The following is a 58,374-nucleotide window of genomic DNA, read 5'->3' as shown; positions in this document are numbered from 1 at the left end:
GTATCAACGAGTTTCGTAAAGCATGCAAAAGTAATAATGTAATACCTCGATTTTCAAATAATATTGATCAATCATTTCAACTTTATTCGATCACCATTGGACTTGGATTCAACTTCCAATAATATATTGGATACATTACAAAATGAATTACGTCAAAAACGATATTTAAACGTAAAAATTGAATCAAATCGAAAGATAAAACGTTGAAAACAACTTATCTGGTTTGAATTTGGTGAAATGGACCCCAAAAAGGGCTCAATGCATCAAAAAAACAATATATGACTTTTCGATAGAAAAAATCAACTTTTGGTCAACGTCAGTCAATAACTCAGTCAACTATAGCTTGACTCGGTCTGTGGCTCAATCAATAATGGCTCAACTTGGTCAGTTGCTTGGCTTGATGGCTCGACTCGATTCAAGCAATATTAACTGGTTCGAGCAGTCTGGTATAACTTAGCTCGCTTCAAACGGTCTAGATCAGTTCAGGCAGTCTAGATTGGTCTAGAAGTCCCCCTAAGGCTGCAAAGAAGCCCCACGCGCAGGGGCAGCGCGTGGGGGCATATGAGACATCCTCAATGGCCGAAAATTCATCAAATTTTCTAGAATCAAATATTAATTGATTTTAAGCCCCGTATCATGGTTAGTTTACGACAGAATGTGATGAAGAAAACCTTTTTAAATTGACCGAAGCTTCTTCCTCTTCGAGCTCCTACACGTTGGCGACAAAGTTGGAAATGGAAACATTGGTCGACGCGGAGTGATGAGAGGATTCCATTAACGTCAACGGTGTTCTTCCCGGACAACCAAGCAGCGGTGAAACGATGAAAAAAATGGTGATTGGTTATGGTTTTAAACCAACTTTGAAATGTTTTCCACGGCTACCGGCAATGTTCTACAGTAAAAGGATGGTACAATTTTGGTCGTTGAACGATGACGATCTTAACGGTGATGGTGGTGCAAAGTATGGTTGTCAGATGAAGGCTGATCAGAGCTCAAACAGTGGGGGAATGTTTAAAGGCTTGAGAATTTTTTAGATTTAAAATTTTATACAGATCAAATATAAAAGCCTGATTTCAATAATTTAAGTTTATGGTAGAGGCATAGGGCGCCATGCTTAATAATGTTGGTTCAAACCCCCGCAACCACACTTTTTTCCTTTTTTCCTAACCAGAGATGGGAAATTTAGGTTTAGGCAATTAAACTTTAAGGAATTTCGAAAACTAACCTAAAAGTTTTAGGATATTGCAATAGAGTCCCCCAAAATTAAATCAAATAAATTTAAATTAAATTTAACTAGAAATTTGGGGTGTTACATTGTCCACAAATAGAATCATGCCACTTAAGTCTCGAGATAAATGGAAAGGAACTTGATTGTGACTGTGATTATTGAAGAAATTCATAGTGTAACACCCTTAACCTTTATACGTCCCTGAATACGAGTCAAAGATGTCATACGATAATTACAAACATTCTACAATTAAAAACCAGTACAATTTTGCTTCTTTAAAAAATTAATTTAATCCTTTAAATGAATTAATATAATCGTGTAAAATCATAATATAATATTTAAACATCTAAATCGATATCAGTTTTAGACAGCAATTTAGCAGTTCAATGTTGTTTCATATCATAAAGTAAACTGCCTAAAACTGCATAATTTAAAAATCCATTTCATTAGCATTTAAAATATTTATAAATAAACTACTACTGATTTATACTACTAAACATAACTAAAGCAGTTCTAATTACTATTACAAACCATTTTAACTTATTTATAGGAGCAACCAAACAGTCATAATATGCATGTCATTAATAAGTCAAAATAACATCATAGATGTCTAATTGATATTTTGGGTCTGTACGATTTCCAAAAAGAGATGCTCGTGGTGCTCCTCACTTCACGTCCTTATCCTTGCCTTTACCTACGTGTGAAAATTATCACACGCTAAGTATAACTTAGTGAGGCATTATAAAATAAATCAAAATGATATACGTATAAAATAACATAATAAATCAAAACAATATGATTTATCAAAATAAAACGTTTGAATTTTCAAACTGACTTAAATAAGTAAGTTCCTCGTCAGTAAACTGTAAAACCAATTTATCACACATTTATAAAATCATAACAACCAATATCCAATCGTAGTAAACAGTAATATAATCATTTACCATTCGATCACATATTCAATACTTCCACATTTCAAATTCATAGCCCAATGTATATATAAAGAGAATGCAATGTACGTGAGTCAGACGAGTGTGCGCAATATACACTCCAGGTGTCTCATCAGTAAACAGTAATATGCACTCGAAAGTGCCTCATATAATTCGCACCAACGGTGCCACATATAATGCACACGAATGTATTATATTAGTATCAATAAACAGTTATCACTCCACCTAATGGCATGCCAATTGTACCTACGACTCTCCATGCAACATACAATGGGATTTACGATAAAATCATATCATTTGTATATCCAATACTTCCAATCAATAATATATACAAATATAATTTATCAAAAACCAGTGCATTACGCAATTCATACCCTAAAATAATTCATAAAATTTTCAATAAATATTCCATAATTTGATTCAATTCTTTAAAAATATCTGAGGTTGACTTATTGCAAGTCTTTCTCAATCAATATAATTAAATAAATAACATGCACTCACCTTATTTGCCTCATTAGAACATTTTACGACAATAACCTTTTAGTCTCGTTCTTTATCCTTCACTTTCGATTCGCTTTGTTCACAAGGTTTATCACAGTCTAGACAACATCAAGTATAAAACACAATATTCAAAATATATATATATTAGTATTATACTAACATAATCTAAATCCTATAATAAAAATTTCATAAAATATATTCAACACTTGTTCGATATAAAATCACTTCACAATTCGATAACAACTTCAACATTTCTAAAATAACTCTTCAATTCCATAAAGATTCATATTCATCATCAACCACTCAACTTTCATAGACTTTACATTTAAGTCATAATGTATGGATTCTTTTGGAATTCACACAAACTTTTCCAATTAATTCAAAATGGTCATTTACCATTTTTCTTAATTGAAAACCAATACTCAAAATTTCCAGAATTGTAATATACTAAATCTAGTATATTCACATTTGCAAACATGCAATTCAATCCCTAATTTCCTAATCCATTTGAATTAACCACCAAACTTCACCAACTTTTGCATTTTGGTTCATAACAATATTCTAACTTCAAATTCAGCATTTAAGCATTAATTTCTAGTATTGAACACTCATAATTGAACATTTATACATCAATGTCCTATAATTCCCAAAACTTACAAAATGGTCCCTTTACATTCACAAGGCTCCAAATTGATCTTAATCAACTTCTAAAACATGTAGAATCATTCCAATGCCAAATATAGACCATAAGAAATTTTTGAATATTTCCCCTAATTTAATCCCCACGGTCAAACCTACTTGTAGAAATATAACATATTTTTTCATTCAATTTCTAGCATGATTTCAAACTACTATGATCAAATTCAAGCAATTCCAATCATTCCCACATCAAATTCAACCAAAATTAAACCAATCTTCCAGAACCCTAACCTTAGCTGAATTTATTGTAGTGATTTCTAATTGATTTTGATCATCACATTTGCTTGAAAATTAACCTACACCACCAATAACATAAAAACCATCCTTTAATTCTTTAAAATTCAACATGTTCTTCATGAACCCTAATAATGAATTTCATCATCCAATCATGTTTTCCATGAAATAATTATACCAAATGATAGAGAATTTCAAGTAGATTTATTTTCTATCTAATAACTTAATCCAAAAATAAATCGAATATGCTTAAAAATCAAAATAAACAGCTTCCCTTACCTACTATGGAGGTCACGGCTGAATAAGGGAGAAGAATCTTAAAATTCTTGATTTTTCTTTCAATTATGACTTAATACACTTGGCTTTAATCTAATATAATTGAATTTAAAATTCAATTAATGTCAAATTATCATTTGACCCTTAATAAAACATGATAATTTCAACTTACCATTGAAATATATTCCATATAAATATTCCAAAGTCAAAGATTGACCACCAAAAATTAATTTTCCACCTTTATCCTTGGCAATTTTTGAAAATTATGAAATTTAGTGACTAAATTTCACAATTTTGATTTAACACGTAAAATTAACCTTAATTCCATGTTATAAATTATGGAAATAATATTTATAACCCTTTTCCATCATCCTTCAAAATTTTGTGAAATTCTGATTCGATCCGATTATCCGAATTCCTATTAGACTTTATTATTTTATAGCTTTTAATGAAAATCCCGAATCAAAATTATGATTCCCAAAAAATGTCAATTTCAGAATAAAATATTAATTCACGGGACAAAATATATAACTTTTAAAAATTATAGTTTTGGTCGCTAAACTTTTACAAAGTTTATACTTTGGCTACTAAACTTTCAAAACTTGCATTTTGGTCACTAGCCAAAATTTGGGGTATTACACATAGAGTAGATAAGGCTAACCATATATTAATATCACTCTCGCCCATCTACAAGTGTGGTCTATGACACGTCATTGGGTCCCATATTTTGAAAAAGAATGTCACGATTTTGCTTATAAGTGTGTTTAGATGTCATCACTTTTTAAATAAATGTAATAATTATATAGTTGTTTTGTGAAATTGTTTTAGTTTCATATGTTTGGAATTTTTTATTGGCAAAAAGGCATGAGAACTTTGGTGATTAAATTTAACGTTATGTCATCCAATATGCCACCCTTGACTGTCATGTCATCTCTCAAAATTTAACGTTAAGTTTTGAAAAAAATTAAAAGTTTAGGTATTAAAACGGATAAAAACTAATAGTTTATGTAAGATTCCAAACTACGGGTTAGTGATTAAATTGTAAAACTTTAGAATTTGGTGATTGAAATAAAATAGTTGAATAGTTCAAGAATTTATTTGGAGATATTTTATGAAGGGTTGTTAGTAATTATTAAAGGAATTAAAGGGTAAAATGGTCATTTGACTTAGAAATGAAGAAGATAAGGATATATATGGGGATAAGGTTGAGAGATTTCTCCAGAAATCTCTTTCTTCTTCTTCTTATTCTCCACCGTGAACCCAAGGGAGCAAAGGTGAGTTTCTTTGTTAGTTGATTATTTGTTGATTTTAAGAGTGGGTTTTGATCCTTAGGTGATACTTAAGCTTAAGGAAATATTAAGTTGTCTTATAATCAAAAGATGAAGAAGTTATGAGAGATTAAAGATAAGAAGTTTCTAAATGAATTTATGAAAAAAAGAGTTGATAAAAGAACTTTGAGATGAAATTTGACTTGTCATCAACTAAATTAAGAGATATGAAGTGATAGAATTGGATTTAGAAGATCTTGAAAATTTGGTATGATTATTGATTTCTATATGGAGAATAGGATTTTAAGGTTTAAGATGTGATAAATGAGTATAACTTGGTTTAAGTATGTGTATTTGAGTTAATAGCATAAAAGGGGAGGAAACATGAAGTATTGAAGTTGAATTGAGTGAATTTTCGTGCTTAAAATATGATTTCTGAGCAAGGTTTTTGAAAACATTTTTGTGTTTCGATATAACAAATTAAGCTTAAATGAATTTTAAGATTTTACAAATGATTTTCTAAGTATATTCGATTTAATTAATCGAATATCAAATTATTACTCCAAGTCTTTCAAGTTCAAATTCAAACCTTACTAAATGTGTAAAATTGTGTTTTATACTTAAACTATTTTTGAAATAATTTTCATAAAGTATTTTGAACCAAAATCAAGCCTAAAATCAATTTATCAAAGTGATGCACCGATGCACCAATCCATGCATCGATGCACCATGAATTAAATTGAACATCGAATGCATTTCATGCATCGATGCACATACCATGCATCGATGCACTGAGGATTTTATGAAAACATCGAATGCATTTGATGCACCAGCCATGCATCGATGCACTCTGGCTATTTTGAAACATCGAATGCACTTGATGCATCGATGCACTCTTAGTGCACTGATGCACTAAGGGTCCAACGGTCAAAATATTTGAATTTTACACTGATGCACCGATGCACCATGTGTATGCATCGATGCACTGACGCTCCCAACTGCTTTAATTAATTGTTTTCACACTTAAACGGCTCTATTGACTCCACTAAGCATCCCCAACGTTCAGAATCATTTGAAGGTGTATTTAAACAAGCTTAGAAGCCATTGATCAACAACAAGAAACAATAATCAACAAGAATCAAGAGAGAATCAAAGAGAAAGCATCAAACCTCAAGTTTAAGCATTTCAAGCCTATTTTTCATTCAATATTCATTTTGCTTTCAAGAACACTACTTTTACTCAATTGTATTCATTTTTTAGTGTTCTTTTCTTTGTTCTAGAATTGTGCAAACAATCTACCTTGTGAGGATTTCCTTGTAAGTTTGCAAATTTGTAATATTCTCTTTGAGAAAGAGTGTTCTCAAGAATTGGGGTATATTCTTGAGGGAGTTGTAAGGTTATCTCTTTGGCCTCAAAAGAAAGAAAAAATTAGTGAATTTGTTGGAAAATCCATAGTGTGGATAGCTAAGGTAGTGGACGTAGACTTTGATTGAGAAAGTCGAACCACTCTAAATCGATGTGCAATTACTTTCAAATTTCTGCAAAAGCTTCCACCAAATTTTAATTGCCAATTCACCCCCCTCTTGGCCGATTCCGTCGATCGATTAACTCAACAAAGGTGTATTGGTATGCAATCAATATGTACCGATACATTATTAAATTAAGAAACATCGAATGCAATAGGTGTATCGATACACAAGAAGTATCGATGCAATAAGTGTATCGATGCACCAGTGAAGAGATATATCGATACCCTATTGTGTGTATCGATACAATTCAAAGGGAAAATGCAAATAGATATTCCTTTAGTTTAAGAAATAAAAACTAGAGTATGTTATTGGGAATACTGATATGTATAATGTATAACGTGAGCAAGTTTCGGAACGATCACCGAATTAGGATTCGACTCAAAAAAAGAAATATTAAAGGTGGAATTGAGAATTAAGTGAGGCCAAGGTGAGTGCATACTATAGATATAGTGCAATGGAATAATACTTGTGATAAGTCTATTTCCTATGTTGGTTTTCAAAGTTCCAAGATTATGAACATGCATACATGATGATATTAAAAACACATGCATAAATTATATATGTTTAAATGATGTATGAGATTGATGGTCATATGCACATGTGATATGTGACTGAAGAGAATAAATATGTGATCATAAGAGAAATAAAATAAATACATGAATATATGAAGCATAATGATAGTGCCCATGTTATGTGATATGAGAGCTATAGGTATAGTTGGAATGCCAAGAGTCGAGGGTTACCTATGTTCTTCGGGACATATGGACTGATTACCTATGTTCTTCGGGACATATGGACCAATTACCTAGGTTCTTATAGACCTATGGACTGGTCCTTCGGGAAATTGATTGAGCTGTGGTGACAGCATAATTGTGCACAACCTCAATGCACTCACATACCTTAAGTTCTCAGTAATGTACATGGGCTTATAACATGTATCAAAAGTGTTGTTATTATTATTCTTTACACTGAAGTACATGTGACATGATTGAATTGATAGATTGCATGTTCATATTTATAAGAAATTCATCATTATTATATTTTATACATCACTAAGAGTACAACTTAGCGTGTAAGCGATTTACACGTAGGTACTGAGAAGCAGGAGGATCAAAGCTAAGTTCAATATAACAACATATCTCCACTCGAAGATCATATCAGAAGTATAAATACACAGTATGTATTTTGTTGTAATAAACAAGTTGGCATGTAAACAAAGTCATTAAGTATGTATGCTCTGATCGAGTTTTATAATGTTTTAAATGTATTTATGTAAATGGTAACTTTATAGTAATGAAAGTTTAATAATTTTTATGAGTTTTATACATGTTGGGCGAAAATTACAGTAGCAGTGTATCGGTACACTATAGTAGTATCGATACACTATAGTAGTATCGATACACTTTTTGTATTCGATGTTTTTGTGCATTGATATTGTTCACACAGAATCGATACTATTTACACAGTATTGATACTATTTATACAATACTATTCATAAAAACATTTCTTTACCTTAAATTTGTTATAATGAAACATAATTCAACAGTATATTATTGTATTTTCTTAATATAAGTACAAATGTTCTGATAGTTTGTAAGAATATTGTTTTAAAAGTCAATGTGAAATCTTGGACTCGTATCTGGGTTGGGTACGGTTTGGGGTGTTACATTTAATGGTATCAGAGCTACGGTTTAGCCGATTCTAGGCTAAAAACGAAGTCTATAGTGTCTTTATAGGTGTATATGCCAACATAAATGTGAAAACTTATGATCTGGTAAGAGTAACAAGTATGTTGTTTTACTAATAGAGTTATATGGTTATATTTTATTAGATGTTCGGACATGATAGCTCTCGAAGTGAAGCAGAAGATGATCGACCCGTTGAGAGCAGTAATTCACCTGCCCTGGCTAGGCAAAGTGAAGAACATACACCTACTGGAGTACCTGTACAAGATCAAGACATTTTTTTCAGGACGTTGGACGTTATTCTAACGTGTTTCCAGCCTCCTTTTTCTTCTACTCAGAGGATGAATATAGCAAAGGAGTTAAAGAGATTAGGAGCTCCTGAATTCAAATGTGAAGCTAAGGAAAGTCATGTTGTTGCGGACCTTTCGCTCAATGACGTGAAGATTATGTTAAATGGACTCCACTATTCTGATGTAGAGAAATTAGATGGAGTGGTCTCCTTGCTTCGTGGGCAAGCGAGAATTTGGTGGACGAATGTCACTCTGAGAATGACAAGTGACCAAGTGACTTGGTCCTTATTATTAGAAGAATTTAAGCACAAGTATATAGGAGACCAGTTTATCAGACAAATGAAGCAATAATTCTTTAATCTGAAACAGATTAATCGCACAGTGTATGAGTACGAGTTTAATAAGTTAAGTCGTTTTACGGCTAAGTTGATTCCAACAGAGAATGATATGTGTGAGTGGTTTGTAGAGGGCTTATGCCCGAGGTTGAAATAAATATTGATAGTGTTGAACTTGTCCTCGTTTCAAGAAGTAGTAAATCGTGCTAAAGCTTTAAAGAGAGCTCAAAATGAACAGTTTGGGGAGAAAAGAGCTCAACTATCTAAAAGAACTGGGGCTTCATCGAGTTCTGCACCACCCAAGAGAGGTAGAGATTCTGGTTTTCAGTCTCAAGCAAGGTCTGGATCGATAGTATCATCCGTTAGAGAATCAAATCAGATGAGAGTTAGACAAACCCAATCAGTAGGGTCTGGTAAAGGTAGAGCATAACAAAGACACTGTCAGACTTGTGGAAAATATCATGGTGGGATATGTAGAGTAGAATCTGGAGCTTGTTTCCGATGTGGTAAAGTGGGACATTTCGTGAGAGATTGCCCATTGGGGACAGGAGAACCTACATAATAGGAGCTATCTGCTTTGATATCTCAGAGAGGAAGAAGTCAGCCTGAATCCTTTACTCAACAGGAAAAACACTTCACTGCTCAAATGTATAATATTTGTAACACCCCCAACCCGTACCCGACCCGGATACGAGTCCGAGATGTCACATTGACTTTTTAAAACAATATTCTTACAAAATAACAAAATATTTGGACTTATATTAAGGAAATACATTAATATACAGTTGAATTATGTTTCATTATAACAATTTGAAGAAAAACATTTTTATGAATAGTACTATATTGTATGAATAATACCATGAACAGTACCCATGGACATTAATGAACAGTGTACCGATGCTAAAAATTCCAGAATTCTACAGGGGTATCGCCTGCTACAGTGTACTGATACCCTGCTACAATAATTTCATCCAATTTATATAAAACTTATAAAATTTAACTTTCAACTCTATAAAGTTACCATTTACATATATACGTTTAAAATATTAGAAAAGTAGATCAGAGCGTTCGTACTAACACATCTCTTACATGTGAACACACTTTATACAACAAAATACATACTGTATCAGTTACTTCTGATCTGATCTTCTAGTAGAGATGTTGTCTTTGCCACTCCTATTTATGCTCTTCTCGATTCTTGGTACCAACGTGTAAATCACTTACACGCTAAGTCATAGACTTAGTGAAGCATAATAATGAACACATAACAATAATATCATGAATATGTACTACGATCAATCCATTATGAAATTTCAATGCACATGTAGATACCACACTATGACATATATAAATATGATATGCATGAATGAACGTTTATGTCTCATAAGAGTTTCCTTTAATTTGTATTTGGATGCCCATGTACATTATTGAGAATAGGAGGTATATGAGTACACTGAGTTTGTGCACAAATGTTATCACCATAGCTCGAATAAATTCCCACTAGGGGCACTGAATATTTGTCCCCGAAGGACCACTATGTTCCGAAGGACCATTGATAATCCCTCGACTCTTGGCATGCTAATTATACCCACAACTCTCATATTAAATAACATGGGATTAATTATAAATACATTTCTCATTTTTATATCTCTTTTATCACTATCCATGTAAACACATAAATCACTTCATATGCAAATATATGATCACTTCCATTATTTCACGTACCTGGATTGATTCTCTTATAATGGCCTTCATTCATATAATATCATGTTAAAGCATGAATGAATTATGCATGTGATCAATATAACATTAATACATATATATATATGCATGTACATGAATGTAACGTCATAAATTCAACTATAAGAGATAGACTTATCACAAGTCTTATCTATATACAACTCTATCTAGTATATGCACTCACCTTAGCCTTGCTTACTTTGACTCGATCCTAATCCTTTGATTATTCTGGAACAGGATTACGTTCTATATCTACATAATAATTCATGGATATATATATCAGTATACTAATAACATATCCTAATCTTTCATTTCTTAAACTAAAGGAAATGTAATTTCATTGCTTATTTAAAGTAGGTATCGGTACCCTCTATAGGGTTATATTTTGTAAAATTTTTACTTTGGAGGTATCGATACCTGTTGAATGGGTACTGATACCCCTGGCCCAGAATTCACATTTTCAGCACGAAAATTACTTCATATTTTATCCCCTTTAATAATCCTAACTTACATATACATGCTTAGCCTCACTAATATTCATTTATCCAATCTTTAACCTCAATAACCTCTTTTCTTTATGAAATTCAAGAATCATACTCAAATTTCAACATGTTCTAAATTCAATTCTAGCACTTCTTATATCTTAACTAGATTGATGATAAGTCAAATCCAACCAATTCTACTTATGAACTCTATTTCAAGATTTCATTCAAGAACTCCTAATCTTTAATATCTCCTAACTCCATCATCTTTTGATTTTAAGATAACTTAAGCTTTCCTTGAGCTTAGTTATCATCTAATGATCATAACCCAACTTTAAATTTAACAAGAAATCAATTAACCAGAAACTCACATTTGGTTTTATCTTCAAAGCATGAAGGAAGAAGAAGAAAGGAAGAAGAAGGAAAATTCTAGAGAAATCTCTCTCTTTTCCTCTTTCCTACTTGGTTCCCTTATCTTATAAGGGAAATTAAAAATCTTTCTTGTTAAATGGCCTTTTTACCCTTTAATTCATTTCTTAATTACTATAAATCCTTCATAACTTATTTCCAAATAAATCATTGAACTATTCAATTATTCTACTTTAATCACCAAATTCTAAAACTTTACAATTTAGTCACTAACCCGATATTGAGGATGTTATAATATTAATACTAATGAAGATTTTGATGATCCAGAGATAATAGCAGGTACCTTTTTACTGTGTAATAAATATGTTATGATATTGATTGATCTGGGCTTGCATATTCATATATTAATAGTAAATTGGTGAGAGAATTGAGAATTCAATTAGAAGTTATTTATAGTGATGTGGTAGTGACAAATCTATTAGAGCACAGTGTTTGGATAAATAAGATGTATTGAGGGTGTTCTATTAGAATTCAGAAAATTGAATTCCCTGTTAAGTTGATAAAATTACTATTCAAGTGATTTGAAGTAAGATTAGAAAAGAACCAGTTATATAATTAGCATACAAATGTCAATTGTAAATTAAAAAGAATAAAGCTAGTCAGTTCAGATGGATTGGAAATTATAATATTAGAGGAACTTTATCGTTATGAAATAGAGTAGTTTCTTTACGGCATGGATAAGATAAAGTACATGGGATAGATGTTAATTGGAGAATATTAAAAGACCAAGGAATGGAGAATATTATTTTGGAATAGTATAAGAATATGTATATCAGTGATCAGTTTATAAGACAAAGGTAAATGGAATGGTTGAATTCGAACCCAAGGAATTGTATTATAGATGAGTGAGAATGAAGGTTTGATAAGTTAAGGAAATAGAGGATGAATTATTTTGACTAGAAAGAATATATATGGATAGTTTGATGAAGGTTTACGTTTTGATTGAAAGAAATGAGATGAATAAGAAAGTAGTGTGATAGCAAGTGTATTAAAGTTAAAGGATTTGTATGTTTGACGGAAACTAAGGATTGATAGAAAAGTTAAAAGGGTAAAGAGGGATAAGTATTAATTATGTGAAAGGAATGTGAAAGTATAAGGGGGAAAAGGTAATGGAAGAATTAAAGTAATGAAGTGAAGTTTATGATAGCACGAAAGATTTATTGAAGAGGTGATATATGAAAATGAATAGTAGACATGTAGACAGTATCTTATCTCCTTGTGCAATGAAAATTCGAGATCGAATTTTCTTAAGCGGGAGATTTATAACATCCCAAACTATGGCTTAGTGACTAAATTGTAAAACTTCAAAATTTGGTGATTAAAATAAAATAGCTGAATAGTGCAAGATTTTATTTGGAGATATTTTATGAAGGGTTGTTAGTAATTATTAAAGGAATTAAAGGGCAAAATGGCTATTTGACTTAGAAATGGAGAAGATAAGGATATATATGGGGATAAGGTTTAGAGATTTCTCTAGAAATCTCTTCATTCTTCTTCTTCTCCACCATGAACCCAAGGGAGCAAAGGTGAGTTTCTTTGTTAGCTGATTATTTGTTGATTTTAAGAGTGGGTTTTGATCCTTAGGTGATACTTAAGCTTAAGGAAAGCTTAAGTTGTCTTATAATCAAAATATGAAGAAGTTATGAGAGATTAAAGATAAGAAGTTTCTAAATGAATTTCTGAAAAAGAGTTGATAAAGAACTTTGAGATGGAATTTGACTTGTCATCAACTAAATTAATAGATATGAAGTGATAGAATTGGATTTAGAAGATCTTGAAAATTTGGTATGATTATTGATTTCTATATGGAGAATAGGATTTTGAGGTTTAATATGTGATAAATGAGTAGAAATTGGTTTAAGTATGTGTACTTGAGTTAATAGCATAAAAGGGGAGGAAACATGAAGTATTGAAGTTGAAAGGGGTGAATTTTCGTGCTTAAAATATGATTTTTGGGCAAGGTGTATCGGTACACATTCAATATGTAATGATACACTATTAAATGAAGAAACATCGAATGTAATAAGTGTATCTATACATAGGCAGTGTACCGATACACCAGTGAAGAGATGTAATGATACCCTATTGTGTGTATCGATACACTTCAAAGGGAAAATGGAAATATATCTTTCTTTAGTTTAAGAAATGAAAACTAGAGTATGCTATATGGAATATTGATATGTATAATGTATGGTTATATAGACTGCGAACATGAGCAAGTTTCGGAACGATCACCGAATTAGGATTCGACTCAAAGAAAGAAATATTAGATGTGGAATTGAGAATTAAGTGAGGCCAATGTGAGTGCATACTATAGATATAGTGCAATTGAATAAGACTTGTGATTAGACTATTTCCTATGTTGGTTTTCAAAGTTCCATGATTATGAACATGCATACATGATGATATTAAAAATACATGCATAAATTATATATGTTTAAATGATGTATGAGATTGATGGTCATATGCACATGTGATATGTGGCTAAAGAGAAGAAATATGTGATCATAAGAGAAATGAAATAAATACATGAATATATGAAGCATAATGATAGTGCCCATGTTATGTGATATGAGATCTATAGGTATACTTGTCATGCCAAGAGTCAAGGGTTATCTATGTTCTTTGGGACATATAAACTGATTACATATGTTCTTCGGGACATATGGATTGATTACTTAGGTTCTTATGGACCTATGGACTGGTCATTCGGGACATTGATTGAACTGTGGTGACAACATAAGTGTGCACAACCTCAATGTACTCACATACCTTAAGTTCTCAGTAATGTACATGGGCTTATAACAGGTATCAAAAGTGTTGTTATTATTATTCTTTACACTGAAGTACATGTGACATGATTAAATTAATAGATTGCATGTTCAGATTTATAAGAAATGTATCATTATTATATTTTATGCCTCACTAAGTCGACTTAGCGTGTAAGTAATTTACACGTACGTACTGAGAAACATAAGGATCAAAGTTAAGTTCAATAGAACAACATATCTCCACTCGAAGATCATATCAGAAGTACAAATACACAGTATGTATTTGTTGTAATAAACAGGTTGGCATGTAAACAAAGTCATTAAGTATGTATGCTCTGATCAAGTTTAGTAATGTTCTAAATGTATTTATGTAAATGGTAACTTTATAGTGATGAAAGTTTAATAATTTTTATGAGTTTTATACATGTTGGGCGGAAATTATTGTAGCAATGTATCGGTACACTGTAGCAGTATCGATACACTTTTTATATTCGATGTTTTTTATGCATCGGTACTGTTCATTATTGTTCAGACAGTATCGGTACTATTTATACAGTATCGGTACTATTCATACAGTACAATAATATTCATAAAAATATTTCTTTACCTTAAATTTGTTATAACGAAACATAATTCAACAATATATTATTGTATTTTCTTAATATAAGTCCAAATGTTCTGATATTTTGTAAGAATATTATTTTAAAAGTCAATGTGACATCTCAGACTCGTATCCGGGTCGGGTACGGGTTGGGATGTTACAGTTTAGGTACTAAATGCATTAAGTTTTTAGCGGCGGGGTATTAAAATGAAATAAAAACTAAACGTTAGATATGATTTTGAAAAATTGAAAGTTTAGGTACTAAAACAAACTAAAATTGATAATTAAGATACTCAATGTGTAGTTTACCCTCATATAAGTTTATTATCTTTTATACTTAAAATAAATTTTAAGAGTTAAATAATTGTATAAATATTATGAGAAATATATTACAAATATAAAATGATTTCATTAAACAATTACTTACGATGCTAAATATAATATTATTTTATCAAATATTAATGTTTGTAAGAACTAAATTCTAAATTTGAGTATAGAAAAAGGATCAAAATCACAATATAAAACTAAATACCTAAAGCACTCAGACAAAAAAAAAACTAAATAGCTAAATACTACCTTTTTATCTAAGAAGTTAAATTGCTTTTTTATTAAAATGAATATTTAAAGTTATCACTTTTTTATATTAAAATGAATAGCTAAATACCTAAAGCACTTTTTGATTAAAGTAAATACTTTAATCAATATCAAGTATCAAATTTTAGGAGTCTAGATGAAAAAAAACGATACTAAGATTTAAGTATTTAGTTTAAATAAAAGAATATATTAAATATCTAAATAAAAATATTAAAATTTTAGATATTTATTTTAGTAAAAAATACATTAAATATTATTTAGAATGCTTATTTTAAATATTTAGATAAAAAAATAGCCTATTTTTTAAATAAATTATTTTCATGCATAGTTGTCAGGGGTGAACAAAATTCGACTTGACTCGAAAAATTATTTTTCAACTCAATTCCACTCGAGAAAACTCGACTCAAATTGACTTCGAATTGTAATTTCATAAACATTACTCAACTCGAAAAAAAATTAATTTTAAATCGAGTTGTAAAATATAATTTGAATAACTCGAATAGTAATTCAAATTTTTTAATAATTAGTTCATTGATTTTCAAGTTTGAATTGGATATCTCAACTCTATATAATATATATATATATATATATATATATATATATATATATATATCATATATGAAAAATATAAAAAATATATATATGTATCATATATGACTATAAAAAAACTATTTGAATTTAAATAGAATAATATCATAATAATATTATAAATATTTATAATTAAATTTAAATAAAAATCTAAAAATTTAACTCGTCTGAATCAACTAATGAATTTAAATAAAAAAAATTATTGGACACTCAGTCGAATGTTGACCCCTATTAGTCGCACTCTCCTCCCTTATTTCTTTTAAAACGCTCACGCAGTAACAAAACTCTTTACCTTTTACAGCTAAACCTTTTTTCTCTCTTTTGGAAGTTCTGCAAATTCCTGGCGATTTTATAAAGCTGAAATAAAAGGAAGATTGGCAGAGTTAAATCCATTTCAAGAATCAGATCCCATTAACTGAAACTAAACATTATATATATCATTTACTTGGTGATGGTGATGTTTGTCATTTCATAGGGAATTGCAAAAACTTGAGAGGTCCTTGTGACACCGTTTTTTTTTATTTTCCCTTTCTGATACAGTTTGATCAATATTTCCAGAAGTTGCACCTTGGTAAAGGCGCGTCCCCGGGGACGCGCTTTACCCGTGTTTTCGTTGAGTTGGATGCCACGTGTGGAAGGCGCATCCCCGGGGACGCACCTTTGCCAACTCAGCAGACACGTATTTTGTTTAATAATAAATAGTTTATTTTTATTATTATTATAAATTAATAATATATTATGTAAAATGTTTCGATTATAATGTAAGAATTATCATATGTATTTTGTTAATGTGTGTTAAAGGTGGAGTGAATTATCTACATTAATATGATATAACAATATATGAAAACCAGTTTTGACTTTATTGTAGTTATAGGAAAAATGTATGAAATTATAATATTACACATATGGTTATATTATTATTTTTGATTTTGATTATCGATCTATTAATTTTATCAGTTAATTATTTAAATGTTATCAATCTAGTCATCTCATATTAATATTTAACGAAAATATTGATGCATAAGTTAATAAATTAGTATAATTACATATTTAATCTTCAAGACTTACATATTTTATAAAATTAGTCTTATTGAAATTTTAATTTAATAAATTTAATCCTCCAATCAGAACATGAAATGTGTCATCGTATACATAAATTTTTAATAACTTTTAATTTGTTTAATTTAATATTTTTCTCTACTTAGAAGGTGGAATTATTATTATATTTTAAAAAAATTATAACTAATAATATTAATTATTATATTAAATAAATATATTAAATATATTTATGTATTTAAAAGTTAAAAAAAATTATTTAGGTGTACATACATTGACAAATTATATAAATGCAATAACATTAAATTATTAGAAACAAAAACATTCATTTAAATACAATATTAATTACATAAGAGTTAACGGTTATATGATGATAACAGAGCTGGACATTTTTTTCTATTGTGCCCGATGTTTCTACAATGCCCACATCGTTTTTGTTCTGTTGACTTCTCCCGAATATCCATATCACAATGTATTCTAGTAGATTTTGGACGACCTGAGTCCCTCAATAGCAATGGATCTGGTACAATTGTAAGCCAAGTTTGAATCTCATTTGGGTCTCTTTCGTTTCCTATGGGCGGAAACTCAAATTCATATACCTTGAATACTTGTGAAAGTTGGTATACGGGATCAACATAATTTTTGTAGTCCAAATGCGAATGTGAGCAAGCAGCAATGACATGAGAGCATGGATATTTGAGTGCTTGAAAGAAACCACAATCGCACCACCTCTCTTACAGATTAACTCTGAAAGAGTTAGCTTCAATCCCTTGCAGCAGACGTGGCATTTCGGTTACACGAAACAATTCACGGGTGCGAGAAAAATTTGTAACTAACATCCCATTTGATGCAGCCACTTTTTTCTGTAAATCAACTACTAGTCTTGGGTGGTAAATATGTCCGTTTTGCATCCAAGTAAGAGCTTGTCCACCGAGCTTTGCAAAGAGTTGACCCAAACGAAAATAAGTCGTTTTAACCAACGCCGTGACTGGTAAATGACGCGCCCCCTTTAAGGTTGAATTTATTGCTTCAGCCAAGTTTGTTGTCATATGACCATAGTGATACCCCCGTCATATGCATTTGTCCACATTTCTTTGCTGATGTCCATAATGTACTCGCACCCCTTCTTATTTTTGCCAAACAGCTCTTGTAGCATCGACTCAAACCTTTGAGGTAAGAGTTCGTAACCTAAGCCATTAGGAATATGTAATATTTAATATGAAGTATAAATAAGTAATAAGAAATTGATAGAAAAATTGGGAAAAAGTAACATACACATCCGCACGACTAACTGACGTTCATCGTTCTTCTTGTATTTTCCGTAATAGTTTACAGCAATATGACGGACACAATAATGATGTTGAACATGTGGAGGTCTATACATTGTACCCAAAGAGTACATTGCTGCTTTTATCCCGGCTCCTCGGTCTGAAATAATGCATACTCGTTCCCTGGTGACAACATGTAAACGTAAATTTTTAAGGAAAAAAGCCCAAGACTCAGTGTCTTCTCCTTGAACGAGGGCAAACGCAACATGAAGAATATTGCGGTTTCCATCTTGGACCACAGCCAATAATAAAACTTGTTTGTATTTCCCATACAAGAAAGTACCATCAATTTGGACAATTGGTTTACAGTACTTGACTGCATTAATACACTGAGGGTAAGTCCAAAAGACTCGATAAATTGGTAGCGATCGCGAACCATTCGATCATTCACGTAATGATGTTGAGTTTCAAACTCAACAATTATCCCGGGATTAAGTCTTTGCACAACATGAAACCAACTGGGCAGCTCGTTGTAAGAGGAATCCCATTCGCCATGAAGTTTGCAAATGGCATTCTGTTTTGCCAACCACGCTTTTTTATATGAGACAGTGTACCCATATTGTGACTGTATAGCAGAAATCAACACTGCAACAGCTATATGAGAGCTTTGCTTCACAATGGGCATGATTGCTTGACAAATAATGTTGGAGTCCAAGTTGGGATGATCCTGGTTTATACCTGTTGCACAACATGTATGAGGACCGTTGTATCTGGTTAGTTCCCATAAGTTATTCTTCCTCTTCCTCTTTGATACACGGACCATCCATTGACATCCGTTGTCACGTTGGACGCAGTAGCAGACATATTTCTCCGTGTTAGATCGATCAACTCGGGACTGAACTGAGTTACGAATATTGTAACTCTTTATTGCCATCATTGCTTCCTCCTTCGATGCGAACTCCATTCCAATATGTAAATTACCGTCATTGACTGATGATTGAAGTCCATAGTTGCCAACATCAGGAAGATCTGGAAATTCAGGCTCATACATTGCATCATAATCAGCCTCATACATATGTGCAGGAAGTTCGGCTGGTGTTGTATTTATCGGAACGTCATCCTCGTCATCATCAGAATGTACGTTAAACTGTGGTGAGTCAGGTTCAACGAATAATCCCGTTTCAGCACCATCTGCACCTGGCTCCCGAAGAGGTTCTTCTGGTGGAGATGAGGGTTCCTCCGATAATCCAATGTTGAGGTCAAATAAGTTCCCGCTTGCGTGTCCTCCCCTTGAACGTGAGGCCATTGTATCATGTGGGATGTGAATAGACTGTCGTCTCGTTGGCATTTCCATATATAAGTCGAAAACATTGGCAGATGAATGTCTGTCCCTTGAAGTAGAAGAGATGTTGCCATATGGATTATTGGTGAAGCCACGTGGGTTGAGATCATAAGCAGTTACAGATGAATGCCTTCCTATTGAACTTGATGGCATGGTATATGGCGTTGGATCCACCATTAATGATATGAAATCATTACAGATCAGTTGTGTCGGGCTATCAACTTGATCAGTTTGATATGCAATGCCAAAGTGAGAGGAATATGAGAGACCACGAGTTGCACGAACCTCAATAAAAGTGGCATACATTTCAATAAGAGATTGTGAACTCCCCATATGAGCATCAACCATCATAGAAACATCATCATCGTTTGAAAGCTGAAATGATGTATACGTGAGAGGAAAAAGTTTAGTAGGAAATCTGTACTGAAGTGAAGATAGTCTTCTCTGGCCTGCTACACGAATCTTTAACGAAATTTTTGTGATTAACTCCTCAATTGTGATGTTTCTCTTCAAGGTTAAGGGGATATAATGATCTGACTCAAAAACAACCCCCTCTTCAGCTTCCTTAATTTCTCCATCATACAAAACAACAGCAGAAAGATGACTCATTTTCAGAGAATTTGAGAATTTAGAGTTTGGGAATTTGAGAATTTGAAAGATTGTGAACTGAAGTTTGTTTTGAAAGTTTATAATACGTTGCATATAATAGTGTCTATAATCGGAGTACTATTCATATGAAGGCGCGTTCCCGGGGGCGCGCCTTCCATTATTTCGTCAGAGAATATGTTATCATTGCCCTATTATGTCACTCATGTCCCTCGGGGACACTAGATATATCAGTACCTATTATTTCACTATTCACATGAAGGCGCGTTCCCGGGGGCACGCCTTCCATTATTTCATCAGAGAATATGTTATCATTGCCCTATTATGTCACTCATGTCCCTCGGGGACACTAGATATATTAGTACCTATTATTTCACTATTCACATGAAGGCGCGTTCCCGGGGGCCGCCTTCCATTATTTCATCAGAGAATATGTTATCATTGCCCTATTATGTCACTCATGTCCCTCGGGGACACTAGATATATCAGTACCTATTATTTCACTATTCACATGAAGGCGCGTTCCCGGGGGCGCGCCTTCCATTATTTCATCAGAGAATATGTTATCATTGCCCTATTATGACACTCATGTCCCTCGGGGACACTAGATATATCAGTAAATCAGGTAAATTATAACCAAAATTTAACTTCTTTGAAAGTTCAGCAAGTAAGAATAACTTAAATTAAAACGTTATGTGAAGTTTGAATAAATTAGATAAAATGTTATGGATAAATTGAATAAATGTGAAGTGATAAGTGATTGTGACATTGAAATTGTATGGAATGAGCATTGAAATGTGACATTGAATAAATTGCCAATTCACCCCCCTCTTGGCTGATTCCGTCGATCGATGAACTCAACATAAGTTGATTTTAATGTATACGTTTTATATATATGTTAATGATAAAATCATATGTATGGATAAATTTAATTTCAATTTAAGTATTGTGAACTATAATTGGAATAACTTTAATTTCGAATACAATTGGAATATTAAGTTGAAATTTAATGTTAAATTTCGAATACTATAATTTATATTTAAATTTAAATTTGAATAATATTATTTTTATTTTTATTTTAAATTTTGAATAATATAATTTGTATTTTAAAAACATTTATCAAACATTTAATGTTAAATGTGAATAAAAAATAACATTAAAAAATATGTATGTAACAACCATGAAACATTTAAATAACATAACCAAATTACATAAAATTCTGAAATATAATTATTTAAATAACATTAAATATAACTGGATCACCGATGTCGTCTTCTCGAATGAGTTCCACATGGCGGTGGTTATCTATTTCGTGGAGGATTTCTTCGTGGAACTTGTTCTTCAGTCTCCTCATCTTCACTATCATCATCAGCAGCATTTTCTTCATTTGGTGTAGATGACGCTGAAGGGGCTGAAGGGCCTGTATAAAATAACGACCCTGGAGGAGTGCTAGTAACAATCCCACCGCTCCCCGGGAACTGTGAAAACTATGGAAACATTGGCATCGATGTATGTGATCCAGATGGAGATTGAGGTGTCTGCGGAGAAGCACCACCAGCCAAATAAGATGCATATGAACCATATGCTGGATCATTAAACATAGTCGTATATGCACCTCCATATGGTATAAAACCCTGCGGGCTAGGCATGTAACCTGGCGGGCTAGGAATGTAACCCTGCGGGCTCGGAATATAACCCTGCGGGCTCGGAATGTAACCCTGCGGAGATGGCATATAAACTGGTGGGCTTGGCATTTGAAGTGGAGGGTTGGGCATGTACCCCTGCGGCATCGACGAATAAGGATGTTGTGGTGGGACTGATGCAGAACCGGTAGCGCCTTCTCTCCGTCCACGCGTCGGGGGACGATGATATTGAGACGGTTGACGTCTTTCTCAGCGCCTAGGAATGTTAACCCCTCGTGCTTCCGCCGAAAGTAGAAACGGCTTCCCATTTTCATTAAACCAGTCCATATAGTTATCCGTAACCATATGACCAGTTTCAGCGTAATATTGTCGAGGGGCCACCAGTGTATATCGGTTTTCCCAAAGCGCAATCCAATCTCTGTGTCTCACCACCCAGTTAACATCTTTCTTTCCTCGTCTATCTATGTTATGCACGTCGTCTAAATTCCTATGAGCTCCAGGAATATATTGCGTACAACCATACTGACGGAGCACGCGATCAACTGGATGCCACTCAATAATAGCATAACATATAAGAGGTATAACCGATATCCATACCTCTAATGACCCACTAAGGTGGGGTGGGATGCAAGCTTTCACTTCATCGCTCGCATAAGGTATCCACTGAAACTGAAATATAAATATACAATTCAAATAAATAAAATATTCTAATTATATATAACATTTTAAATTAAAATTAATAATTAAACAAATTTAAAACATACCTCAGACCCAGCTTTCGTATCAATAAGTAAACGAATTTCCTCTAACCAGTAGGTATACTTTTATGGTCCTTTCTTTTCATCGACCACCTATGAAATATAATAAACTAAATATCACCCTATTTAATTGAAAATATTTAAATCAAAATTTAGTTCGAAAATTACCTCAACAATAAGGGGAATACGTATGGTTCATTCACGATCGGGCATAAGAAAGGCATGCGGAACCACGCCCATGATTGTAGAAGCAGAAGACATCCACCGATAGCAGTTTTCTTATAATTCGTCGCCCGACACATTTCTCTAAAGAGAAATGCCAAAACTGCAGCACCCCAACTATATCTTCCAGCTACATCAAAATCGATCAGATGCCGCAACCACATACAATGCACCTGGTTGCGAGATTTGTCGGGCATCAATATTCCTCCAATTATTCGTAGAATATGCCCGAGCACATGCCTTTGCTTGATCCTCTGAAGCATTTTCATTAAAACCTCAAAATTAGCTTTCAACCAAGATAAAGCTATTCTACCTCCATTAAACTCTGGCGGAGCAGCTCCAAGATAATCAATGCACATTGATTGCCAATCACCATCCGCCATACCACACATCATATTTCCGTCGACGGGAAGCCCTAGATGCATAGAGACATCCTCCAATGTAATTGTCGCCTCTCCACATGGAAGGTGAAAAGTGTGTGTCTCGGGCCTCCACCTCTCAATCAGTGCAGAAATTAGGACAGGTTCGAGTTTGCAACCGCCTATAATTGTTGCAATATACCCGAACCCGGCAGAAGCCAAATATGGCAAAATACGTTCCGGTGTCGGTATACGTGGATTTTTAATAAAAGTCTCTAAAATACGATCAGCATCCTAAATATATACATTATAAAAAATAAAAATTAATATAAATTCATAATAACTTTAAAATAAAAATAAATTTAAATATTAACATTAATTATAAAAAATATTACCATATCGCTAAAATGTCTAGAGATATGATCAATATCCAATCGCAACAGCATTTCGTTTTCCATTATAACTGTAGACAAAATAATATAATTAGCAAAAAAATTAATAATTCTAAATAAATAATAATTATATAAATATTATTTTAATAAAAAATAATATTTACATAATATATTAATATAAAAAATAATAACTATTTAAAAAAATACTAACATAAAAATAAATTTATTACCACTAATAATAAATTTAAAACTCAAATAGTTAGAGAATTTGAGTTATATAAGAGAGGAGAATATGATTTTGGTGTGAAGAACGAGGGAGGGTTGAGGGGGTTTATATAGGGGAGGAGGATGGGTAGTTAGGAAAAACGGATGGGGCATTTATGACATTTAATGGAAGGCGCGTTACCGGGGATGCGCTTTCCACACGTGTCTGCTGATATGGCAAAGGCGCGTCCCCGGGGATGCGCCTTCCACACGTGGCATCCAACTCAGCGAAAACACGAGTAAAGTGCGTCCCCGGAGACGCGCCTTTGCCAACTCAACAGAAAGGGTGCTACTTCTGAAAATATTGGTCAAACGGTGTCAGAAAGAGAAAATTTAAAAAAAAAAGTTATGTAATTTAACCCCATACGGTTCTTTTGCAGTAAAAAAAATGGCAGAGCAGAGAGAAGCTTGATCGTGGCTGCTGCTCCTCACCGTGTGCTTTGTATTATGATGGGTATTGATTCTTGTCACTGTTGAAAAAACAGTTTTTGATTTGAAGAAACTGAGATAAAAGACAGAGTACAAGGAATCCGCCTGTTCTTTTTCTGCCATGGAGGCTACTGAGATTTAGGGAGGGTTTCAATTTCCCAGATTATGCGTTTTTTAAGTTTTCTGGAATTAAAAAACAAAGTTTTTGCTTAGATTTGTGTGTAAGAGTTTCACCAAGAGAAAGTAAACAGACAAGGTGTAGTTTCAGAGGTAAATCCATGGCATTTTTCTTCTTTCCTTTTTGGTTTCAATTTCTTGAAATGATCTGTTTCTTTCTCGTTTGGTTTACCAGTTGCTTCGAGTTATGCTGAGGAATAGGTCGAGAGCAGTGAGCAGCAACAAGCAAGCTTTAATGGTGGATCATGGCTCTCAATCATCATCTTCTCAAAAGAATCTCACTTCTCCGACCCCATCTTTCTTATGTTCTCCCAGATTCAAAGCTTTCATTGCAAAACATCTCACCGAACCCGAAGTTCTCAAGAGTCCAACTTCAATCCTCGATAAAAAACCATCCTTTCCTCCATGTAATAACCCCCTGGGCTACGAGCCAAAATCCCCAGAAAATTTCTCGTCAGTCAAACACCGCTCACCTGAAAACCCAGAACCGAAAGGTATTGCTCTTGCAATAGTCGATACACTCGAGGATAAACCAAAACTCAGGGTTCAGATCCCTCTAATCCCACCATCTCCATACGACACTTCTTCCCCAAAATCCCCAGGTGACTTCGGGATCAAAACCAGGAATTCTCATATCCCCTCCTCACCATTTGGCGCTTGCATGAAGGATTCACCAACGATCATCAATGGCCGTCTCCCCGTTGAAGAAATGGAGCTATCAGAGGATTACACATGCGTTATATCATACGGGCCTAACCCCAAAACAACCCATATCTCCGATGACTGTGTTGTGGCGTCCTGTTGCAGTGCATCCCAGAGTTTCCTCAGCTTTTGTTATACATGCAAGAAGAATCTTCACCAGAAGATCGACATTTACATTTACAGGTTCGTGCTCATCAAGTATAAAAAAAACATGATTCTGTTGAGCTTAAATGGGCATAATGTGATGGTTGGTTTAATAATTGCAGAGGCGATAAAGCATTTTGCAGTCAAGAGTGCCGATACCAGGAAATGGTTCTACATGGAGAGGAGAATTAAGAACATTCAATTGCTGAACGGTTAAATTAGTTTCAAGTTTCAAATGATTGAATTCATAAACCAAACATTGAAATCCAGTTCTTGTTTTCTTTAACTTTGTTTTAACCCTCTTAGCCTGCAGATAAGAGAGGATGAGATGATGATATAAATTAATTTCTGTCAGATCAAAGTATTGTAGTATATGATTTGGATTGGTAAATCGGTGATGATGCATTGATTGGAAAACTGGCCTTTATCTTGTTTATTTTTCTTCATCGTTCACATCAATTATTAGTTGACATGGGTGAACAAAATTCGTTTTTTTATGAAAAATTAATTTGATTTAAAAAATCAAATAAAATTTCAGTGATAAAATTTAAACTATTAATTTGATTAATTCAAAGTTTTTTAACTCGAGTCGGCTCTATTAACTCGAATGTTTATCCCTAATTCATATGATTTTAAATCTATTTTTGACAATTTTTTTGATTAGTCTCTCGGTTTCAGAGCTTCGTCCTGATTAATCTGGACCAACTCGTATCACACACCTAACTTTGGTGGATGAGTCTTCCAACGGAGATTTTATACACAAAAAGACTCGAACTTGAAACCAACCTCGTCGATTTAATTTTGACAAATTTGAATGAAGTATTCATCTAACATTATATATCAAAACCAATCTTATCATTTTAGGATCAAACGGACACTTTTGCTTAATCAGGGACCAAAGAATAATTTACTATTTCATTAACTAAAAATTTTACAATTTTAGGGTAAAAATAATTTTACTAATTTCCAATCCTGCCTATATAAGTATTGGGCTACTCAATATTCATTCGAACTTGGATTGCAGCCTCTCAAGTTCAATAGGCTTTCGGCTCATTTAATGTTTAGGCTTTAGAAGGAGTATATTGTTTTCATATTTCCTCCTATAACGTTATCTTCATTTGAGGTTCAGTATAATTTTTTCGATGATCATGATCTGATCTTCTTCGCTCTCTTTGGAAAATTTTGCAAAAGACGATACTTCGAATTGCTTACGTCCTTTGATTGGATTCCGATGGGCCGCCTCACATCCAAAGTCGAAGTTCCGGGACGAAGGCACGAATCCGATCGCGAAAACGACCGCTACATATCTGAATCCGATGGTTCGCCCGACTACCTCCGTCGCAGCCGTAGCCCTAGCTATGAAGCGTACGGACGCGACCACCAGAGCCGCAAGGGTAACCAACAGCGTGACCGTTCTGGTTCGCCTGAATACAGAAGCCCTATCGAAATTCCTGAAAGAAGACAGCGTTTTGATCGCGAAAAATTTGACGATTCTATTGATTATCGTCGCCGTCGATCCAGTCCCATTTACGATGTGTATGACCGCGACCGATCAGAAAACCGCAACCGTTCAGAGTCTCCTGGAGGCGAAAACCCTAGAAGGAGGAGCCCTGCCCTTGCCAGAACCCTGAAATCTCTGCCCAAGAAATTTGGCAAGAATCATAGCTACCTGGACCGAGATTATAGGAACGGAAAACAATCGGAGTCGGAATCGGACGAGGAGTTGAAAGGATTGAACTTTGAGGAGTATAGGAGGCTGAAGAGGCAGAAGATGAGGAAGGCGTTGATATTCTGTATTTGGGAGAATACGCCGAGTCCGCCGAGGAATGAAGACGATGATTTGGAGGATAAAGGTGATAAAATTTCAGATAAGTACGGTGAGGATGAAGGTGATGAGAAGAGTGACTCTGATAAAGAAAACGAGAATAAGAGCAATAAGAGAGTTAAATCCGAGTCCGAGTCTGAAAAATCTGGTAATAGCGAATCGGAGAGTGAGTCAGAATCTGGATCAGATTATTCAAGATCTAGGAAGAGGAAGAAGGGGTCGACTTCTAAGCGAAGAAGTGGGAGAAGCAAACGTAGAAGCAGGAAAACATCATCTTCCAAGGATAACGAATCCAGTGACACAGAGAGCGAATCCGATGATGAGGAAGACAAACGGAGAAGGAAGTCGAGGAGAAAGAAGAGTAGCAGGAATAAGAATAGTAAAAAAAGCTGTAGAAGGAAAAGAAGCAGGAAGAAGAGTAGGCATAGTGGTTCTGATGAGAGCGGAGTAGTGAAAGCGAAACGGACATATCCTCTGATGACCGTGTCAAATCAAAGAAGCGGAAAAGCTCTCTGAATTTGAAGCTTAGAAAGAGTAAGAAAAAGAGAGGATCAGAAACTGAGAGTCAAGCTTCGGATTCTGATAAGAGCTCAGATTCTGGAGTCGATGCCAACAGTAAACCAATGGTAGATGAGCCTAATATGGCTGATATTAATGCTGCTGAAGCTCTTATGTTCAAAGAAATGATAGAGGCTCAGAAGAAAACTGCATTAGATAATGAGCCTATGGTTGGCCCGGCACCATTGCCAAGAGCTGAGGGACATATAAGTTATGGTGGTGCCCTGAGGCCTGGTGAAGGTGATGCTATTGCACAATATGTCCAACAAGGAAAGCGTATCCCGCGAAGAGGTGAAGTGGGTCTTTCTGCTGAGGAGATTCAAAAGTTTGAGGACCTTGGGTTTGTGATGAGTGGTAGCAGACATCAGAGAATGAATGCCATTCGTATTAGGAAAGAAAACCAGGTTTACAGTGCGGAGGACAAGAGGGCATTGGCTATGTTTAACTATGAAGAGAAAGCAAAACGTGAGCACAAGGTTATGGCTGATTTGCAAAGGCTGGTGCAGCGCCATATTGGGCAGGATGTTGGTCCTACTCACAACCCTTTTGCTGGAAAAGATGGGGCTGATGCTTGAACCTCGTGTATGTTGCTGTTGGCTTTATTAGTTTATTGCTAATTTTTTTCATGTGTGTTGCATTAAAAGCATTATAAGTAAATGCTAACTGCTGAGATTTTTCTATCAAAGTATCTTTGGGGTCTGTATGCGCTAAAGACAGCATTTTTAGTGTAGTCATTAGAAATTAGAAATGAGAAAAATTGTGGTATGTTGCACGATTTGCTTTGTTACCAAAGTCCTTTTCCTTATTTGGGGTTAATTAGTGATACTTCAGTTGAGAAGATTATTGTCAGGTGGTCTTGGAGAAGGCAAAAGGTGAGAAAGAGAAACACTTAATCCACGGATTTAAACCCTGGACTTTATGGTGACTGAACGTTCAGCCGGTGATAAGAATATGTTTGGACAAGAAAATTCCTGAGTATATTCCTCTAAATGTCTTGTACTGACATTGGCAAAAGCTGATGAAGGTTCTTGTTTGCATTTTTAACGTTTTAAGAGAAATATGTTACAGTTAAGGTCCTAATGATTGCATATCTTTCAAGTATCTAAGCTACGAGGGCTAAAAGCTTGGGATCATGTTAATGAAACTTAAATTTGTCTGCCACGTCTTAGAAATCGTTGGAGCATATTAAGTTTTTTAGATGTTAATAGGATGGACAGGCTTGGGTGAGTTGGCTTTTGAGATTATTATATTTTTTATATATTTTTTTAATGATTTCATACTTTGGATCCGACTCAGTGACCAAGTAATGGTTGATGATTAATGATTTGCATTCTGGTAATTTTGGAGTTGCGCCCTAATGTAATGGCCAATTGGCCATAGGATGTTTAGAATGTGCTCTCTTTTCGCCGTTAATATATTCATATAGTGGTTTTGGAATCCAAGCTCTGATTGTTGGATACTTCATTTTGTGGCCTGTACTTTGCTAAATGTTGGATAAGGGTGCGATAACCTTAAGAACACGTTTCAGGATTGTTTCTAGAGGTGACAATGAAGAAAGAGAGCTTGTAGGCATTATTTATAGTCCTCTTTAGGAGATTTTGTTTAATTGAAGAGATTTCAAACTAAAAGGAAATAGCTTCTGATGTCATTTTTAAAAGAGCTGCTTAGTTAAATGAACTGATCATTAGTTTATATCATATAGCTATTGCAAGGGGACTGGACATTAAACATTATGCTTGCTCATGCATATTCTTGAGCTTCGATCAGAATTGGATAAACTGCATCATGTGAGACTTTGCAGTTGGTAATGGAGATCATGACCATTCACAGACCATCAGACAAGTTCATCTAGGTTAGCGTCACCCGATGTTTGAATCTGTGTTGTATGCATTTACCGACCATCATTTACTTGTTTTGTATACAACTTTGTTGCAAAGTATGAAATGCTTTTAGAGGATGAAGGTGTCATTGCAATTGTTAGCTAAAAAGTGTGAGACATTTTACATAAATGCAGTAAACAAATACAGCGGTTGCAAAAAAAGGAGAAAAATACATGAAAGAGTTACATTAAGCACTATCCCAAGTCACTCATCTTACAAGTCATAAACTTGTTTCCCAGTAAACTTAACTTCAATAGGACTAACATTCTTCCCGATTGACCTGAAGTTCTGACCCACACCTTGACGACCGGGGTTAGCTTTCTCAGGATAAACACCATCTTTGGGGTGAAGGTATTGAACCTCACCATTAGGGAAAACCCTGTAAAATTGGTACTTGATCTTGTACTTGGACCTCAGCCTGGTTCCCAACGCCAAGCACTGCTCTTTCCTAGCCAACTTGAGCAAGTTAGGGCCTTGCCTCATTATAGCTGCCCCTCCTGTTGGCATCTCGATGATTTGTTCTTTGGGGGAATCCCATGTGATGACATAGAATTCCTCAACTTGTGCCTTCCTCAACAGTCCTCCTGTGCTTCCTCCGAAGATGGGTGATGGGGTGTTTGGGTCCAACTCTGGTGGGGTGAAACCAACCGGAGCTTCCTCTGTGATGGCTGCTGCCGCTGCCGGTGCCTCGTCTGCAGCTGCAGCCCTAGTGATTCTTTGAGAGAAGTTGAGGGACATGGGGATGGAGAAGGAAATTGAGGATGGCTTCCATGGGACCAGGGATTTTGGGGTGGTGATTGTGGGGGTGAAGAAACCTGCTTGAGTTGCCATGGCGATGTAGATGATATTTGGGGGGGTGAGTTCCTTTTTCTCTTGTTGAATTTTTACGTGTTGGGGGGGGGGGGATTGGAGATTTGTGTGATGGATGATGATGACAAGGGAAAATGTTTTCAAAGGGGTGCTGGTGTTTGGATTTTGATCATTCGGATAAGATGATATTTACTTGGACCAATAGGATACTTGATTTCGATGCTTGCTCTTACCCAAGCCTAGTTCTCACTTTTTCTAATATCCAATACATTTATTGAGATCAATATCTATGTATCCAATGTGTGAAAGAGGACATTTAATGGCTCCATCACCTACTCTATTCGGTAAGATATCAGGGTTCACGTAGGCCTTCTCTATCACCATAAGTCCAAGGCGGAAAATTTGTGGAGCTATCTTTAAAACTTTCTATTTTAGGTTTTCGACCATTCTCTAGTCATTGAACAGAGCACTAAACGTCTTCTAAACCTAAGCTCTATACACACTGGAAAGATTCCCCATAAATCCTTCGGAAAGGGATGGACCGGAAGTGGATAACGGACAAGTCCTCCAAATCTTCATATCATTTTCTCTCTGTTTCTTTTATAGATAATCTACTTTCGTCCTTAAAATTTATTTTTATAATTTTGCATCCTCAGACAATGTGAAATGGGTTCGGGTTACACTCTGCTACCTGTACTGTTTAAGGAAGCCTGCGTGAAAGAATCCAAGTGTTGGGTGACCAACAAAATCAAGGGAAATGAACAAAACTTTAATAAAATAAAATAGTAATATAACTAAAGAGTATTGTTTCTTAGCAAATGGTTATCCTATTTACACGTCAGCATCACATTAACCAATCAAATAATTCGACACCCAAAATATGGGTGGTCCCCCACTTTGGTTCCCACTTCAAAACTATAGGGTTTTATCAAAAAGCCGCCAACCTCCTTTTCCACATTATCCTCTCTTAATGTTATTGTGAACAAGAACCCATGTGCCTTCCACTTAACATGAACAGCTTGGTCCCTCTCACCAAAAAATTCTTTGCACTGAATGCGCTCTGCACCTTGTCCCCTGAATGTTGCATCTGCTGTAGTCATAAATACTATAATTGCAGTTTAATTTCAATACCTTAACTCCACAAGGTGGATGGGCCTGTGGTCAAGATCGGACTTCGGAGGCACATTTTTTCTACCAACCGGAGGTCATTTCTGGCTGTTATCAGCAGAAGATTTCTCCTGTTGTGATTGCAGTGTTGGAAGTAGGAACCGATAAGCCTACTGTGCTGCTGCTTGTTGAACTTCTTCTCGAGTTGCCACTGCTAGGACCCAACAATCATAGGCGATGCAGACCAGCTGCTCTAGGTATTTCTTGTCCCTGTGGTGATAACCCGGACTTGGTATTTACCCCGAATGATATTTTTGTTTGGCCTTGAGGCTTCAATGGTTGCTGGTGGGGAAATTTAACATTGGTAGCAGGGGAAGCTGGGGTTCTAGCTGAGTTTTTCCATGGGGTTGACTGTGCAGCAGGGTTGCATTGGGGCACAGTTTGCGAGAATATAGCAGCATTGCTAGAAAACTTAGCCGCAATGGAAGATGCAGACATGGCGTCTGTTGCCTGAGTCTTGCTTTGAGAAGCTGTAGCAGGTTGCTGATGATGTTGTGGCGCCATGTGCTGCTTCTGAAGTTGAAGCAGCCGTGGATGGGAACTTGATGAATTAGAAGCAACGGGAGGATTTATGGATGCAGTAGTGGTGGTGACGGTGCATGGCGGCCAATTTCCTCTGACAGGGGAGGATACAAAATTCAAAGATCTAGCTGAATTATCAAAAACATATGTCCGACCGTTTGTAGTATGCGACTTCCCTGAACTTGTCTTTTTTCCATCATCCGTGTTGGCTGAACTGGATCCACTCTTTCCATCAGATATCTGGTGATTCTTCGGCTGTGTAGGAGCATGTGGTACAGGTGCAACTTGGTATCCTTGCCGAGCCATCTCAGGCAGGCTATGAAAAATTGTGGGGTTCTGTGCCATAGATGAGAAGTTAAGATTTGAAGCTTTGTTGTTTCCAGTGAAAGAGGCAAACGACATGGCATATGCTTGAGGGACGATATCAACTGCACCTCCACCCACAGCTGCAGAGGGTACCAAGGCAAAGTTGAGCGGCTGATGATGAAATGGTGGGTTCTGGCCATGAAACTTTTTCTGCGCGTTTGCAGTTGTATGCTCTCCACTCATCTCATTCTCCATTTTACGCGATTGATTGGTTGAAAGCATCTTATGCTCCTGCAACTGCTGTGAATGCATGCTTGTTGAGCTCAAAAATTTATTCCCACAAACTTGTCCACCCTGCGGCTGCTGAGACTCTGGTTGCTTGTGGGATGATGATGAACCGCATGACGGGACTGCATTTTGATAAGCCGGTTGAACCAAAGTCTGAGAGCGAGCTTGCTGCTGCTGAAGTTGAGGATGGAACATCTGAGAAGAATTGAACGACCCATTAAAGAAAGGCAACGCTTGACTGGGTGTTCCTCCTCTGATTGCCGACTGGTTTCCAACAGGAGTAGAGACAGAAAAAGGATAACCGTTGTTCTGTATTATAGTCAAGTACGGAGCTTGGTTGGCAGCCAAATTAGGGTAATTAAAGCTCACAGCTGCTGATACTCCCGGTAACACTGTAGAGCTAGTTGAGATTCCAGGTGCTGAAGTATCAGTGGAGGATGCTTTACTAGCAGAAGTAGCAGATTTGGAAAGGCCAGGTTGATTTGCACTTGTTTGATACTGATTCAAGGGGAATATGAAAGCAGGGTCATGCTGCAACAACATTTTATCAAGGCTTAGCAAATGATAAATTCTTGAAACAAATTGAATGAAAATGGAGTGGCAAAAACTCTTCAACTTAAAATGTATATTAACATACCATCAAGTTACCAGCAGATGCTTGAGAACCCTTTTGAACTACAGCCTGCTTTCTCAGTACCGTATCATTGGTATATTCAGGGCTTTTATCTTTCCTGGTAAGACCTGCAAAACTCGTTCCAACCGTACCTTTCTCTTCTGTAAGGTTTAGATTCACTAATGGGTTTCCAAGAGTCAAAGCTTCTGCAGATTGCCCCACGTTGAATTTGCTGGGCTTGGCCCCAGATAGAGAAGCAAAACCGGACGTTGGTGGCCAGAAATGTTTCACTTTTGCGTACTGCTGGTGTAAGTGTATGTTATGAGCTATGTAATGATGCATGACACATCCTTTTGGCCGAGGTTGGGAAAGCCAGAAATGAAGAGGCTGAATATTCCCAATAGGAACTCATGGTTAATTTAAAGCCAAGAAAATATGTAACGAATAATCTGAGCCATATATTGAAACTTTGGCCCAGTAAGGAAGTCATTAGTTCATACCTGCAATGCCGTAGATGATCTAGCGCTTGCATCCATGGGCGCAATTGATGGGAAGGGAGGTATATACCTGTTATAAAAATAATATTCAACTTCTTAGAAACAAAAATGACATACCACCAGAATATTTAAACAAAAACAAAATATGGGTCCAAAACGAAGTCTTGATAGCTTACCCCAAAGGTGGCAAACCATTTGGCATAGGCACTGAAGTTGATTTAGCTGAATAAGAGAGAAACAAATTAGTAAACCCATCTTATCATAACTTGAGAGAACCGAGAGCTAAAGTTAACGAGTAAAACTCATTGAGCAGCACAGTGAGTCAAAACTGAAACATATTAATAAATTACCTGTTTGCTGCATTTTCGAAAGGTCAACTTTAGGTAGCCGTTGCTTTTGACCTTGCTCGGATATACAACCACCACTAGCATCTTGACCCCGCTTCTCCAGAGTAAGGTTCAACGAATCTCGTTTCTCATTAATTGTATCCATCTTCTTGCTTTTACCATCATCTGCCCTCATTTCTTTCTTCACAACATTTGCTTCATCCTTGGCCAAGGTCTCAACCTTCTGCATCAGAGATGAAAATTTTAGTCCATGAACAGAATCAGAAAGAGAAATCAAAATGCCTGAAAGCAAATAACCGATTCCCTGTTCCGAACCTTGTAATTAGGATCCAATGCGATATCCACATAGCTATCCTTTACTGGAGATGATGCCATAGGAGGAGCCTGTTGGAAAAAGGTTGCATTAATCATTAGTCTTTTCTCAGTAATTTGGACATCATTCTAATTCAAATTTTAGACAGGAGAAGATTCTCACCATCAAATCAATCTTGAAATTCTCTTCAAGTTGGTTTTCCCCGTTTTTCTCCGTTGATATTCTATTATTATTCCATACCATTTAAAAAGAAATCAGATATCTTGAGAGCATTAATAAAAGGAGGCAAACAAAAATAACAAGATTCTTTGATGCATACAGTTTGATTGCTGTCGGATCCTGAAAATAGACATTCGAATTAGCAGATTCCTTTTCAGTCCTAACGAAATTTTCCTCTGTCACAGCTCTATCCACGGATTTTGTTTCTTCAACGAATGGTTTCGAATGTCCTTGCTTGTCCTGTGACTCGATTGCCACTGATGCAGCTCCAGTTGCGCCATTATCGGAAATTACTGAATTAGGTCCCGAAATTTGACCCTCTTTTGGTGAACAAATTTCCATCTCTGCCTGCTGCTGGTTCTCAACTTTCGGTGGAGTTGGAGAATCCACAATTTCAACTTTCTTCTCCTTTGAGCCTGCATGTGCTATTAATTAAAAAGAAGATGATGAAGAAGAAGAAGACTTTATAGAAAAAGGATTGAATGATTAAAGTACTTACCATCGGCAACTAATGGATCAGGCTTAATATCGGTGGAGGAAATATTTTCATCTTCAGATTCAAGCATCGACAAAGGATTTCCCGCACTATCTTCCTTCTTGGAGCTATGCGATTGCTTCATCAATCCGTAAAGAACCTCTGCGATTTCAATCTCAATATCCTCTTGAACAGAGCTCGACGTGGTCGCCTTTGGAAGCCGAGTCTTGGGTCGATTTGTCTTCTGCAACATCTCAAAAAAGAAAGACCCAAAAACAGCTAAATCCTCTCAATTTCGTCACACTCGAAAAGAAGAAGTAAATCTAAAAACAAAAACGTGAGCTGACCATCTTCTTTCTAACTGAAGCATTTGATGAAGACGGTGAAAATCGGTCAGACTCAACGCTCCGACGAGCCGGTGACACGGAAGCTCGCATATGGTTTTGTTCCTCGACGAAACCACCATTTCCGGCCACCCAATTCTCATGCGACCTTTTAACTGAAGCTGAAAAAAAAATACCAAAAGAGAAAATCAGCTCCATTTTCTATATCTAAATATAAATAATTAGAATGACAACAATTTTGGTACCTGAGCGAGCTTTTCTGGGAACTGGAAAACCTATCATTTCATCGGTGGCCTTCGAATGGATTGCTGTTATCCCAGAAATTCTAACCGAGGGTGAAAGTTTACGGTTATTGAGCTCCTCGGTTTCGTTTTCTTCCTCCTCTTCACCTGAACTATCCTCCGTACTCTCTTCTCCGTCCACCTTATTCGGCACGCGACGCTTGTTCCGATTCAACGAATCTAGGTCTCTTTCTCTCTTTCTCATTCTCTCCCTCAACCTCACTGTTTCCCGCATCTCCATCTCTCCACATTCTGTAAGCAAAAAAATCATCAATCAAACGAACTCAAAACAAAACAAAAACTCTCTACACAGATAAAAAAGGAAAAAGGTCTAAGACCAGGTGAATATCGGAGATTATTGCTTCGTTGACGAAGTTTATGCAATCCTCTTCTTCCGTGCTTGTTTCTCTCCATAATATATATACTCTTCAATCAAAACCTCAACCAACCAAAAAATAAATAAATCTTCCGAAGAGAACAATCGGCCTTTTACCAATTCGCCTTCGTTTCCGGCAAAAAGAACTGTTTCTCGAGAACTTCTTCACCGTAAATAATCTAAAGATAAGAGTTCACGGTTCTTTCTTCTCGTCTTTATATTTCTCCCCAGTGATTCTTTTCTGATTTTCAACCCGACTTTTTGCTTTCTGTGCTAAAAAATCTCTGATCTTCTTTTTCCTTCTTTTTTAATGGAAAATAAAATATGATATTTAAATTAAAAAGGTAATAAATTAATATATTATCATTATTTTAATTGAAACTTTGAAAAATAATATTGAACAGCCCGCTGTTAGCCAATTTGTACCCTTTTTTAATTTTTTTAATATTATTTTTTGCTTATTCACTCGCGTGAAAATGGAAATCTGACGGTCTAGATTTTTCCTTCACTAGAATAGGCTAATCACCACAGTTTATCTTTTGGACAGATGTGTATTCTAGGGCTAAATTAATACTTTAAATTTTCCCTTTCTGACACCGCTTGATCAATATTTTCAGAAGTAGTACCCTTTCTGTTGAGTTGGTAAAGGTGCGTCCCCGGGGACGCGCTTTACCCGCGGTTTCGCTGAGTTGGATGCCACGTGTGGAAGGCGCGTCCCCGGGGACGCGCCTTTGTCAACTCAGCAGACACGTATTTGTTTTATAATAAATAGTTTATTTTTATTATTATAAATTAATAATATATTATGTAAAATGTTTCGATTATAATGTAGAATTATGAAATGTATTTTGTTAATGTGTGTTAAAGGTGGAGTGAATTATCTACATTAATATGATATAACAATATATGAAAACCAGTTTTGACTTTATTGTAGTTATAGGAAAAATGTATGAAATTATAATATTACACATATGATTATATTATTATTTTTGATTTTGATTATCGATCTATTAATTTTATCAGTTAATTATTTAAATGTTATCAATCTAGTCATCTCATATCAATATTTAACGAAAATATTGATGCATAAGTTAATAAATTAGTATAATTACATATTTAATCTTCAAGACTTACATATTTTATAAAATTAGTCTTATTGAAAATTTAATTTAATAAATTTAATCCTCCAATCAGAACATGAAATGTGTCATTGTATACATAAATTTTTTAATAACTTTTAATTTGTTTAATTTAATATTTTTCTTTACTTAGAAGGTGAAATTATTATTATATTTTAAAAAAAATTATAACTAATAATATTAATTATTATATTAAATAAATATATTAATATATTTATGTATTTAAAAGTTAAAAAAATTATTTAGGTGTACATACATTGACAAATTATATAAATGCAATAACATTAAATTATTAGAAACAAAAACATTCATTTAAATACAATATTAATTACATAAGAGTTAACGGTTATATGATGATACAATATTAAAACTCAAATAGTTGGAGAATTTGAGTTATATAATAGAGGAGAATATGATTTTGGTGTGAAGAATGAGAGAGGAGGAGGGGTAGTTAGGAAAAACGGATAGAGGCATTTATGACATTTAATGGAAGGCGCGTCCTCGGAGATGCGCTTTCCACACGTGTCTGCTGATATGGCAAAGGCGCGTCCCCGGGGACGCGCCTTCCACACGTGACATCCAACTCAGCGAAAACACGGGTAAAACGCGTCCCCGGGGATGCGCCTTTATCAACTCAGCAGAAAGGGTGCTACTTCTGGAAATATTAGTCAAACGGTGTTAGAAAAAAAAATTAAAAAAAATGATGTCATTTATGTAATTTAGCGTATTCTAGATGCCTACGTCACTTTCCTGATGGAATATGGCAAATGCCCACTAACTCGCCCCTTTTCAGAATTTGGACAACAATATTAAAAAAATATTAATTAAATATAATAACTTTACTCGCTGCATTTTCATTTATTATCGTTTAAGTAAGATTTTAAGTTTAAATATATATATAAAAATTTTATTAAAATATTTATCTAACAAAGTTAAAGTTATGTGGAGGATCCGAATAGATTCAGATTAGTCAGAGCGAAATTTTTACTTTAAACTAGAGTGCTAAAAAAACCTTACTCACTTTGAACAAATTTTTAATATAAAAATTAAATATATTTATTTATGATAAATACTTTTATCTTATTTGTTTTTAAATGAAAACTAATTTTTCTATTGGAAAATATTTATATAACGCTGTACCAGTCGTAACTTTTAACCAAAAACATATAACAATTTATTTTAACAATAAAAAAAAGATTCAAAACGCTGTCGTTTTAATGTAGACCTTTTCGTCTCTATCTTTAAGGGCGGGAACTAATCTTCATTTTTATGTGGCGCTTTTCAGTTTTCAATTTTCAATAATTGTTGATCTTAATAATTTTTTTTTTCTGATCTACATTTATATATTTTCAATTGCCATTGTTGATTGTTGGGTCAATTTAAAATCAGATCATATTATTAAACCAAGTTTTTTCAGTGTTACAATAAATTAGAAATCATTCCGTTTATCGAAAAATTGGTCATTGTAACCATTACTAATTTAAAAAAAATTATATTTTTTAATATTTCAATTATCACATAAAATCAATTTTATTTTAAAATGATTATTTTTATTATATATTCATAGTCATTTCACCCATTGCTCTAGGTGGTTATAAGAAATGATATTATCATTTGAGGTTATGAGTTTGAATAGATGTATGTGTATGGTGAGTATATTATTAGTGACTAAGAAATATCATGAACAAATATTATCTTATAATTACTTCAGACAATAAAAAATAATAATTTGTAAGGTATAATGTCCAGAAAAATGCGTTCAACATTTGATTAAATAGTCAATTTGACCTATAATCTTTTTAGTATTTTACTCCTACTATTTTATTTTAAAGCAAAAAAGCTCATGATGTTTGAGTAAACAATCACTTTATTCATTATTTTTTTTTGCATAATTTTGGGTATAATATTTTATTTTAGGATAAAAACACCCATATTTTAGAGTGATGATTGCTTATTGACAAACAATTTTCAAAAATAAAATGTTAGGAACTAAAATGCTTAAAAAAGAATATGAGTCAAAACAATCATATTTTTTAAATGTCAAAATAACTATTTAGATAATCTTTAGGAAAATTTTTATTATTATGTTTAATTGTAATTATAATTTGTATTTGTATTTTAAAAAAATATATATTAAAATCAATTGATTAGATCATGGATAGAATATAAATATTGATATAAAATCTTTCAAGTTGTAACTTTTAGGTTAAAAAATGTAAATGGAATTAATTTTTTATTGTACTAATGCATTTTATGTTAAAATGGATTAGAAAATAGCACAAATGCTTCATGATTATCTTAAGGAAAATTTAAAATAATCAAGTAGGAAATGTTAAATTTAAACTCTTATTTGGAGAGGATTAAGAAATTATTATATTTTGTTAAACAATCTAAAGTCACCCAAAAAAAATATAATGTCTTACACTCCACTGCCTAACATTATCAACTTGCATGTGAATATTTAAAGAATTAAAATATAATAGTTGTCTTATCATGGATTAAAAAATGATTTCTCCATTACTGAATATTTAAACAAATAAAATATGATGTTTCCTCATCGATAAATTAAAACAACAAATACCTCATTACTTTATGTTGACTGAATGTGCAATTTTAAAGAATTGTTCATTCCTACGAGCCAACTCGTTTTTTTAAAAACATTTGATATCATTGACCAATTATTTAAATATAAAATATTTTTTATAATAATTATTTTATATATTTATTTATATAAAAATTTAATTTATTAATTTAGATTAAATATTATGTAACCCTACAAGAGGTTTTTAATTATAAGTATTTTGATATTTTTAATTAGATTAAATATATTATAATATATTTTTTAAAAATAACAAAACCTTATTTTATTAGAAGTTAAATCTTGGTACGCAAGAATCCACCTTAACTTAATATTTTATTATTACAAATAAAATAATAAAAACATGTCTTTTTGGTTTTTTCAATACTTTGTGTTCCTAAACGTAATAATTAAATAATATTAAACCCTAGAAAGAGAAATCCACCTTCTTTCCACTAGTCCACTTTAAATATTAATATTGTTAGACGCCTCAAATAAAATAATGTTTAAAAAATTAAGTAAAATGTTCACCTCATCATCAACATTATTAGATTGGGTTTTAATTAACCTCTCATCATCAACATTGTTTGATTTTTTAATGAAGTAAACTATTAGGGTGTGTTTGGTTCACGGAATGTAAGATTATCAGTAGGAATAAAAGATTACCAGGGAATAAGATTATTGTAAATGTTATATTTTGTGTTTGGTTGGTTTAGCAGGAATTTAAGATTATTGTGTTTGGTTAAAAGAATAAAAGATTATTAGAATGTATATTTGACCAAATTGTCCTTATTATACATTTGTTTTTTTTAACAAGTTGAAAAATATTTATATATTTTCTTTAAAAATTTAAATTCATAAAATTTATATAATTGTTTTTATAAAATTGAAAATATAAAAAGGTTTAACGAAAGGGTAAATTTTTTTAACCCCTGAACTTCATATAAAATTTTAATTATAGATTTTTTTTTATAAATCTAAAATAGTTTAAGGATAAATTTGTAATGTAACATTCGTAAAATTTTTATTATTCAATGACAAAATAAATATATTTTTGAAAGAAAAAAATTTAAAGGCATTTTAGTCCAAAACACCGGTAATCCAACAATACCTAAGGAAAGGGAGGTAATGATATTCCCGGTAATATACCCAAAAAATCCACTATTGGTAATGTAAGATTACTGAGAATGACATTCCCGACCAACCAAACAAAAAAAATATAGATTTCATTCCCCAACCAAACACACCTTATTGTAATCTTTGACTTAAGCTTGATTCTGTTGTATTTTATGTACATGCACGACTAAAACAAATGAATAAGATATGTTAGTTGATCGAGACAAGTGCTTTCGGCCCATTTACAAAATAATCAAATTATTGGTAAGAAATCATAATTGGAAATCAATATCACATATATTATTAAAGTAATTAAAACATGTTTGGATATCATTAGTAATCGCATGAAAATATAATTATTATTTTTGTTAAAACGTATTTTCAACAAATTATATATATAAATATGTTTAATTGTCATGGTCTACCTCTATTTTAATTCTTTATTTTATGTTTGACATTACAAGTTATAACAATATAGTTATATAATAATATTAGTTATAAAATTTGAAGAATATAATTATATGTAATTACATCGATTTCACATCCTTTTTAAAAATGCATTTAGAGGCTTTCAATTACACTTAATTTAATGTATTATGATAATTTTACAAACAATTCACAACTAGATAATTATAATCAATTGTCATTTATATAAACCATTAACGATTGGTAAATATTATAATTTCATTGAAAATTTATTATCATTATTATTATTATTATTAAATCCTTATTTTATATCGGGTCGGTTCGGTTCGGGTAAGATTATATTCTAAAAAGTTAATTATAAACTAACTTTTAAAGAATTTAAATAAATGATTTTAGAGTATGGTTAACCAAAAACCCTAGTTGGAAATCATGTATACACATTTAAATTTAATTATAAAATAGCTTTTCTCAAACACATTCTTAATATATGATATAAAGGAAAACTCATTTGTTTTTTTATTAAACAAGAAAGTAGTTTTGTATAAAACATTAACAATTTTAAAAATGAAGTATAGATCATCAAATTGATTATAAGATAGTTTTGGATTCAAGCGGGGCTAAATAAACAAAAGTAGAAAACATAAATTTTTTGTCTTGTTGGATGTGTTATTATGGCGAGGATTTATTTTATTAGTTGTTTATTGTTCCATGATGAAGTGGCCCTAAATGAATAATGATGATGATGTGGCCCTCGAGGGACATTTCGGGAAGGTACGTCATCTATAATGGTCAAGCTACGAATTATAATAATAATAATGATAAAATAATACGTATTAAACTACTAGTAAACCCTTTTCATAATCATATATATATTAAATGATGGAGTTTGGATTTTCTTAAGTTTAAATATAGAATAGTTTATAGATTAATAATCCCTACTCCAATAGTTAACTTGACTTGATTCTGTAAAAAAATATCGTTATTCTATAAATATAGAATAGTATATATATTAATAATCCCTATTTTTATAAAAATTATTAAACTTTTAATTGACATTAGTCCCGAATTTGATTATCGAACATATATATCTCATTTCTTTTATTTAAATTAAAAATACTTTAATCAAAAGTAAATAATACTAATTTTATCATAAAACAATTTAAAAGATAATTATGTAAGCCGATGACTTTTCCACATGTCATTTAATTGTTAGTAAAATTATAAATAGGTCACTTTATTCCAAAAGTCACAAACTAATAACTCAATCAATAAAAAAATAAATTTCATTTTAGGTTTTGGAATAATCGAAGATCGAGGATTCCATTCGATGACTAGAATGGTGAGATGAAGAATATATCCAGAAACAATTATCGTTTAATGATGAATGATGTATATCGAGATTGTAACATCTCGAAACTCGAATTAATAGTTTTGGGTAAATCTTTTTGGACTTATAGAGTATGAGAGTCTCTTTAAATACAATTAGGCTAAGTGTGAGTTGGTTTGGACTTAAGGTTAAGCCAACAAGAAGTTATAAATGGTATTTTTTAGGTCAAAATAAAGAGGATCTAGGGAGTTATTTGCCCATAGTTTGAAACAAAAGTTGACCCCTTTAATTGTACATATGTCACACGTTGGGAAGAGATGTATTTTTTTTGTCTTTTTCTTCTTCACCATCTCTTTTTTTCTCGTTATTCCTCTCTAAATCTACTAAAGGTGAAAACTTTATTTCTCAACATCTTAAATCCGAATTTATAAAGATAAAAACTATAATATTCTTCCCTGAAACTTCAGTTCTAGCTCATCATCTCAAGGTTTGGTCATGGTGCCCAAAATAGGGGAACATTTATAGAGGTTTTGGTTTTAGAGATTAGGATTGTTCCTAATCCGTTTCTAAGTGTTTAGAATCATGTTTCTACTCATTTAGAGTATTTAAAATTTGTTAGTACTCGTTCTTGTTATATTTGGTTAATGAGAGAAGTTGAGGAAAGCTCCAAAAGTAAGAACAATGAGAAATTGTTGCTCGGGTGATCTTGCAGACAATTTTCTAGCAAATAATAGTGAGGTAACACATTCCTAACTCACCTATACTGTATGTAGATCATTAAGTTGTGATTTACTTACTTGTTATGTTCATGGGTGCAAATATGGGTCATTGTGCTTTTTGAGGAAAAATGAATCATTTGATGTTCATATTGCTTTAAAATGACTTATAATGATGCCTTGAATTCCCATAAAGCTTAAATAAGGTTCAAGAGTCTTAGAGGGGCTTGTGAGGAGAGTTTAGGAAACATTTTTGTGCCTAAACAAGGCATTTCTAGGTAGATATATCGGTACTGAATGAATAATATCGATATTGTTCTTTGTGTAGCCTTAAATAAAAGAGGTTTTAAGCATGGAGTATCAATGCACATTTTTGTGGTATCAATACCGTTCAATGAGCATCGAAACTCCAGGGTTAGTATCGATATTATAATCATAAATCAGCTTTTAGTTGTAATACCCCAAATAGCAAGGCAATGACTCTCTTGCAAAGATGTAAAACTGGAGGGTTAAATTGAATAAATGATAAAATATAGGAAATGATTTGAAATAGTGTTAGACTAAATTGTATCAATAAATGAATAAATAGGGCATTATGGTCTTTTAGAGTGAAATGAATTTAAAACCCATTTAAATTAGGGATTTAAGAGAAAGGGGAAAAGAAGGCAACAAGCTAGTTTTTTCTTTTTCCCGTGGGTTTGCTTTCCTCCATAGCTCAAAAGGTAAACTTCAATTTATCAGTTTTTCCTTTCGATTATGAGATAGTTTTGAAACCTTAAGTGATGTGGAAGCTTAATGATAGTTAAAATGGGATTAAAATTAAGTGATTAGTAAAATATTTGAGATTTAAAGAAATGATTTTTAAAATGTTATGTTGCTATATGAGTGTTTATGGATGTTTGTTGGTAAAATTGACTTGACAATGAGGTAATGAAAGATTAGAAGCCTAGAATGAGTTTAAAAACAAGTTGGAAATTTTGGTGTGATTCTAAGAATCAAATGATCTTGAGGAATATTAGATGTTTTAAGTGGTTAAATGAAGGAAAGTTAGTAAGGTTAAATAGAGAAGTGTTATATAGTATTGTTAGGGGTTAAGGAGATGGAAATTTCTCAAAGTTGGGTAAATCTCGAATAAAAAACTGGAAAATTTGGGTAGGGGTATTGGTACCCTATGGAACAGTACCGATACCCTAGGCAAGAATTAGGCTAAATTATATAAGAGGTATCGATACTGATTCAACCAGTTTCGGTACCCAAGCAATGTGGTATCGATACCAGTAAACATCAAATCTAATTTGGGTATCGATACCTAGAGGGGGTATCAGTACCTAGAGGGGGTATCGGTACCATAGCAAAGGGGTATCGATACCATGGTGAGGCTATCGATACCAGGCTATATCAAAACTAATTTCGATATTGATACATGAAGGGGGTATCAATACCCTAATAGGGTAGTATTGATACCATAAGCAGGGATATCGATACCCAAGGGCAACAAATGTTACGTTGGGCCTGATAATGTTATGGGAAGTTAATAATAATATTTTTATTGATGTTAAGTTATAATTGTTAGGAAGCATACTAACAATTGATATTATGCATGTCTTTAATGAATATAGATCGCAAACAAACTCCTGAGTCGAGTAAGTCGAAAGACAAGGGTCAAGTTCCTGAATAATTATCTTCTCATTTTGGATATTTAAGCGAGGAAAATCAGGTGAGTGCATTTAAATTATATAATTATATGATTTACTAATCATATATGTATATTGTTTTAAAAATGTATGTGGTGATTACCAAATAGGCACTAAATGTGCATTTCACGGAATTCATCCTATATGGATGAATAACCGTTTCGGCACTGAGTGTGTAAAACGCGGAATTCATAATATGTTATGAATGACGTATGGTCACTGTGTGTGCATCATTGGCATAAAAGGATGCCATAACTAAAATGTATATGAGTGCATTATCAGTATACAAGAAAAATGCATATGGGTGCATTATTGGCATGAAAGGATGCCATAGTTGAAATGTATATGGGTACATTATCAACAGAAAAACATACTTTAATTGAAATGTATATGGGTACATTATCAACATAAAAGTATGCTAGAGTTGAAATGCATATGGGTGCATTATCAACAGAAAAGTAAACTATGGTTGAAATGTATATGGGTACATTATCAACAGAAAAACATACTATGGTTGAAATGTATATGGGTACATTATCAACAGAAAAGTACGCTAGAGTTTAAATGCATATGGGTGCATTATCAACAGAAAAGTATACTATGGTTGAAATGTATATGGGAACATTATCAACAAAAAAGTATGCTAGAGTTGAAATGCATATGGGTGCATTATCAACAGAAAAGTATACTATGGTTGAAATGTATATGGGTACATTATCAACAGAAAAGTATACTATGGTTGAAATGTATATGGGTACATTATCAAAAGAAAAGTATACTATAGTTGAAATGCATACGGGTGCATTATCAACAGAAAAGATGTTATAGTTTAAAATGCATAATGGTGCATGATAAACATGAATGGATGTTATTAATGAAATAATTATGTATATATAAGGTGAATTGTCGTAATTGTAGTGGATGAGTAATCTGTGTAAATTATAGAAAAAATTTGGTATTAATGCACTGCATTATGGGTACAAATCATAGAATGTATAATGATTGGAAGGGTTAATTAATACTAGGAACGATTATTATAGTAGAGACTGCTCTAAAGTAAAAGAATAATGGATTAGTTGTGCATTTGACAGAAAAGTGTCAAATATGGAAGTTAAGTGAAAAGCTAAATACCTTTGGGTAAAAGAATAAATGCTAAATAACGTAATATGAATGATATATATAAGTGATTTGAAGGAAATCTATATATGTTTATATATATAATGTACAATAATACATAACTCGTATGAAGGGATGTTATAAAGGAGAACGTAAACAGAACATAATGGGTAGAAAATGATACCTAAATGAAAGTACAAAAAGGTGTATTAATAATATGTAAAGTGCCACCATAATTATTATAAAAGATACATGATTAATTAGCACATTGGTGCAATACATGTATAGTACTTTCATATTTAATGTATACAGAGAAAATCAAAAAGAAAAAGACGTATAGAAGGATAAGTATGATGGACATACTAGGAATAATTTCTATGATAGTATAAAAGAATTATGGTTTAATTGAGAAGGGCTTCACTGGTTTTTATGACTGATGAAATTAAACTATTCATTCAGTATTTGTAAGATATTATCGTATAATCATAATATCATTGTAGTATTATGTCTCACTAAGTAAATACTTAACGTGCATTTCTTTCCCACGTAGGTAAAAGAAAAGATTAGTTGCGTAAGGAGTGTAGCAGTAGCATGAACTTTCATTCATTAAAGGTTGACTCATCAGTAACTTTATGACAAACTTATTCATTTGGAGAATATAGTTGGCATGTAATCAAACTGTAGTGAATAATTTGTAATGTATTTAAGTGATAATTTTAGTAGGTTGCTTTTACAAATATATTATAGTATAGTTGATTAAATTGGAACAAATTTTTACGGGTTTTCAAATGACATAAATTTTTATAAAGTGATGTGACCTTTGTATCTTGTGTATGAAAAGGTATACGGGATATGAGTGTTACATCAGTAGCCAATTTTGGTATCGATACTCATGGAAGTATCTGTATTGAGGGTAGAGTATCGATACTCCCTATAGGGGTATCCATACTAGGATAATTTTTGAAACATTGAAGCTATTTTTTGTATCGATCCTCGGGGCAATATCGATACTCTCGATAAGAGTATCGATACCAAGTAATTTCTTAAAACATTGAAACTAATTTTGGTATCAGTACTCTGGATAATATCGATACCCTAAAGTCAATATCGATACTGCTTGGCCCAGTATTGATACATTCATCCTGGTTTGAGTAGGAAAACCATTTTTGTTGCAAGTACTCGAGAGAGAGTTTAAAGAGACGTTGAGACTTCTCTAATGAGATTATAAGAGAAAATAACTAACAACAATCGGTATAACAAGAGCGACATATTATGATGACATGAAACTAGCATTTGTTTGTGTTGAGTTAATCTATCGACGAAATAGCCAAGAGGGGGTGAATTGGTAATTAAAATTTGGTGGAAGCTTTTGCAGAAAATAGAAATATTTGCACATCGATTTAGAGTGGTTCAACTTTCTCAACCAAAGTCTACGTCCACTACCTTAGTTATCCACACTAAGGATTTTCCATAAATTCACTAATTTGTTTTCTTTTAAGGACAAAGAGTAACCTTACAAATCCCTCAAGAATTATACCCTAAATTCTTGAGAACACTCTCTCTCAAAGAGAAGATTACAAATTTCGCAAACTTACATAAAAACCTCACAAGGTAAGACGTTTGCACAATTCTAGAATAAAGAAAGAAGACTCAAGAATGAATACAATAGAGCACAAATGGTGTTCTTGAAAGCAAAATGAATATTGAATGAAAATAGGCTTGAAATGCTCAAACAATGAGGTTTGATGCTTTCTCTTTGATTCTCTCTCAATTCTTGTTTCTTGTTATTGATCAATGGCTTCTGAGCTTGTTTAAATACACCTTGGATCACTTCTGAACGTTGTGGATCATTAGTAAATTAATAGAGTCGTTATGGTGTAATTATCATTTAAAAAATCTGTTGGGAAGTAGGTGTATCGGTACACTCTCAAGGTGTATAGGTACACTGAGTGTAAAATTAAAATATTTCGACCGTTATATGACGGAGTGTATCGGTACACACCATGTGTATTGGTACACTAATTACATTCGATGTTTCAATAGAGAAAGAAGTGTATTGATGCATTAGCTGTGTATCGGTACATCCCTATGTAAAAATCATTTTTGGCTCGATTAAGGTTCGAAATAATTTGTAAAAATTATTTCAAAAATATTTTAAGACCCATACACAATTTTACATTTAAGTAAGAATTAAAATCAACATTTGAAAACTTGGAGTAATATTTTGATATTCAAATAATTTACTCGAATATTAATTTTGAAATCGAATATAAAATCTTAAAAATCAATTGGACTTTATTTGTTATATCGAAACATCAAATGTTTCAACAATCTCCCCATTTTTATATAACAAAACATTTAAGTAATTTTAAGATTTTCTTTGAAAATCATTTTTTATATCAGTTTTGAAAATTACTCCTCCTTACTTTATTCTCCCCCTTTTTGTTAAATCAAAAAGACTCTATTAAACATTTTAAACAAGTTTAGAAGAAAAATAAACCATTTGATATTTAGATAGATATAACTTAAGCTGCTAAGATCACAATCAAGAGAAATATTAGCCATTAGTTCATAAATAATGTGTAATGGTAATTGGTCATATTTTACTATAATGGAAATGATGCAAAAATAAACATTAAATTTAAACTAATCAAACCAAATTCAAATATTCAAGACCATATATATATATAAAAGCATTCAAGTTCAAACCAAATATTAAATTGAAACATTCAAACATCCAAAACATATCAATCCAAAAACATCCAAAATGTTTTAACAATAAATTCTAAGTTCAATAACCAAGAAAACTAAGCAAGAACGGTCTAATCGTCTATCGGTGGATCAGGAAGTGATAAATGTGCCCATATATTGGCCACATCATGTGTTAGCGCTTCAACCCTTTCGTCCATAGCATCAAATTGATGATTCATCGCTTCGTTATTAGCAGTTAAATGAGACTCGATGGATGCAAACATCATGTCAAGATTCTCCATAAATAATCGGAAGTATGAAGGCATCTGACTCTCTTGTTGTGCTAGCTCGTCCTCGGGTACGTGATCATCTATATCACGTATGAGTTGTTCAAGCTCTGGATCAACGTCTCCTGTCGGTGTCGGAGGAGCTCGTGAAGAGCTAGCTCCCGTTGTTTTCTCGGTGGATCGAACCCATTGATCTTTGTCCTCAGACCATCCCGATTGCTTTAAGGATGTGAAATTTATTGAGTTCTTGAGAGGGATGGGAATATCAAGCGTGACCCTAAGGTTGGATTTGATAAACAAGTTTCTAAGAAGACAACCGTAAACTAAGGTTTCAACATATTTAGACAGTACATTGTTCACAATTTCTACTAGTTCACCAAAGATGATATATGGCAGATTTATTTTCTTTTTATTTTAGATACAATTTATCCACCAAAGGTCTAGTACTCTAAGCATAGAAAATCTACCTCCGGATGACCTAAACCACCAAGAGATGATTAAGTGAAGAAAACGCTCGTGATATGTTAAAAGTGTACTTGCACTAGCTTTGGCTTTATAGGGAGTAGTCACAATTTCTCTTTCATTATCTAGACCCGCGTTATCTAACCCAAAGGTGGAAGCGATTGTGTTGGAATCAATGTAAACAAATTGGCCTAAGAGATAAGACCGAATACCTATGGTTTCAGTACGAGACTCGTTTTGGACACAAACCGTATTGGAATAGAAAATGTGGTCTAGTTGGTGATAAACGATAGGTTTGAGGTGAAAGAGTTTATCAAATTTCTAGGATTTAGGGTAGGAAAATATTGAAATTTCATATCAACCATAGTTTGGATTGAGGGGATACGCTCTTCCCGGATTTTATATGACTCAAATAAATTATGGTACCTATGGTAGAGATTTTCTCTATGACCATGTTCATTAAAATAGGAGTTTAGAATGGTCATTTTTGATTTGTTCGGGTTTGGATTGGGAGGTGGAATAGGAGGTGGTTTTGAGTTTGGTTTGAAGACCGACTAGAGGAAGACCTAGGGCATTTTGAATTAGACATGGTTAAAGATCGGAATGGATAAGGTTACCTGCAATTTTAAAACACATGTATGCAATATAATCAATCCAAAACTCAATAAGAGTCCACAACAAGGTTCTCTAAACGAATCCTAATGGGTAATTTTTTAAAACAATTTTGAAAACAAGGTTTGAAAAATTAATATGTAGTTTTCAAAGCAACATAATTAAAAAAAACATCAAGTTTTAAAATCAAAACAATTTTTTTATTTCGAAATTAAAAAATTTGGAAAATGGAGTTGTTTTTGAAGAAATTAGTTGAAGATTATAGTTCTAGACTATAATTTAACAAATGCCCGACATATAATTCAACCTAGAACTAATTAAAACTAGTCTTATGTTCAAAATCAATATAATAGTGGTTTTAGAAAAATTTACCTTGAAAATTTGGATTGAGAGAGATTGGATGTTGTTTGCATGATTTAATGATTGCTAGCATGGTTATATGTTGAAGAACGAAGAGATTCTAACGTAAAAGCGTTGATTTGAGCAAAAATGGAGATTTTGGGTGAGAGAAGGGACGAATGACGGGTGTTTTAGAGTTTTAAGTTTTGATAAAATATGAAGAAATTAGGGATTTAAAGCCTAAACCCGACGAGTGTATCGGTACACTCTAGAGTGTATCGATACACATTCAAAGAATGCATCAGTACACTATCATAGTGTATCGATACATAGCGAGGGTGTATCGATACATTGTGCACAAAAATGTTAAAATTTGTATTTAAACACTCAAAATGCTAAATTAATTAGCTCTAGTGGTATTTGTAACTCATATATCAAAAATTAACAATGTTCAATTAATCAAATCTATCCTTAAATTTTATTTGAACATAATATTAATTTTCACTAAAGATCATAAACTCTGCCTAACTAATAGCAAATAATGCAATCAAAAGTGTTTTTTTATAAGCATTTTTCAATTTTAATTAAAAGTGATAAAATTATTTAAAACACTAAGTGAAGATAGGTCAGTTAAACCTAATTCTCTCCTAAGTGTCCAAAATCTTTCTTTATCTAAAGGCTTTGTAAAAATATCAGCTAATTGATGCAAAGTATCAACATATTCTAGAACTATATCTCCTTTTGTGACATGATCTATAATGAAATGATGTCTAATTTCAATGTTCTTAGTTATAGAGTGTTGGATGATATTTTAGTGAGACAAATAACACTAGTGTTGTCACACTTGATAGATATGGTATTAGCCTCAATTCCATAATCTAAAAGTTGTTGTTTCATCCATAAAACTTGTGCACAACAACTACCGGCTGAAATGTATTCCGCTTCAGTGGTAGATAATGCAACACAATTTTGTTTCTTTGAAAACCAAGAAATCAACAGATTTCCTAGGAATTGACAAGTATCGGAGATGCTTTTCCTATCTATTTTGCATCCTCCATAATCCGCATCAGAGAAGGCATGCAAGCTAAAGCTAGAGTCTCTAGGATACCAAAGTCTTAAATTAGGAGTGTCCTTAAGGTATCTAAAGATTCTCTTAATGGCTTTTAGATGTGATTATTTAAGACATGATTGAAATCTAGGACATAAGAAAACACTAAACATAATGTATTGTCTACTTGCGGTTAGATAAAGCAAAGAGCCAATCATAGACCTATATAGTTTAACATCTACACATTTACCTCCTTCATCTTTGTCAAGATTTGTAGATGAGCTCATTGGAGTGGATTAGGGTTTTCCATCTTTCAATCCAAACTTTTTGAGCATATCCTTGACGTATTTTTCTTGATTGATGAAGATGCCATCTTTTCTTTGCTTAATTTGGAGTCCCAAGAAAAATGAGAGCCCCCCATCATGCTCATCTCGAATTCACTCTGCATTAGCTTAGAAAATTATTGGCAAAGAGCATCATTAGTAGAAACAAATATTATATCATCAACATAATTTTGAACTACTAATAAATCTTTACCTTTTCACTTTAAAAACAATGTAGTGTCAACCTTTCCTTTTGAAAAACCATTTTCTATTAAAAAGTTTGACAATCTTTCGTACCAAGCTCTAGGAGCTTATTTTAAACCATATAATGTTTTTGTCAATTTAAAAACATGATTTGGAAAATTTGAATCTTCAAAACCAGGAGGTTGTTCCACATACACTTATTCTTTTATAAAACCATTTAAAAATTCACTTTTAACATCCGTTTGATATAATTTAAATTCATTGAAACATGCAAATGCTAATAACATTCTTATTATTTCCATTCTAGCTACAGGAGCGTATGTTTCATCATAGTCTATGCCCTCTTCTTGAGTATAGCCTTGAGCAACAAGTCTAGCCTTGTTCCTCACTATATTACCACTTTCATCACGCTTATTCCTAAATACCCATCTAGTACCTACAACAGATTTATTACTAGGCCTTTCAACTAATGTCCATACTTTGCTTCTCTTAAATTGATTTAACTCTTCTTGCATAGCCATAATCCAATTTTCATATTTTAATGCTTCTTGAATATTCTTAGGCTTTATACATGAGATAAATGCAACATAATTACATATATTTCTAATAGAAGATCGAATTGTTACCCCTTTGGATGGATCACCTATAATTTCACCATCCTTGACATAGTTGTATTCTCTTGGGTAAGAGATTTTCCTTTCTTCAATGGTTGGATTCTCGATAACATCTTGAGTTTCCTCATCTTTCAATTCTTCTTTTGATGATGATGGTTCTCCAACGTCATGTCTAACGTCATTTGTATTTACAATACCTATGTCATTATCAACACAAGAATCCTTCATCGAAAGGGGATTATCATCGAAAACAACATATATAGAATCTTCTACCACTAAAGTTCTTTTATTAAATACTCGATAAGCTTTAGAATTTAAGGAATAACCTAGAAAAATACCTTCATCACTTTTAGCATCAAATTTTCCAAGATTTTCTTTATCGTTGTTTAAAACAAAACATTTACATCCAAAAGGATGAAAATAACTAATGTTAGGCTTTTTATTTTTGAAAAGTTCATGTGAAGTTTTCTTTAAAATTAACCTAATCATTACTCAGTTTATAACATAACAAGCGGTAAATCCAAGTATTTTTCTCAAAGCATGGTTCTAACAATTTCTTCTAAAGTTTGATTTTTTCTCAACAACTCCATTTTGTTGAGGGGTTCTAGGTGCTGAAAAATTATGGCTAATATCATTAGAATTACAAAATCAGTAAATCCAAAATTTTCAAATTCAGTAACATGATCACTCCTAACACTAGTTATGGAGTAACATTTTTAATTTTGGATTACTTTTGAAAATGTGATGAATTTTTTTAATGTTTCATCTTTAGTACTTAAAAATATAACCCAAGTATATCTAGAATAATCATCTACCAATACAAAACAATATTGTTTTCCACCCAAGCTAACAGTCCTAATTGGCCCAAAAAGATCTATATGGATCAATTGTAATACTCTACTGGTTGATACATCATTAATGGATTTAAATGACGCTCTCTTTTATGTTTTCCTTTAGCACATGCATCACAGATTGTTATCGTTATCAAATTTTAGTTTTGGCAATCCTCTTACTAAATCTCCTTGAATTAGTTTTTGTAAAACACTCATGCTAGTATGTCCTAGTCTTCTATGTAATAACCAATTATCATGTTCATCCTTGGCAACTAGGCACATGTTAGTCATATTAATAGAATCTAAATTCACCATGTATATGTTTCCTATTCTATGACCAACAAGCATAATGTGATTAGATGCAATGTCAACAATTTTACAACCATTTGTTTCAAATAAGACATTGTATCCTTTATCACATAATTGACTAATACTCAATAGATTATGCTTTAATCCATTCACATATAATACTTTTTTCTATTTGTATGGAAAAGGTATTACCTATAGTACTTATACCTTCAATGTAACCTTTTGAGTTGTCACCAAAGGTTACCACTCCTCCATTTTTGTCGTTAAGCTCTATAAACCGACTCTTGTCTCCGGTCATGTGTCTTGAGCATTCACTATCAATGAACCATGAATTTGAACTTGTATTTTGTTCCTTGTAACAATTCTCCTTTTCTTGCAAACATAGATTAATTTTTTTATTTTTGGTACCCAACTTCTTTTGGGTCCATATTCATTAGTTTTTAAAATCCTAGTCCCTTTAGGTATCCATTTGTGTAGGATATCCTTATCTTTAGTTGTAATGAGTTCTTTAGGAACTCATATACTTCTAACGATTTTTATATTAGAGGTTCGTTGGGGACTTATATGATTATAGTTTTTAAAACTTTTTCTAACAAAGTTGGATTTTAAACTTTCTCCATTTTCAAAACGTTTTGTTCCAACTTTATCAAAAGAAGCTTTAAGATCATCAATTTTTTTTATGATCATCGTTGACCTTGGAAAGTAAATTATGTAAATCAGAATTTTTAACTCATTAGTTTGATTTGCAATTCATTAATTTTATTTTCAAGACCATTGTTGGTCTTAGATATGAGATTATTTTTGTTTTTCAATTTTGAAATATCTTTCTTGTATTTTGAAAGTAATTTCTCATAATCTGAAGCCAACTCAATATGTTACTCTACTAACTCATCAAAAGAATAATCTTCAAAATCAGATGATTTAGGAGTTACCTGAGAATTCTCCCCGATAGCCATTAAGCACAAGTTTTCTACTTCTTGTTCCTCTTCATTGGATTGTTCATCATCACTCCATGTAGCCACGTATACCTTGTGATTCTTCTTGGATTGACCATTCTTCTTTAATTGTGGGCAATCATATTTGACATGCCCCGACTTTTTGCATTCGTAGCAAATGATAGGGTCATTTTCATTTGATTCAGTTTTGAAGCCTTCATTTCTTTTGAATTTTCTTCCTCTGTTAGGCTTCATTAGTTTTCTGAATCGTTTGGCAAATAATGTCATTTCATAGTCATCGTCATCTTCATCCGAATCACTCTCATCTTTTGTAGATTTGAGAGCAACTCTAACGTTTTTCTTCTTCTCCGTCTCTTTCTTTGTCTCGCCATTCTTCTCGAGGTCTACCTCATCATGAGTCATCATTTCGTGCGTTCATCGAGAGTTAAAGACTTTAGGCTTTTAGTTTCAATGATCGCCGTCTTCTTAGATTGTCAAGCTTTATGAAGAAAATAAATTAACTTCCTCACAAGCTTCTCATTTGGAATGATCTCTCCATAAGATTTGAGACCATTGACAATCACGAAAAATCTATCCGTCATAGCTTTGATGTCTTCATCCAGTTTCATTCTAAAATTTTCATAGCTATAAGTTAGAAGACTAATTTTAGATTTTTTTTACCTCGTTTGTGCCTTCATGAGTGACTTGTAGTTTATCCCATATCTCATTGGTGGTTGTACAAGATGAAACTCTTCAGTATTCCTATGGTCCAAGAGCACAAAAAAATAATATGGATAGCCTTTGAGTTGAGTTGGAACATTCTTTTCTCTTCTTCACTCCACAATCTTGAATGAGTGGAAGGTATGATTATCCATCTTCCACTATTTCATGCTCTCATGTCACTTTCTTGAATGAAGTATCTCATTCTATTCTTCCAATAAACATAATTTGCTCCATTTAAGAAAGGAGGCTTGTTAACGGGCATTGAATCAATACCAAAGTCGAAGTTTGAAGTGGAGGCCATTGATGACTTGAATATCGATATAACTCTTTCCGAATCGACTCAAGAGGTGATTAAACCTTCAAATGAGTGTAGCTCTGATACCAATTATTGAGTTAATCGATCGAAGAAATAGCCAAGGGGGTGAATTGGTAATTAAAATTTTGGTGGAAGCTTTTGCAGAAAATAAAAAAATATTTGCACATCGATTTAGAGTGGTTCGACTTTCTCAACCAAAGTCTACGTCCACTACCTTAGCTTTTTACACTAAGGATTTTCCACAAATTCACTAATTTGTCTTTCTTTTGAGGACAAAAAGTAACCTTACAAATCCCTCAAGAATTATACCCTAAATTCTTGAGAACACTCTCTCTCAAAGAGAAGATTACAAATTTCGCAAACTTACAGAAAAACCTCACAAGTTAAGACGTTTGCACAATTCTAGAATAAAGAAAGAACACTCAAGAATGAATACAATAGAGCACAAATGGTGTTCTTGAAAGCAAAATGAATATTGAATGAAAATAGGCTTGAAATGCTCAAACAATGAGGTTTGATGCTTTCTCTTTGATTCTCTCTCAATTATTGTTTCTTGTTATTGATCAATGGCTTCTGAGCTTGTTTAAATACACCTTGGATCACTTCTGAACGTTGGGGATCATTGGTGAAGTCAATAGAGCCGTTATGGTGTAATTATCATTTAAAAAATCTGTTGGGAGCGTAGGTGTATCGGTACACTCTCAAGGTGTATCGGTACACTGCGTGTAAAATTTAAATATTTCGACCGTTATATGACGGAGTGTATCGGTACACACCATGTGTATCGGTACACTAATTACATTTAATGTTTCAATAGAGCCAGGAGTGTATCGATGAATTAGTTGTGTATCGGTACACAAAATGCATTCGATATTTGGTGTGTATCGATACATCAAAGTGTGTATCGATACATCCCTATGTAAAAATTATTTTTGGCTCGATTAAGGTTTGAAATAATTTGTAAAAATTATTTCAAAAATATTTTTAAGACCCATGCACAATTTTACATTTAAGTAAGGATTAAAATCAACATTTGAAAACTTGGAGTAATATTTTGATATTCAAATAATTTACTCGAATATTAATTTTGAAATCGAATATAAAATCTTAAAATTCAATAGGACTTTATTTGTTATATCGAAACATCAAAATGTTTTTAACAATTTGATATTCGGAAAATAACGAGGATACCTCAGCTACTTGAGCACATGAATGTTCAATGAATAATTGTGAGTAGAGATTTCCATATTTTCTTCTATTAGTGCTAAGACACTTTAGTATCAGTGCGAACGCACTTCCGTACCAGTGTTGAGGCACTTTAGTATTAGTGCTAAGGAACTTTCGCTATCCGATGACAAGGCTACGCTATATGTATATACTCATACCTTATGAAGTGCTCGATACTTATTATGAATTATGCTTGATGATTTTCATTGCCACATGATTGAACTTGTTAGCATTTGCAATTAATGGATGCATGTAGTACAATAGAGTTATCTATGTGGCACTAAACTCGTAGCTTAGCGTTCGAAATTTGTTTCTGTTCGCAGGTCAGTAGGTGCCCGTCATGAAACTTTTTGCTATATTATGGAATCTAGATATTAGTAAGCTGCAGAGTACGACCCGATTATTTTAATTGGCATGTATATCATACACTTTTTATGTAATTTGAGTCGTAACTCTTTTGAGAAACTTGATGTATTTTAAAAATTTATTTTTGGGAGCTCCCATGTTTATACGCTCAACTATTACATTTTAAATTTTAAACTGGAATGGATTGCTTTTACTTATGAGTTTAACATGTTTTAAAGAATTTTTTTGGGTTAGCCACTTCGGTGGTCTCGTGTGATATCCAAACCCTCCTTCAAGTCGGATAGAATTTGGATGTTACATAGATTTAAAAAGTTCTAAATCTTAAAGGCAGATTTCATGATTTTCGAGAGTTATTATCAATAATCTAATCCGATAAACTGAATGAAAAGGTTGGATTAAATCTTATAGTGAAGTTGGGATTCATTGGTCACCATATACATTGGGGACAACAATTAGCGTGATCGCATAAAATTTAATTGTTACAATCAATTAATTGAGTGATTTAATTATTATAAACACAACCAAATTGTTACACTCAATTAATTAAGATATTTGTTTATTACAATAAATTAGTTGAGTGACATGACAAT

At 33.1% G+C, this 58,374-nt stretch overlaps 4 protein-coding genes across 6 annotated transcripts; 2 read left to right on the top strand and 2 right to left on the bottom strand.

The window, feature by feature from the left end:
• The first annotated feature begins 24,529 nt into the window (after nucleotides 1–24,529).
• LOC120152938 (FCS-Like Zinc finger 8-like) lies at nucleotides 24,530–25,909 on the top strand. Its single transcript, XM_039165012.1, has 3 exons — nucleotides 24,530–24,809; nucleotides 24,892–25,601; nucleotides 25,685–25,909. The coding sequence occupies exons 2-3, from the start codon at nucleotides 24,904–24,906 to the stop codon at nucleotides 25,752–25,754; spliced, it is 768 nt and encodes a 255-aa protein (XP_039020943.1). The 5' UTR covers nucleotides 24,530–24,809; nucleotides 24,892–24,903; the 3' UTR covers nucleotides 25,755–25,909.
• Nucleotides 25,910–26,662: 753 nt separating this feature from the next.
• LOC120152971 (NKAP family protein-like) lies at nucleotides 26,663–29,804 on the top strand. Its single transcript, XM_039165022.1, is given in 3 exon segments — nucleotides 26,663–27,829; nucleotides 27,832–28,524; nucleotides 29,691–29,804. Coding segments are annotated over 2 exon segments (1,725 nt in total). The 5' UTR covers nucleotides 26,663–26,793; the 3' UTR covers nucleotides 28,521–28,524; nucleotides 29,691–29,804.
• Nucleotides 29,805–29,919: 115 nt separating this feature from the next.
• On the bottom strand, nucleotides 29,920–30,713 carry LOC120152934 (photosystem I reaction center subunit II, chloroplastic-like). The gene has a single exon (XM_039165011.1). It carries the CDS (start codon nucleotides 30,654–30,656, stop codon nucleotides 30,039–30,041), a length of 618 nt encoding a protein of 205 aa, XP_039020942.1. The 5' UTR covers nucleotides 30,657–30,713; the 3' UTR covers nucleotides 29,920–30,038.
• Nucleotides 30,714–31,457: 744 nt separating this feature from the next.
• LOC120152972 (protein TIME FOR COFFEE-like) lies at nucleotides 31,458–36,551 on the bottom strand. 3 transcript variants are annotated; one of them, XM_039165024.1, is made up of 12 exons: nucleotides 36,346–36,551; nucleotides 35,972–36,259; nucleotides 35,730–35,887; nucleotides 35,407–35,626; nucleotides 35,008–35,323; nucleotides 34,851–34,911; nucleotides 34,691–34,759; nucleotides 34,379–34,598; nucleotides 34,205–34,250; nucleotides 34,032–34,098; nucleotides 33,556–33,918; nucleotides 31,458–33,449 (listed from the first exon to the last, which is right to left on the bottom strand). In XM_039165024.1, the coding sequence occupies exons 1-12, from the start codon at nucleotides 36,419–36,421 to the stop codon at nucleotides 31,971–31,973; spliced, it is 3,363 nt and encodes a 1,120-aa protein (XP_039020955.1). In that variant the 5' UTR covers nucleotides 36,422–36,551; the 3' UTR covers nucleotides 31,458–31,970. The 3 variants fall into 3 exon arrangements, with proteins under 3 accessions (XP_039020955.1, XP_039020956.1, XP_039020954.1); XM_039165025.1 differs by having other exon boundaries at nucleotides 34,379–34,595; XM_039165023.1 differs by having other exon boundaries at nucleotides 31,460–33,449; nucleotides 34,673–34,759; nucleotides 36,346–36,549.
• Nucleotides 36,552–58,374: the final 21,823 nt, after the last annotated feature.

This window comes from Hibiscus syriacus, unplaced genomic scaffold (assembly GCF_006381635.1).
Source record: "Hibiscus syriacus cultivar Baekdansim isolate YM2019G1 unplaced genomic scaffold, ASM638163v2 tig00111096_pilon, whole genome shotgun sequence".
NCBI classification, from domain to species: domain Eukaryota; kingdom Viridiplantae; phylum Streptophyta; class Magnoliopsida; order Malvales; family Malvaceae; genus Hibiscus; species Hibiscus syriacus.
This window is presented reverse-complemented; position numbering and strand designations above follow the sequence as displayed.

What these genes read in the sequence shown, in the direction of transcription:
- LOC120152938 (XM_039165012.1), top strand. Translation starts at nt 24,904, where the DNA reads ATGCTGAGGAATAGGTCGAGAGCAGTGAGCAGCAACAAGCAAGCTTTA. An exon ending in ATCGACATTTACATTTACAG is followed by an intron (nt 25,602 to 25,684) that starts GTTCGTGCTCAT and finishes TAATAATTGCAG; the next exon opens with AGGCGATAAAGCATTTTGCA.
- LOC120152934 (XM_039165011.1), bottom strand. Translation starts at nt 30,656, where the DNA reads ATGGCAACTCAAGCAGGTTTCTTCACCCCCACAATCACCACCCCAAAA.
- LOC120152972 (XM_039165023.1), bottom strand. Translation starts at nt 36,421, where the DNA reads ATGGAGAGAAACAAGCACGGAAGAAGAGGATTGCATAAACTTCGTCAA. An exon ending in TAATCTCCGATATTCACCTG is followed by an intron (nt 36,260 to 36,345) that starts GTCTTAGACCTT and finishes TTTTGCTTACAG; the next exon opens with AATGTGGAGAGATGGAGATG. An exon ending in CATCTGCTGGTAACTTGATG is followed by an intron (nt 33,450 to 33,555) that starts GTATGTTAATAT and finishes ATGTTGTTGCAG; the next exon opens with CATGACCCTGCTTTCATATT.